At 49.3% G+C, this 71,412-nt stretch overlaps 2 protein-coding genes across 2 annotated transcripts; one reads left to right on the top strand and one right to left on the bottom strand.

The window, feature by feature from the left end:
* Window positions 1–10,371: 10,371 nt before the first annotated feature.
* Window positions 10,372–11,977, bottom strand: LOC118679352 (sodium-coupled neutral amino acid transporter 3-like). The gene has a single exon (XM_036355991.1). It carries the CDS (start codon window positions 11,927–11,929, stop codon window positions 10,430–10,432), a length of 1,500 nt encoding a protein of 499 aa, XP_036211884.1. The 5' UTR covers window positions 11,930–11,977; the 3' UTR covers window positions 10,372–10,429.
* Window positions 11,978–18,886: 6,909 nt separating this feature from the next.
* Window positions 18,887–64,684, top strand: ALOX5 (arachidonate 5-lipoxygenase). The gene is made up of 15 exons (XM_036355968.1): window positions 18,887–19,101; window positions 24,524–24,722; window positions 27,436–27,517; window positions 40,304–40,426; window positions 48,373–48,479; window positions 49,255–49,427; window positions 52,804–52,950; window positions 57,605–57,808; window positions 58,464–58,550; window positions 60,093–60,271; window positions 61,015–61,136; window positions 61,469–61,569; window positions 61,847–62,017; window positions 63,113–63,306; window positions 64,510–64,684. The coding sequence occupies exons 1-14, from the start codon at window positions 18,952–18,954 to the stop codon at window positions 63,290–63,292; spliced, it is 2,025 nt and encodes a 674-aa protein (XP_036211861.1). The 5' UTR covers window positions 18,887–18,951; the 3' UTR covers window positions 63,293–63,306; window positions 64,510–64,684.
* Window positions 64,685–71,412: the final 6,728 nt, after the last annotated feature.

Raw genomic sequence — 71,412 nt, 5'->3', positions numbered from 1 at the left:
ATCTAAAGGAAATGAAATCCGGATCTTAAATAATGCTCATTGCAGCATTATTCACAATAATTAAGTTATGGAAATGACTGAAGTATCTCTCAGTGTATGAGTGGACAAAGAAAATGGACACACACACACACACACACACACTCACACACTGGAATACTATTCTGCCATAAAAAACAAAGTCCTGCCATTTGTGACAATATGAACGAATATGAGAACATTAGAGGCCCGGTACACAAAATTCATGCACTTGGGGGGGGGGGTGGTAGTGGAAGTGGTCCCTCAGCCCAGATTGCAAGAGGGCACAGGCCAGGCCAAGGGACCCCACTTGTGCACAATAGGGGCCGGGGAGGGACACGGGAGGTTGGCCAGCCAGGGAGGGATAGTGGGAGGGCTCCAGGGTGTGTCTGGCCTGTCTCGCTCAGTCCCAATCAGCAAGCTAAACTACCAGTTGGAGTGTCTGCCCCCTGGTGGTCAGTGCACATAATAGCAAGCAGTTTAGCGGCCTTAGCATATCATTAGCATATTACCCTTTGATTGGTTGAGTGGATGACTGGATGACCACACACTTAGTATATTAGGCTTTTATTATATAGGATTATGCTAAATAAGCCAGACACAAAAAGCAAATACTGCATGATCTCTGTTATATTTGGAATATAAGAAAATTGAACTCAGAAACAGAGAGTAGAGTGGTAATTACCAGGGTCTGGGAACAGGAAAAATCAGAGAGATTGGTCAAAGGATACAAAGTTTCAGTTATAAGTTCTTGGAATGTAATATGCAGCATTATGACTACCCTATATGATAAAAGGCTAATATGCAAATAGACCAAACAGTGGACCAACCAAACAACTGAACAACCAGTCACTATAATGTGCACTGACCACAAGGGGGCATGTGCAGAACGTGGTGGGTGTCAGCAGCAGGTGGCAGAGCACAGGACATGCCGAGCATCAGTAGTGGCCGGATGGTGGAGCAGGTGAGCAGGGGCCCCAGTCCAAGGTGGGGTGCCAGTAACTGTCATTGGGCTAGCGCTAGCCTCTGGTGGTTACTGAAAATTTTTTGCTCCTGTGCACCACGGTCCCACCTGGTGCTCCCACCTGCTGCTGGCACCAGGCCCACTTGCACCCGCTGCCAGGACGGGAGCCACCACTTGCACCCACTGCCAGCGCATGGCGCCATCAGCAGTGCGAGTGGCAGTTGCTGGCCCCAATTGCCCCTGAGGGCTTCTCCACCTCCCCCTGCTCCTGAGGGATGATCGGGGCAGCAGCCACTGCTCACACCCACCGACGGCACTGGTCCCACTAGCACCCACTGCTGGTGCTGGTCCCAATCACTCCACACCATCAGTGGGTGAGAGTACGGCCTGCGCCCTCAGCATGTGGGAGCAGCAGCGGGGGGAGCGGAGCTGCCGGCAGACAGGGGACTGGGGGCCTTGGTAGGAGGGGCTGGGCAGGGGCACAGAGGATGGGCTGAGACCCGCCCCTGTGCCCACCGCAGCCTTGTGGCCCACAGTTCCTTTCAAGGTGCACAAATTCATGCACTGGGCCCCTAGTAAGTAATAATACTGTCCTGTATACTTAAAATATGTGAATAGAGTAGAACTTAAATGTTCTCATTATACCAAAATAACAGTAACTGTATGAAGTGATGGATGAGGTAATTGGCTTGATTGTGGTAATCATGCCACAATGTGTCTGTATATCAAAATATCACACTGTTTATCTTAAATATATACAATTTTTATTTGTAAATTCCCCCCCCCCCCTCCCGCCCAGGCAATGATGGGTGTTCAGTAAGACGATGAGAGGATGCCATCTATGTCACAGTTTTGTTTTCCACTTGAGCCCAGTTAGCCACCAGGAATCCTTCTAGGTAAGTATCTTTGTTTTCTTTATTTTAACATTTTTACAACTTCAATGAGATGCCGTGCAATTCACTCATTTCATTTACAACTGAGTTTGGCTAGAGAACTGGAGGAGGAGGCGGTTAGACTAGAGATAGAGAGATTGTTAGGTAGCAGCTGTTGTTAAAATTCATACAGGAGATGCTGAAAGCCTTGACCAGGGCACGGACAGTGAGAAAAAGATAGACATATTTTGGAAACTATCCCATTATGGCAAAGTTTCTATGAAACAAAATTCCATGTTCTGCATGAGAGTAAATGGCATAAATGTCAATTACTACAGTCCTTGGGAAAGTAGATTAATATCATGTAATAAAGGTCTCAAAATGCTGTTACACTTTGAGTAGTTTCTAAATCCCTATCATAAAAAAATAATACTTTAAGCACAAAATAAGTATCATCACATTATTTATGGGTGAAAGCAACCTAAATGTCCAATAATAGTGGATTAATTAAGGAAATGGTGGCATATAATTGAATATATACAGTCTTTAAAGTATTTAAAAAAGTAAAATCCCATAGGAAAATATACTATAATATTAAGGAAAGTGGAAAATGATATGAAATTAAACATACAATGTGTTTTTAAATGCTTTAAAATGTGTAATGTAATTAATTTTTATAATTCCTTTTTCTGCATGTTGTTATGAATTTTGTTTCTGTATCAAACTTTTCTATATTTGTAATATTTTCTACAAGGGTAGTTCATTATGTTTGTCAAAAATATATATAGTATTTTCTTTTTAAAGAAAAAGAGCCATTTTGTTCTTATTTTGAAGGTAATTCAGAGCCATTGTTCGTACCTCCTCTACAGTTTCCTGGAGTCCCACCTTGTGCTATCTTCATCTGCCCCATAACAACTGTGCTCATAGCCTCTCTTGTCCTCTAATTGGGTTCCCAAATAATCCCTTTGGATATTAAAAATGGTGGCAGACTAAGTGGATGCTGCATGGACACACTCCCAGTACCAAACTGGAATTACAACTAAAATACAGAAAAACTTCCTGAATAATCAACAGAAGACTCACTGGAGAGAAACCTGAAAATAGAGACCGCATAGAGATTGGTAGGAGAGATGGAGGCACAAAAGGGCTGGCTGGGCTCCCACAGACAGCAACTGAAGTTCCTAAGAGATATCTCAGCTGTGGGGGGTTGCCACTGAGAACTCTGGGGTCTAATTCTCAAGCTGGGCCCCCCAGCAGAGAGCACCAGAACTGAGAAAGGTACCCATATAACACCTGGCTGTGAAAAACAGCAGGGTTGCTGTCTGACAGGGAGAGATGGCTGGAAATTCAGGCACCATGTTAGAGGGACAATGCTCAAAATTCCCTTGGAACCATTCACCTTCTGCTCTGGCAGGAGGAGGGCAGAGTGGACTGGAGCTGTGTGGGCAGAAGCCAAGATCAAGGGCTCTGGAATTAGAGTTCAGAAGGCAGACATCCCAGTTTCCTGTTCTGAGTCATTCCCTCATGCTGCAGAGGTCATCTTTCTCTTATAGACATTTTCTATACAGGCAGCCTTGCCTGGTGGGAAGACAGTTGACCCACCCTATTGGAAACACTTGCCCTATGGTGTGGAGTTACTGAGGCCCATTAAGAGACTGAGAATAACAATTAGCCTCCAGTCAGAAGAAATTGCCCCACCCTATTGAGAAAAAAACTCTTGCCACACCTATGGACAATTGCTTGAGGGCAATTCAAGACAGAATCCTATCAGTCCGGAGCCAGAGATGGTCTCTGGAGGCTTTGAGTCTTTGCCTGATCAAATTAGTCAGAAACAGTGTTTGACACTGCCCTGCACTAGAGATTGAGAGGCGTAGTAGATCTGCCTAATACATAGTCACAAACCCAAACAGAGAGCCCAAATGAGGACACAAAGAAACAATCCCCAAATGAAAGAACAAGAGAGTTCTCCTGAAGAAGAGCAAAATGAAATGGAGATAAGCAATTTATCTGATATAGAGTTCATAATAATGAAGGTGAAGATGCTCAACAGCATGAGAAAAGATATAGTACCTATGAACACAGAAATAAAGAATGACATAACACAAATAAAGAACACATTGGAAGGAATATAAGCAGATTAGGGGAAGCTGAGGACAGAATCAGTGAATTAAAAGACAGGATTGAAAAAATCACTCAAACGGAGAACCAAAAAGAAAAAAAAAGACAATTAAAAAACAGGAGGACCACTTAAGGGAGCTGTGGGACAATATGAAATGTAAAAATATTCACATAGCAAGTGTGCCAGAAGAGGCAGAAAGGGAGAAAAGAATAAAGAACATGTTTAAATAAATAATGGCAGAAAACGTCTCTAACCTGGTAAAGGAAAAAGCCACACAAGTTCAGGAGGCACAGAGAACCCCAAGCAAGAAGATTCCAAATAGGCTCATGCCCAGACACATCATAATTAAAATGTCAAAAATTAAAGACAAAGAGAGAATCTTAAAGGCACCAAGAGAAAAGCAAACTGTTACCTACAAAGGAGCTCCCATAAGGCTGTCAGCTGATTTCTCATCAGAAATTCTATAAGCCAGAAAAGAATAGCATGAAGTACTCAAGGTAATGGAAATCAAGGATCTGAAACCAAGATTACTATATTCAGCAAGACTATCATTCAAAATAGATGGTGAAATAAAGAGCTTCCTGGAAAAGAAAAAAAAAAGGCTGAAGGAGTACATCACCACCAAGCCAGCATTACAAGAAATGCTAAAGGGACTGCTGTAATAATAATAAGAAATAGACACGTTATATATGGAGAACCAAGATGGCGGCATAGGTTAACGCCGGAGTTTGCTGCCTTGAACAACTACTTCAAAAGTGAAACTAAAAGACGGAAGGGACATCACCCAGAACCACTGGAACGCTGGCTGAGTGGAAGTCCTACAACTAGGAGGAAAGAGAAATGCATATGGACACTCAGAGGAGGCACAGTGCTGAAGTCAAATTCTGAGGTGCGGAGTGCGCGGAGTGGGCCAGCGGTGGAGGGCGCGGTTGGCGTTTTCAATCGGGAGGGAGTCGCAGACTCTGAGCTCCAGATCCAGGCGAGTCTTTAGGGACCCAGACTCAAACGGGAGAAGCGGGACTGTCTGGCTTCGGTCAGAGCGAGTGCAACTTTCTCTCCGAGCTTTGCAGCAGGTGCTGGGACTCAGAGAGGCAGAGCCCCTGGGGACAGGACTGAGAGCCGCCATAACTGCTCTCTCCGGCCCACCCTGTTGATCCTGTGCAACCCGCCCTGCCCAAGCCCTGCACAGAGGCATTTGCCAGATAGCCTCAGGCAAAGGCTAGATTAGCACCTCCCTAGAGGACAGAAGTTCTCTCACTGCAGACACAGCTGATTCTCATAGCCACTTGGCCTGGAGGTCAAACCCTCCCTGGTATTAGCTACAACAATCAAGGTTTAACTATAAGACTGCGCACAAAGACCACTAGGGGGTGCACCAAGGAAGCATAACAAAATGCGGAGACAAAGAAACAGGACAAAATTGTCAATGGAAGATATAGAGTTCAGAACCACACTTTTAAGGTCTCTCAAGAACTGTTTAGAAGCCGCCGATAAACTTAATGAGATCTACAAGAAAACTAATGAGACCCTCGATGTTATATTGGGGAACCAACTAGAAATTAAGCATACACGGACTGAAATAAAGAATATTATACAGACTCCCGACAGCAGACCAGAGGAGCGCAAGAATCAAGTCAATGATTTGAAATGCGAGGAAGCAAAAAACACCCAACCGGAAAAGCAAAATGAAAAAAGAATCCAAAAATGCGAGGATAGCTTCAAGCGTACCAACATCAGAATTATAGGGGTGCCAGAAGAAGAGAGAGAGCAAGATATTGAAAACCTATTGGAAGAAATAATGACAGAAAACTTCCCCCACCTGGTGAAAGAAATGGACTTACAGGTCCAAGAAGCGCGGAGAACCCCAAACAAAAGGAATCCAAAGAGGACCACACCAAGACACATCATAATTAAAATGCCAAGAGCAAAAGATAAAGAGAGAATCTTAAAAACAGCAAGAGAAAGAAACTCAGTTACCTACAAGGGAATACCCATACGACTGTCAGCTGATTTCTCAACAGAAACTTTGCAGGCCAGAAGGGAGTGGCAAGAAATATTCAAAGTGATGAATACCAAGAACCTACAACCAAGATTACTTTATCCAGCAAAGCTATCATTCAGAATTGAAGGTCAGATAAAGAGCTTCACAGATAAGGAAAAGCTAAAGGAGTTCATCGCCACCAAACCAGGATTATATGAAATGTTGAAAGGTATCCTTTAAGAGGAGGAAGAGGAAGAAAAAGGTAAAGATACAAATTATGAACAACAAATATGCATCTATCAACAAGTGAATCTAAGAATCAAGTGAATAAATAATCTGATGAACAGAATGAACTGGTGATTATAATAGAATCAGGGACATAGAAAGGGAATGGACTGACCATTCTTGGGGGGAAAGGGGTGTGGGAGATGCGGGAAGAGGCTGGACAAAAATCGTGCACCTATGGATGAGGACAGTGGGTGGGGAGTGAGGGCGGAGGGTGGGGCGGGAACTGGGAGGAGGGGAGTTATGGGGGGGAAAAAAGAGGAACAAATGTAATAATCTGAACAATAAAGATTTAATTAAAAAAATAAAATAAAATAAATAAAAATAAAAAATAATAAGAAGAAGAAGAAATAGAGAAACCTGGGCATACTGCAATAAAAAAGTACCTATCAATAATAACCCTAAATGTAAATGGATTAAATGCTCCAATCAAAAGACATAGGATAGCTGAATGGATACAAAACCATGACCCAACTATATGCTGTCTACAAGAGACACACCTCAGAACAAAATGCTCACACAGGATGAGAGTAAAGGGGTGGAAAAAATTGTCCATGCAAATGGAAAAGAAAAAAAGGCTGGAGTAGCAATACTCATACCCGACAAAATAGATTTCAAAATGAAGGCCATCACAAGAGACATCAAAAGTCATTACATAATACTAAAGGGATTCATCTAACAAAAGTATATAACCCTGGTAAACATATATGCACCCACTATAGGAGCACCTAAATACATAAAAATAAAATAAAACAAAAAATTCTAGAGGCCTTTAAGGGAGAGACTGACAACAATACAGTCATGGTAGTGGACTTTAACACCCCCACTGACTTCACTGGATAGATCTTCCAGACAAAAACCTAAAAAGGAAACAGTGACTCTAAAGGAAACACTGGATCAGATGGGTTTAATTGACATTTATAAAACATTTCATCCCAAAGCTGCAGAATATACATTCTTTTCGAGTGCACATGGATCATTCACAAGGATAGATAACATGTTAGGACACAAAACAAGTCTCTACAAGTTCAAGAAGATTGAAATCATATCAAGTATCTTCTCAGATCACAGTGGAATGAAATTAGAAATCACCTACAATAAGAAGACTCCAAAACATTCAAACACATGGAGGCTAAATAGAATGCTATTAAACAATGAATGGGTTACCAAGGAGATCAATAAAGAAATAAAAACCTTTCTGGAAATACATGAAAATGAACACACACAACACAAAATCTCTGGGACAGAGCAAAAGCAGTCCTGAGAGGTAAATTTATAGCACTACAGGCCTACCTCAAAACACAAGAAAAATCAACAATAAACCATTTAACTCTACAACCTAAAGAATTAGAAAGAGGAAAACAACAAGAAAAGCCCATCATAAGTAGAAGGACGGAAATAATAAAGATTATAGCTGATAGGAGGAGAAAAAAAAATGGCAGCTGAATAGGCAGATGTGTCCTGAGCCTTATCTTGGAGCAGATAGAAGGAGCACCTAAATCCAATAACATCCACCGGAATTGGTGAAGTAGACACAGCTGGTGAGACAATTCACAGCTGGAAAGGGCAGAGGATGCCTGAAGAATGGTAGGATCAGGGATCTGGGCTGGAGAGAGATGCAAAACCACCAAGCCAAGAGGGTCAAAAGAAAGCTGCATGGCACCAAAACTATGTCCCTTGGGGACAGCGTAACATCAGACTGTGGAAAGGAAGTCCACAGGGCTGCTGGCTGCAGGAGATTCTAGATCTAAGTCCACAGCCATGAGAGGCTGAACCCAGAGGGGCGGCCTGAAGAATTGCCTGAGACATGTGGTGCTGGGGGGTGGGGGAGAAGAAATTAGCAGTCACATGGTTGTTTTGCCTCTATTTGTTCTTTGCTTTTATTCGCCAAACCCAGTTCATAAGACCTTTAAAATACAAACTCACCTGTGGCTGAGGTGCAGGTGGAGGTATGGACTTGTGGAGTCTGGGAGAGGCTGTGGAGGAGAGTGGGTCAGGGAGAGTTGACTAGGAGTCCAGCACTGGGACATTCCTGACCCTCCAGACCTAAGCAGTCAATTTTCTCCTGTAGAGCCAGCCCCTCCCAGCAGCCCCAAGGGAGCTAATACAGCCATGTCCAGACTATACCCTGAGTGGTACAGAGCCCTCAGGGACTGGGTTGAAGAGAGGCTGTTCAGTCCCAGAAAGTGATATAGCATTCTTCCTACCTATAGCCCTGTCAGAGACAGCTGCTTGAGAGATTAAGATTGACAGCAGACAGGCTAAGTGGGCTGATTGGTCCAACCTATTTGCAGTTAAGGCTGTGGAGATAGACACAAACAGAGGATTGTGGATCACTTGGAACTTCAACACAGTGCTGACTACCTAACAGGAAACTGCGAAGTGACAGACAGAACAGAAGAGTGGGATCTTAAACCAGCCCCCATGGGGCATTAAAACTTGGCTGAAACAAATGACACTTCAATTTTTAATTTAATTTAATTTTATCTTTTATTTTTAAAAAATTTCCCTTTATTTTCTTTGTTTTATTATTTTATATTTTTTGTATTATTTTTCTTCATTCTATTTTATTGTTATTTTATTTTATTAATCTTTTCTTTTATTTTTTCTTTTTTTTCTTCTTATCCACTCATTCTCTTTTTACCTACTCTATACTGAACCAAGGTCCTCCCCCTATTCATTCAATTCCTTAACCTTACTATCTGTATATAAGCTCTGCCTCTACAAATTCTGCCTCCACCCCCTATTTTTTTCTGGATATTTGTTGTTTGCAATTTTTTGGCTTATCCGTTTGTTCTGTGGTGTTTTCTGCCCATATACACTTTTTCTTTCTTCCTTTTCTTTTATCTCTTACCTTTTTTAAAATTTTCTTGATATCATTTTTGCTCTCTTTTCTCTCTCCTAATTCTCTTTTCTCTGGGGGTCACTTATATTGGGGTTATCGGTGTTGTGAGTATATTCGCGTTTTATTCCCTTTGTGTCATGTCTTGTCAAGTTGTATTTTGTGCTGTTCGGTCAATGTAGTAGAGTGCAAGCCACCTAACAAGACACCCTGAGAGGAGACTCCATCCAAAAATGGGACAATAACACTCAAGACCCAACTATACTAAGAGAACACAAATATACCCAGTAGGGGGCATCCCTAGATTATCCAGCTCACAAGATCTGAGAGACTGCATCACTGGGTCCCACAAAACATGTACTACATAAGACAAACTCAAAAAAATTGGGTGGCATAGTAGTTTGATCTAATACATTGAAACATTCATAAAGTAATAGCAAAAAATGGGGAGACAAAGTAACAACCCCCCATTCAAAAGGAAGAATCACAGAAAAGGAAATAAATGAAATGGAGGCAAGCAATTTGTCAGAGAAAAAAAAATCAGATCAGTGGTTATAAGGATGCTGAAAAGGATGGAAGACAAATTCAGCAACATGTGTAAGAATCAAGAGGATATGAAGAAGAATCAAGAGGAAATAAAGAATGACATAGCTGCAAATAAAGAACACAATGGAAAGTTTCAACAGTAGACTCTAAGAAGCTGAGGACCACATCAGCGAGTTAGAAGACAAGGTAGGAATATCAAGCATAGCAGCAACTGGAAAGAAAACTTAAAAAGCAGGAGGAGAGCCTAAGGGAGCTTTGGGACAACATGAAACAAAACAACATCCATGTAATAGGGGTACTAGAAGGAGAGGAAGTGGAGCAAGGCATAGAAAACCTGTTTGAAGAAATAATGACAGAAAACTTCCCTGATGTTGGGAAGAAAAAAGCCACATAAGTCCAAGAAGCACACAGAGTCCCAAACAAGGTAAACCCAAAAAGACCGACACCAAGACACATCATAATTAAATTGGCAAACATCAATGACAAAGTAAAAATCTTTTTTTTTTTAGGCGGGAACAGGGTTTGGGGGGATCTGAGGCAACATGAGGGGAGCAGGGGTGCAGCCCCCCATGCCCAGCTCAGGAAGGTGCTGCAGCCCCAGGGCCCAGCAGGGTCGGGCCAAGGGCCTTGGTCCTGGTTCTTTTTAAAAATAAAAGCCTTTCACAGAGAGGACGTGGGGCAGGGCCATATGCTGCCGTAACGTTAGCCACACCTTTATCCTGGCCTGCCTTTCACCAGGTGCGAGCAGGGGCTGAGGAGTCTGGGCAGGGGTGCAGGATGAGTCGGCAGAACAGGACGGGCAGTCCTAGTGGCTTCCTCCACTCCGGCTGGTCCCCGACACCCAGTCAATGATGATGAAACTCAAGCTCATGGTCATCATCAAGAAGCCAAGCACAGCGAAGCAAAGGGCCAGGATCTTGGGGGTGGATTTGGCAGGTTCCCTCTTGGTGGGCACGATGCAGAAGTAGAAGATGGCAGGGAAGATGAAGATGAGGCATGGGGCCGACGTGGCACTGATGATCCCAAAGATGCCCAGGATGTTGGGGGCGAAGATGACCAGCAGGTTGATGCAGGTGAGCAGGCCGACGGCGATGACAACATGCCGCAGCCAGCTGAACTCCCGGTCCAGGAACAGCATCTGCTGGATGGCACAGCGCACCGGGAACAGCACGATGGGCACCGTGAGTGTGACCGCCGTCAGCACGGCCACGTGCACGCATAGGATCAGCACATCGAATGGGTCCCCCTGGCTGTAGGTGTGCAGCAGCTCTGACTCCACGTGGTCATAGAAGGTGAGGTAGCCGAAGAGGGTGGCCAGGAAGTACATGACGTACATGACGGCGATGGACAGGTTGGAGATGTGCTGCATCTTCCTCTTGGAGGGATCCTTGAGCTCCGTGTAGATGGGCAGCACCTCGGGGTGGCAGACAAAGGCGAAGGCCATGATGGGGATGGTGTATGCTGTCTGTATGTTGAGTGTGAAGTAGTTTGGGGTGCAGGAGTCTGAGCTGAAAGTCTCCCCCAGGGGCGGTGTCCCCTCCCCAAGGCTGGAGTTGCTTGTGATGTTGGCAGAGTTGGAGAGCAGTGGGCATGGCACCTGGAACTTTTTGTAGATGACTGCAACTAGGAAGAAAACCATGCAGGTGAGCGAGAAGCCGCTGGAGTAACCCAGGTAGCGGAGCTGCCACATCAGTGCCAGGGGCAGAATGATGGTGACCGAGACCAGGATCACCAGGTAGTTCCCATCCATGTACCAGTCCGAAGTTTTCTCCTCCAGGTTCAGGAAGGTCTGTATGACCAGGGGCAGCTCGGACTTGATGATGTACAGGTAGCTGGACATGGCTCCGATGTTCTGCAGTGTGATGGCCAGGGCGGCCGCCAGCTTGCCGGGGGTCCCAAAGGCATGGTAGCCCAGCTGCTCATAGGCACGGATCCCCACGACCCCCGAGGACTTGAGCAGCAGGTGGATGGAGTAGCTGGAGAGCAGGGCCACGGCCGTCAGCAGGAACAGGAAGAGGATGATGCCCGTGTTGACCATGGCAAAGGCTAGCCCCAGGATGCCGCTGCCCATGATGGCGTTGCTTGGGTTGAACACTGACATCCCGAACGAGGTCTTCCCCTCAAAGTCGGTGAAGTGCGGCTCCTTGCCCGGGCTTTTGTGCACGAAGCCCTTGCCCTCCAGGTGGCTCCGCAGGCTGTGGGCCCTCTCGCTGCCTGCGGTGGGGATGCCCGCGGAGTGCAGCCCCTCTGAGTGCTTGCCATTGGGCACCGGCTCCACCATCTCCGTCTGCAGAGGCGCCTCCATGGCTCAGGGAACAGCCTCGCTCTCACGCCAACACTCAGCAGCCTGGCTTCGCGGTGGGGATGCGCGGTGCTCGGCTCTTGGCCGCTGCCTCTCTGCTCCGCGACAAAGTAAGAATCTTAAAGGCTGCCAGAGAGAGGCAGAAAGTTACCTACAAGGGATCTCCCATTAGACTATCAACTGATTTCTCAACAGAAACACATCAGGCTAGAAGGAAATGGAATGAAATATACAAAGTGATGCAAAGCAAGGGACTGAATTCAAAAATAATATACCCAGCAAGGTGATCATTCAAAATTGAAGGTGAAATCAGGAGCTTCACACACAAAAAAGGGGCTAAAGGAATATAATATTTCCAAACCAGTAATGCAACAAATGCTAAAGGGACTGCTCTAAAAAGAAGAAATAGAAAGGGAAGAAGGGACATAGGCATAAAGAATAAAAATGGTGACAAACAAGTACCTAACAATAATAACCTTAAACATAAATGGATTAAATACTCTAATCAAAAGACATAGGGTAGCTGAATGAATAAGAAAATATGATCCATATATTTTCTGTCTACACAAGACCCACCTCAGAACAAAGGACTCACACAGACTGAGTAAAGGGATGGAAAAATATTTCAGGCAAATGTAAATGAAAAAAAAATCTGGGATAGCAATACTTATATCTGACAAAATAGACCTCAAAGTGAAGGCCATAAGAAGAGAAAGAGAAGGCCTTCATAATACCAAAGGGAGCAATTCAACAAGAGGATATAACTCTGGAAAACATATATGCACCCAATACAGGAGCACCCAAATACATAAAAAGAATTTTGGAAGATATCAAGGAAGAGATAGATAGCAATACATTCATAGTAGAGGACTTTAATGCCCCATTGACACCACTGTATACTAGTAAAACCTCTAAACAAAAAATAAGCAAAGAAACAGCAATCCTAAATGCCTCACTAGATCAGATAGAAGTAATTGACATCTTCAGAATATTTCCCCCCAAAGCTACTTCTCAAGTGCACACAGGACATTTTCAAAGATAGACCACATATCAGGATACAGGCAAAGTCTCTTCAAAATCAAAAAGACCAAAATCATATCAAACATCTTCTCAGATCACAATGGCATAAAATTAGAAATCAACTACAATAAAAACAATGAAAAAAATCAAACACTTGGAGGCTAAATAGCATGCTATTAAACAATGATTTGGGTCACCAAAGAAATCAAAGAATAAATAAAAAGCATCCTGAAAACAAATGACAATGAAAATAACAATCCAAAATCTATGTGACACAGTGAAAGCAGTCCTGAGAGGGAAGTTTGTAGCTCTACGGGCCTACCTCAAAAAAACAAGAAAAAATGATAATAAATTATCTAACCCTACAACTTAAAGAATTAGAATGAGAGCAACAACAACAACAAAAAGCCCAGAGTAAGCAAAAGGAAGGAAATAATAAAGTTCAGAGTGGGAATAAATGACACAGAGACCAAAAAACAATTCAAGCCCTGGCCAGTTTGGCTCAGTGGATAGAGTGTTGGCCTGCGGACTTAAGAGTCCCAGGTTCAATTCTGGTCAAAGGCATGTACCTTGGATGTGGGCACATACCCAGTAGGGAGTGTTCAGGAGGCAGCTGATCGATGTTTCTCTCTCATTGATGTTTCTAACTCTCTATCCCTCTCCCTTACTCTCTGTAGAAAAATCAATAAAATATATTAAAAAAAATTCAAAAGATCAATAAAACCAAGAGCTGGTTCTTTGAAAGGATAAACAAGATTTATGAACCTCTATCCAGCCTCACCAAGAAGCAAAAAGAGAGGACACAAATAAACAAAATAAAAAATGAAAGAGGTGAAGTAATGACTGACTCTACAGACATACAAAGGATTATTTAAAAAAATACTACAAACAAGTCTACTCCAACAAACTGGATGAAATGGACATATTCCTAGAAAAATACAAGCTTCCAAAACTCGATCAGGAAGAATTAAAAAAAAACAAACCTGAATAGTCTGATAACTACTGATGAAACAGTAATAAAAAAACTTCCAGCAAAAAATAGCCCTGGACTGGATGGCTTCACAGGAGTTTTACCAAACATTCAAAGAATAACTAAAACCTATCCTTTTCAGACTATTCCAAAAAATTTAAGAGGAAAGCACACTTCCAAGCTCTTTCTATGATGCCCCCATTACCCTAATCCCAAAACCAGATAAGGACACTACAAAGAAAGAGAATTACAGGCCAGTATCCCTGATGAATATAAACGCCAAAATCCTCAACAAAATTCTAGCAAATTTGATCCAGCATTACATTAGAAAGATCATACACCATGACCAAGTGGGATTTATTCCAGGAATGCAAGGATGGTACAATATTAGCAAATCACTTAACGTGATACATCACATAAACAAATTGAGAGACAAAAAAAATCACATAATCATATCAATTGATGCAGAAAAAGCATTTGACAAAATCCAGTACCCTCTCCTGATAAAAACTCTTAGCAAAGTGGAAACAGAAGAATCATACCGTAACATAATAAAAGCCTTATATGACAATGTCATACTCAATGGGCAAAACTAAAACCATTTCCCCTAAGAACAGGAACAAGACAAGGATGCCCCCTCTCACCACTTCTGTTTGACATAGTACTGGAATTGCTAGCCATCGTAATCACACAAGAAGAAGAGATAAAAGGCATCCAAATTAGAAAAGAAAAAGTAAAACTGTCATCATTCCCAGATGACATAATATTGTACATAGACTCCATCAAAAAACTACTAGACTTAATAAATGAATTCGTCAATGTAGCAGGATACAAAATTAACACCCAGAAATCTATGGCTTTTTTACACACCAATAATGAACTCACAGAAAGAGAAACTAAAAAAACAATCCCATTTACCATTGCAACAAAAATATTAAGATACCTAGGAATAAACTTAACTAAGGAAGTAAAAGACCTGTACTAGGAAAACTACAGGATGTTGAAAAAAGAGATAGAGGAAGACATAAACAACTGGAAGAATATACCATGTTCGTGGATTGGTAGAATCAACATCATTAAAATGTCCATACTACCCAAAACAATCTGTAGATTCAATGAAATCCCCATTAAAATGCCAATGGCATATTTCACAGAACCTAGAACAAACTCTCCAAAACTTCATATAGAATAAAAAAAGATCCCGAATAGCCACAGCAATCCTGAGAAAGAAGAACAAAGTTGGAGGGATCACAATACCAGATATCAAGTTATATGACAAAGCCACTGTTCTCAAAACTGCCTGATACTGGCACAAGAACAGACATATAGACCAATGCAACAGAACAGAGAACCCAGAAATCTACCCAAGCCATTATGCTCAATTAATATTTGACAAAGGAGGCAAGAGTATACAATGGAGTCAAGACAGTCTCTTCAATAAATGGTGTTGGGAAAACTGGACAGATACATGCAAAAAAATGAAATTAGACCACCAAATTACACCATACAAAAGAATAAACTCAAAATGGATAAGGAACTTAAATGCAAGACCGGAAATCATAAAAATCCTAGAAGAATCCATAGGCAGCAAAATAGCAGACATGTGTTGTAGCAATATCTTTACTGATACAGCTCCTAGGGCAATGGAAACTTAGGAGAAAATAAGCAAATGGGACTTCATCAATATAAAAAGCTTCTGCACAGCAAAAGAAACCATCAACAAAACAGCAAGAAAGCCCACTGCATGGGAGAACATATTTACCAATGTTAAGGGTTTAACAGTGGTAAATGTTAACCCGATAAGGGTTTAATCTCCAAAATTTACAGGGAACTCATACAACTTAACAAAAGGAAGATAAACAATCCAATTAGAAATGGACAAAGAACCTAAATAGACACTTTTTGAAAGAGGACATACAGAAGGCCAAGAGACACATGAAAATATGCTCAAAGTCACTAACCATCCAAGAGATGCAAATCAAAAAGACAATAAGGTGCCACCTCACACCTGTCAAAATGGCTATCATCAACAAACAATGAGTGCTAGTGAGGATGTGGAGGAAAGGGAACCCTCTTGCACTGCTGGTGGGAATGCAGACTGGTGCAGCCATTGTGGAAGACAATATGGAGTTTCCTCAAAAAATTAAAAATGGAACTCCCATTTGACCCAGTGATCCCACTTCTAGGAATATATCCCAAGAAACCAGAACACCAATCGGAAAGGATATATGTACCCCTATGTTCATAGCAGCACAAGTTACAATAGCTAAGATTTGGAAACAGCCCTAGTGCCCATCAGCAGATGAGTGGATTAAAAAACAGTGGCACATCTACACAATGGAATACTACGCTACTGTAAAAAAGAAGGATCTCTTACCATTTGTAACTGCATGGATGGATCTGGAGAGTATTATGCTAAGTGAAAAAAGCCAGCTGGAGAAAGATAAATATCACATGATCTCATTCATTTGTTGAATATAATGAACAACATAAAGTGATGAACAAAAATAGAGCCAGTGTCACAGAGCATCTAACAGACTGTCTAACCTAAGAGGAAAGGCAGGGGTGGGGGGCTGTAAGGGATCAACCAAAGGACTTGCATATGAGCATAACCAATGGACACAGACAGTAGGGGGGTGAGGGCATAGTGCTGGGGGGTGGGAGCGGCTGGGGAGAGGTCAATGGGGGGAAAAGGAGACATATGTAATACTTTAAATAAAGAATTTAAATTTTAAAAAATATTAGAGCAGAAATAATAACTGATGACATAGAAGAAGCAATAAAAAAAAATTCCAGCAAACAAAAGCCCGGGTCCAGAATGCTTCACAGGTGCAGCCATTATGGAAAACAGTATGGAGTTTCCTCAAAAAATTAAATATGGAACTGCCATTTGACCCAGTGATCCCACTTCTAGGAAGATATCCTAAGAAGCCTGAAATGCTAATCAGAAAGAATGTATGCACCCCTATGTTCATAGCAGCATAATTTACAATAGCTAAGACTGGAAACAGCCTAAGTGTCCATCAGTAGATGAGTGGATAAAAAAAGCTGTGATGCATTTACACCATGGAATACTATGCAGCTGTAAAAAAGAAGAATCTCTTACCCTTTGAGACAGCATGGAGGGGCCTGGAGAGTATCATGCTGAGTGAAATAAGTCAGGCAGAGAAAGACAAGTATCACATGATCTCACGCATATGTGGCGTCTAAGTAACAAAATGAACTGATGAACGAAGTGGATCCAGAAACATGGAACAGAGTGCAGAATCTTGGAGGGAAGGTGGGGGAGGGTGGGTGGATGGGAAGCAATTAACCAAGGACCTTGTATGCATAAATGCATGGCCCATGGACACAGAGGGTCTGGGGCGGAGGGCAAGGGCAGCTGGAGAGGGATCAATGGGGGGAGAAGGGGAACATATGTAATACTTTCAACAATAAAAAATTATTAAAAAAAAAACTTCGATCAGCATGAACGTGCAACAGGAAAATAAATTACATTCTAGTAATAAAATAAATAAATAAAAATAATCCCTTTGGTGCCTGTCTTTCAATGAGTAAAGCCAGACACACTGAAATCTGACCTCATCCCCCAGGTGTGGAGGTGAGATGGTGCCCTCTTTCTGCCCTGAGTCTTGGTCCTGCCATGGAGGCTGGATTTGCCACCAGGTACAGCCCAGGCTCCCAGAAACGGGGAGCCTGCCTTTGGCCTGCATCTTTGTAGAGCGCCTTACAGCCTCCAACCGAATGAGCGCACAAAGCAGGTGACTTGGCATAGCCTCCATCTCGCATGGTTTTAGCTCGGTTTTAATTTAGTCCAGCTCTTCACTGAATGTGGAGCGCGGTTCTGAAGTTGGAGCGGGGCGAGGGCGGGGGGCGGGGGATGAGGGCGTGTGGGTGAATAGGGAGAACTGTAGAGACCAGGTCTTAGCAGTGGGGAAGCTTCCTTCCAGTGCACGAAGCCTTCCAAGATCACCCTTTCCTGGCTCCCGCCCCTCACTTAGAAAGTCAACAGATTGGGGGGTGGGGAGGGGCACGATGGGTTCCCCCGTACCAGCTCTAACTCTGGGAGCGCCCCGTGGGGTCCACATCCTCTTCCTGGGACCTCCAGCCATGGGTCCACTCCCAGGCGTATCCCAAACAAGCCCGACCCTTCCCCGCAGCGCCCCGCCCGCCCTGGGCCCCGCAGCCCCCTCTCAGAAGCCCCCGACTTCCTGCAGACACCCCTGAGCATCCCGCCTCCCCCTCTCTGGCTGCCCGGCCTCCCACTGTATCCTGCCCACCTCGCGGCCTGGGCATGGCTGGCACCCGTCTCCCAGGGCCCACCCGCCCCCGCCCAGAGTGGCATCAGCGCGGCGCGTGGAAGGAGCCGGTGCTGCAGAGGCTCAGCTAGCTGTCGGGGCTCAGGTGTGGCCCCCCTGACTCCCCAGCGGGCTTCCTCCTCCCCTCTAGACTCGGGAACTCACAGCAGGGGAGCCGGTCCCCCGCCCGCGCACCGGGAACTTGGAGGGAGCAGGTTTTCGGGGTCCCAGAGCCCAGCCCTACCCGTTCCCCGGGGGGAAGCTGAGGCGCCAAGTGAGAGCGCAGAGCGTAGAGGAGATGAGAGACTGGGCGGGTGGGAGGATGGGTGGGTGGGAGGATGGAGGAGGGGTGGATGGAGGAGGGGTGGATGGAGGAGGGGTGGATGGAGGAGGGTGGATGGAGGAGGGGTGGATGGAGGAGGGGTGGATGGAGGAGGGTGGATGGAGGAGGGGTGGATGGAGGAGGGTGGATGGAGGAGGGTGGATGGAGGAGGGATGGCAGCTGAGGTTGCCCCCGGCCCCTCGGTACTAAAACAGAAACCAAGCCACGCAGGGACAACGCAGAAAGGGTGACTCCGCGCGCGCGTCCGGGCGTCCCCTCCAGGTTGGAGCCGCAGGAGGGCGGGGCGGGGGCGGGGCGGGGCCGCCGGGAGGGCGGGGTCCGGGGTCCAGGGGAGCAGCGCTCGGGACCAGCGCTCGGAGGCTCCCAGCGCTCGCTGCGCCCGCCGCCCGCCGCCATGCCCTCCTACACGGTCACCGTGGCCACCGGCAGCCAGTGGTTCGCTGGCACCGACGACTACATCTACCTCAGCCTCGTGGGCTCCGCGGGCTGCAGCGAGAGGCACCTGCTGGACAAGGCTTTCTACAACGACTTCGAGCGCGGCGCGGTGAGGGGGCGGCGGCGGGGGCGTCTTGGGCCGTGGGGAGGGGAGGGGAGGGGGAGGGAGGGGAGGGGAGGGGGCCGGGAGAAGGACCCCGGGGTCCTCGGAGCAGCCTGCGGCTGGACGCTCCAGCCACCCGTCTGGGAGCCTGGGCCCGTGGAAGCGCGTCCGAGCCGACGGGGCGGCGGGGACCATGGTCAGGGTCTGGTCCAGGGCAAGGCTCTGCTCCCCAGGGCGCGGGAGGGTCAAGGTTTGCTCTCCATTCACATCGGAGGCCGAGGCTCTGAGAGGCCCCTTCACTGGGCTCCCTCCAGGGGTGGGGGGAGAGGGGTCTGGTCAGGGACCAGAGGGCACCCGGAGCAGCCGCCAGCTGTGAAAGCGCAGTCGGGGGTCCAGGACCTGAGTTCCATCCGGGCCTGACACTAGCTCACTCTGTCCCCACCTCTGGGCCTCAGTTTCCCCAAATGTACTCGCAGATGTCTCCATGCTGAGCAGCTGCCGTTTCAGGACGGGTCCCAGAGGTATTTAGAAGGAACCCGGGAACCCCGGGAGGAGAAGCCTTGCAAGGCAGCAGGGTGTGCACCAGGGGGCGTCCACCCAGTGTGAGGGCTGGGGGCGGGCGGGGGTGGGGTGGGGGGGAGGACTCCCCTCTCCCCTCCTCGCTGGAGGCACCGGAGCTGGAGGAGTTCAGGAAGCGAAGGGAACTGGTGTCCACTGCACCCCAGTCTGTGGACCAGGCGCTGTGTGACGGGGCAGAGGCGACCTCACTGGGAAGCGGGCTCCTGCGGCTCCGACAGGAGCTCCAGCCAGGAGCGTGCGGCCAGGTCCTCCCGCGGTGCCTTCAGGGGCGCCCAGCCCGGGGGGCCAGCGCATAGGCAGTGTCCCAGGAGGCTGCGAGGCCCACGGAATACTGTTCCCTCCGCCACCCCAGGTCCTGAACGGGCCCAACACATGTAGACTTCACAGAGCGCCTTCTCGCCACCTCGTGCATTATAAGGTCGAACCATATAAAATTGCTCAGAGTCCATTAGGTTTGACAGACAAAACGGCAATTTCATGTGGCTCGGCCAAATACTTGCGGCTACATCGGTGAAGTGTGCTTTAGGTCTGCAGGGCCTGGAGCACGTAGGTAAGAGTCCACCCCTTTCCAGGCCCAAATTCAGAGGAGCCTTAGATCCGAGCTATAGGCTGACCGGGCACTTAGCCAAGTTCAGCATACAGGGGGGGCAAATGTAGGTTTACAGTGTGAGTACACAAAACAGTTTATTCTTGTAATGCTATTTATTCTTGTATTCTTTCCTTTTGTTGTTTATTTTGTTAATCCTCACCCAAGGATATTTTTCCCATCAAGTGGAAGGGAGAGGTAGGGGTGGAGGGTTGGGGGAGGGAGAGAAACATCCATGTGAGAGACACATGGATTGGTTGCCTCTTGAACACACCCCACCTGGGGCCAGGGATCTAACCTGCAACCCAGGTATGTACCTTTGACTGGGAATCAAACCCATGACCCTTCTATGAGCAGGCTGATGCTCTAACCACTGAGCTACCGGCCAGGGCTGTATTATTTCCCATACAAACAGCTGTCAACCTACTTTTGCCCACCCTGGATTGGCAGGGCTTGAGCTCCCTTCACGGAGAGATAGGTGCTGAGTGTAAGGACCACCTCCTGGTGCCGGTTGCCCAGCCAGGGAACTGGCCTGAGAACAGGAAGGCTAACTAGTCATCCATGTGAGACCATGGCACCTCGGTCATTTCTGAAGCACCTTCGTTTACTTGTTATTTATGGGCTCCCCACACCTGGGGGAGGAGAACAGGGTGCGAACTGCTTCCCTTTTATCAGTGGGCCACCGTGGGCCCTGTCCTCCCACACACGGCACACAACGGGGTCCTCACTGTGCAGCACGGGGCACCCCATGTGGCTTCTCCCCAGAAGACAGTGGTGTGACCCAAACAGGCTGTTGGCAAAGGGGCGCAAGCACTGTTCTGTTCCTTACCTCCCTCCCTCTCTTCGATCTTCCTACCCCCAAGAATTCATTTAAATGCCCTTGTGATTCAACACCTCAGCCAGTGTCTCAGAAGCAAATTTCAGGAGCGATTTGCATTCACATTTCCATTGGGGTGAGAGAGGGCAAGCCAGGGTGGCTGCTCCGTGCAGGGGAACCAGCTGGCTCGGAAAGGCTCTCTGATAAAAATCAGCTTTTGAGAAAGTTCCTGTTGATGCAGTTACTCCACACTGTCTTGCACAGCCCTGAGCGACTTCCCCATTCTCCGGCCAGTGTCTCTTTAAGGACAATCTGTCCCTTTGGGGTAAAGGTGAAAGAAAAAATTAGAGGAAATACTTGCTGAGAAGATAAAGGTAACCATTTCACTCGAAAAGTGTTACAATCTTGATGGGTAAGAATAGTGGCAGTAAAGACAATTTCCAGGCAACCGGTCAGTCATTTCTGGGTCATCGTCAGGTCAACACCCCAACCCACCCTTGCACAATTCAGTCAGATAGTGGAGAGGACTGGGGGTGTTTTTCTAGATAAATTGAGTCACAGATCCCTGCTGTTCTCCCCAGCATCCTGCACAGTGGTGGAGGGCAGGGCTGGGAGCTGGAGTCCTTCATAGGTCAGATTCTCCTGGAGACAGTCCCCCTCCATGGGCCCCTCCGTGTCTGCTGGGGACAGCCCACCTGCGGACCTGAGAGCCCAGAGACTAGCCCAAGTCTGGGCCAACCTAACCAATGAGTGTGTTTCTTTCACTCTGTGGACTGAAAGTAATCCAGGTGAAGTGCTGTGACGGTAACAGACAGAACATTTCTGGGAATCTCCCTTCCCCATCTTCATTCCGTGGCAGCACTTTTAGGAAAGCTAAGCGCAATAAGTTAGCCTGGAATATATTCAGGGAGTGTTAGCAATTCTTACAATTATGTATACTTCTTGAATATTTTTAGTGAATATTCTTTTAATATATTCATGAGGAATACATTCTAGAACACCTCATTCTCAGAATATATTAATGAAGAATAAATATTTCCTTTTGATCCTCAATCTGTATCCCCCAGTCTTTCTTCTCTGTCCCCTCTCTTCCCTACATCTGCCTCCTCTTTTGCCTCCCTTTATTCCTCTACTCCCTATTCCCCATCACCCCTCAACCCCGCCCCCCCAATTTCTCTCTTCTCTGCTCCAATTTCTCCTTCCATTCTGGCTCCCATTTTCCTCCTGCTCACCCATTCTCCCCCCTCCAGCCCCCTTTCATCTTCTCTCTACGCAGTCTCTCCCTTGTCCACCCCTTAATCGCCCTCTCTCTCTGCTCTACAGCCTCTTCCTCCCCACTCCCAGCCCCCACCAGCCCCCAAAATTGGGCACCCCAGGCTGGCTGTGCCATGGCCTTCCCCTGTCCTTGCTCCGGCAGAGATCCCTATCGCAGCAACAGCAGGGGTCTGGGCAGAGAAAATGAAACCCTCCTTAAAATGAGGATAGAACTGGCCAGCCGACACTTAGCTGAAATGTTTAAAAGAGAGTTGAGAACCACCAGTGAAATCAGCACAGTGGTCCTTCCACAAACTGCGGCTGGTGAAGGGCATGCCTCCTGGCTCCATGTCTCCCTCCAGCATCTGCTGCAGTTCCTGCCGCCTCTGCTCAGGGAGCTCTATGCTCCAGCCGCCTCCTGCCTGAGGATCTTGCTCTCTCCTTTCCTGTAACAGAAGGGCCCTGCCCATCCCGCTCCTCCCTCTCCCCTCCCCTCTGAAATCTTACTAAGTCCTAAGAGCTGCCTCAAATGCCATCTCGTAGGAAGCTATTCCATGCCCTCCACCCCACCCCATGCTGCCTCTTCACACTGCATCAAGGGGGTGAACCAGGGCTCAGAGCCAGGTCACTGGCTCCCAGTCCGGGGCTTTTCCCACCACGTGGCCACAGGGAACAGTGGAGGACTGGACTGGCCACCACACAGGTGCGGGCTGCAGTCATGGGGCCACAACTACGCCAAGGCTGGCAGCTGCCTGACTTCTGGGAGCCTGTTTCCTTCTGAAAAGTGGGAACCATCCACGCAGTCACGCACACGCTTGGCATTTGTTGAGGGCTGGGTAGGGGCAGCCACTGTTGATAGTGTCCACTGTGCTGAATGGACATGAGAATTCAATGTGTCAGGGCAAACAGACAGCAGAGCAGCCACCAGCGCTGGGCCCGCAGAGGAGGGAGTAATGTGGGGCCTTCCTAAGACTTGCATTTGATGCTTGGGACCCAGCGGTCTCCTGGGAGCCGGTCTCTGTCCTCTGTGACTGTCCAGGAGTGGCTCCCGTGGGCACCACCGCCACAGTAGCCAGACTTCATGCCTAAAAGACTTGCTGAGTGCGGGGCTGAGCGCCTCAGATGCGTGCTCGCTCCTGAGCACTGAGTTGGAAGCCGGGGCCAGCCAGCGAGCAGCCAGACTGGCAGGCGTATTCCTCTAACCCCGCCACGGCCCTGTCCGACGGCAAATGGGCCCCTGCTGTTCGCTCAGTCTGTTTATCCTGGGTGAGACTCCGAAGCCTGCTGCCAGGCCTACAGGGAGCGGGGGAGCCTGGAGGGCCCTTCCTCCTGTGACCCCACCACAGGCTTGTTGAAGGTGGCCCTGCTCTTCCCGCCCCAGGAAAGCTGCCCCTCCTCTCCTTGTCCGTCACCACCCAGCCGGACAGCTGGCCTTGCTTCTGAGAGCCGCCCAGTCCCAGAGGCCATGAGCCCCCACTGTCCTTCGCAGTCCCAGGCGCCGGCTCCTCCCTCCCTGGAGAGTGCCCCCAGGATGATGCTCCTGCACCTGCTCCTTGGGAATGGCTGTCCTCTCCCCTGAGCCCCAGCCTTCCCGCATCAACCCCAGGACACTGCAGCCCCTCCAGCCCCTGGAGCCACAGAAAAGCCACTTCCCCTGGAGCCGCCACCCTGCCCAGACCCAGGCCAAGACCACAAGGAAGTGTCATCTCACACACACACCTGGCGCCTTGCCCTCGGGGCCCAGGCCGAGACCACAGGGCACAGGGAAGAGGCTTCTGCTTTCTAACCACAGCGTCTGGCACCTGCAGCCGCCACAGCTTGCAAGCTGCTCACTGTACCCAAAGCCCAGAGGTCTCTGACGACACCCAACTTCTCGTTTTACTGGCAAAGTCCCTCAGGGTGCTGCTGGCAGGAGAGGAGTAAGGTGCCCTCCACTGGCCTGACTGGCATGCTGAGGGAAAGCTCAGGGTTGGTGGAATCTGGTTTAACAAGTGCCTGAGGAAGGCCTGCGTCCAGGCTTCCCACAGCCGCTGCCTTTGCCCTTCCCTCCCGCTGCCTCCAGCACCGCAGACCCGCAGGTCAGGGCGCAGCCAGAGGGCAGGCACCTGCAGACACCTGGGCACCGCGTGACCACAGGGTGACAGCCAGGCTCCGCGGCCTCAGAGATCTAACCTGCCTTTTCTCCTTCGCAGGTCGATTCTTACGATGTGACAGTGGATGAGGAGCTGGGCGAGATCCAGCTGATCAAAATCGAGAAGCGCAAGTACTGGCTGCACGACGACTGGTACCTGAAGTACGTCACGCTGAAGACACCCTCCGGGGACTACATCGAGTTCCCCTGCTACCGCTGGCTCACCGGGGACGGCGAGGTGGTGCTCAGAGACGGGCGAGGTGAGCAGCGAGGCCGGCGCCCCGAGCTCCCCAGGAGGGGCTTGCAGACCCCTTCCCAGCGAGCTGTGTCCACAGGAGTAATGACCAGCGGCCCCTCGGGGGCTGCTCTGTGCCTCAAAGCACCTGCAGGAGGCGTGAACTTCCTCCCCTACTAACAGACCCGGCTCCGAGCGTGGAGCCCGAGGCCGCAGGCGCAGGCCAGCCATGGGGTCCCTGAGCTATAGTTCTCCAAGGGGTGACTAGGCTCCCCAGTAATAAGTGCCCCTGGGGGTACCCCTAACTGGGCAGCTCTCCAGATGCATCACTTTGCAGATCGCAGACACCCAGGCCCACACTGCCCTGTGTGACGCCACAGCAGGGCCCCGCCCGGAGGCTGTGGGTAGGCTGGGTCTGCAGTCACCAGCTGTTAAAGGTGAAGTCCCACTTTTTATTGAAAGAGAAAAGGACCTAAAATCTGCCCTCTGAAGCCAGCCCTCGCCTGTGCGGGCCCCGCCTGGCGCTGCCACAGCAGGCCATTCTGCACAGGAGGCACGCGGCTGGCCGATGCGCAGGAAGCACCCGCAGAAGCCAGCCCCGCCGCCAGCCCTCTGCACACCAGCCTCTTGGCCTGCGAGAGCGCCATCCCGGCCTCGGCAGGTTCCTCCCTTACTGCAAGCCGTGGCCCTTCGGTTTGCTCACACTGAACCTGGAACAAGAAGTCTTCAGGTGCCACGCATCCCCCAGAACGGGAGGGGCCGCTGCCACTGTCCCTGGCGCCCTTTAGCATTCCTAGTACAATGGCTTCCAATCGCTGGCTCATTTGCTCTTCTTCACGGAAGTCCCGCAGAGTAGATAAAACCCAGTGATTACTGGCCCCTCCTTAGCTAAGAAAACCAAGACGAAGGAGGAAAAGGCCCCTCTACCCAGTGTTCTTAAACGACCAGGCACACCCCGCTGTTTCTGACACTCATTTAACTTACGAAGCCAAACTCCAAGACAATGTCTGAACGGAAGGACTGGAGCTAGAAGGAGTTTTGTCCCCTGACCTCAGGAAGAGATCGCAGCCTTTGCTCTGGGGGTGGCCAGGTGGCAGGAGTGTGGGTAGCACTGTGGGGCCATCGCACGCGGGAACACGGAGACTGGGAGCAGGCCCAGCTTTCAGAGCAGCAGGCCAGGAAAATTCTGTGGCTGCTGCATCTGGTAATAAAATCAGGGCATGCCTTTGGCCTATTTTTTTATCTTCGTTTTTATTAGTTAATTTATATTGTGTTTTACAAAAATATCAGCCTGTGATGGAATGGAAGTTTTGAAAGTCTGGAACCCCTGACACTCAGGAATGCCGTGACTGTGCCCACTGCCGTCACCTGCAATAACAGTAACAGGGCACTCGCCCTCTGGCCTCTGCCCCTCTGTGTCCCCTGCCCCCGCCCTGAGCGCCTGCCACTCCTGAGAGAGAGAGACTTAGCAGCCAGGCTCAGAGGGAGGAAGAGGAGGATCAGGCCCACTGGGAGTATAAGGACGATGGCCATTGTTCCCATTACTTGGGCAGTGCCTGGGTTCCGAGCACTGCGTGGGGGCTTTGCTGCACTCTCTCACGACATCCCACCGTGACCTGAAGTGGGCACTTTATCGCCAGTCCCTGTAAGGAAGCCAAGGCAACTGGCGCAGGTGTGTCCCTTCTAAAGCCCGCACTCTAGGGCAGTGATGGCGAACCTTTTGAGCTCGGCCTGTCAGCATTGGGAAAAACCCTAACTTAACGCTGGTGCCGTGTCACATATAGAAATTTTTTGATATTTGCAACCATAGTAAAACAAAGACTTATATTTTTGATATTTATTTTATATATTTAAATGCCATTTAACAAAGAAAAATCAACCAAGAAAATGAGTTTGCGTGTCACCTGACACGCGTGTCATAGGCTCGCCATCACTGCTCTAGGACGCCACGTACTGCTTCTGAGTTCGGCTCCAGTGTCCGTCCTCTGAGCAGGCAGCACGGGGAATGGACAGTGTCGGCATCTGTATGTTGGCTCTTAAGTCACACGTTTGTCCAGGATGCAGCCAATTGGACTTTGAAACACGAGAGCCAGGGGCAGCTGCTGCTATAGGGCCGCAGGGGGGCCCCAGGCAGCTGTCCTGGCTGCTCTGCACGGGAACTGCAGGGAATGGGAGCGGGCGGTTCTGAGCGGTTTAAAGAAACCCAACAAAGGACACAAAGAGGAGAGGCAGCCAGCTCTGCCCCAGGGCCAGGACTCCTGCAGAGCAATGTCCTGTGGGCGAGTGGAAGGTAGAGCCTCCAGGTGAAAACCCACAGGTGGCCGGACTTAGGCACACACGGTCCCTGAGGAGGGACAGAGAGTCACTGCCTGTCCCCGAAAAGCCCCTTGGGAAGCAAGCCTGGCTCATGCACCGAGGGACCCGCAGGCCCTGGTGCAGGCTGCCGGCTGCTGAGCGAGCAGCAGGAGACGCTGGAGTTGTCTTTTGGAAAAGGAGTGACTAGAAGCGTGGGATTGGAGTCTTGTGTTGCAAACCTACTAATTAGGTATGTGACCTTGAGTAAAGTTCAAGGGCAAAACTCTTCAACCTGCCTGAGTCCCATTTAATAAAACGGGCGTGTTCTGAGGCTTCAGTGAGATGATCCATGTGAAGCAGGGGCAGGGAGTCAGGGAAACCCTGGTGCCGGCCGTAATGTCATTCTTCCTTAGGCTCTTCTCACACGTGTCCTTTCCTCACAGCAAAGCTGTCCCGTGACGACCAAATTCACATTCTCAAGCAGCACAGACGCCAAGAACTGGATACACGGCAGAAACAGTACAGGTGAGTGATGACATCAGGCCGAATGGCACGGGACCCCGGTTTCCTCTGTCTCGGGGCCGTGGTATGAGATGATCCCTGCCCACAGCTTATGGCCCATCACTGCTGGTGAGTGATGACCAAGGCACCAGCTGCCTGTGATCCCCAAGCTCCCCCCAACCACCACTCCTAGCAGAGGTGGTGAAGAGAATTATGGGGAAAAGGAAACATATGTAATACTTTAATCAATAATAATAATAAAAAAGGAGGAATGGGCAGCAACAGCTTGAATTTATCTTGATGTTTTCTCACCTCCAGTTGTAAGGATTACCCCTCACTTTTTATGTCTTCTGATAATAATCTATACTAAAAGGGTAATATGCTAATTAGACTGGGTCAACTGGACATTTTCCCTTCATCCTTCCAGACAAAGCCACAGTGGCGGTGGCCGAGGCAGAGGCAGTTAGAGGTGATCAGGCCAGCAGGGGAGCAGTTAGGAGCCAGCAGTCCCAGATTGCGAGAGAGATGTCCGAGGGGTCCTGGATTGGAGAGGGTGCAGGCCTGGCTGAGGGACCACCCCCCCCCCCCCCCCGCCATGCGTGCATGAATTTCGTGCACCGGGCCTCTAGTTTGATTATAAAAGTGGTACATAATCCAAAACAAAATTGGCAAATCTCTAGCTAAAGATTAAGAAAAAATAGTGGCCACAAATTATTAAAATTAGAAGAGAGGGAGCATCAATACCAACTCATAGAAATTAAAATAACTACAAGGGAATACTATGAACAACTGTATACCTACCCATCAGATAACTGAGATGAAATGGGCAAATTCACAGAAAGACAGAAACTGCCAAACTGACTCAATATGAAATAATCTTAATAGAACAATTATAAGTAAAGAGATTGAAGTATTAAATTTAAAACTTCTCACAAAGAAAAACTCAGGCCCACATGGCTTCACTGGTGAATTCTATCAAGCATATAAAAAATTAGTACCAATCTTACATAAACTCTTACATAAAATAGAAAAGGGAACAAGTCTTAACTCACTGTATGAGACATATATTATATCAAAACCAAAGACATTGCAAAAAAAGAAAACCATATACCAAGATCTCTTATGAATACAAATGCAAAGATTTTCAGGGGGACAGGTGAAGGGTGTCAATGAGGAAAAAAAAGGAAACATCTGTAATACTTTCAACAATAAAGATAAATTTTTTAAAAAAGATTAATGAGTAACAGTGAAAGTCCTAAATTTTGTTAATGAATAAAATGATTCATGTATCAAAAAGAAGATCTAAATAAGGTGAAAGAAATCTCATGCTCATGGATCAGAGGACTTAATATTGTTTAATCGGCAGTACGCCCAAAGTGATATAACACAATCCCTATCACAATCCCAGCTGATTTTTTTGCAGATATTAACAAGCAGATCCTAAAATTCATATTGAAATGCAAGGAACCCAGAATAGTCAAAACAATCTAAAAAAAGAAAACAAAGTTGAAGGACTCATATTTCTCAATATCAAAATTGCTACACTTCTGCTGCAATCAAGGAAGCTGGTCAATGAAATAGAATTGGGAGTTCAGGAACAAACCCTTACATTTATGTCAATTAATTTTCAACAGAGATAGCAAGACAACTCAGTGGAGGAAAAATGTTCTTTTCAATAAATTGAACAAGTGAATAACCACATGTGAAAGAATGAACTTGGACCTGACCTCACACCACATACATAAATTAACTTAAAATGGATCAAATACCTAAATGTAAGAGCTAAAATTATAAAAGTTTGAAGAAAACATGGGTAAACCTTCATGACCTTGGATTTCACAAAGAATTTTCAATTATAGTTGACATTCAATATTATTTTATATTAGTTTCAGGGGTACAGCATAGTGGGTAGACATTTATATAACTTATGAGGTAATCCTCCCAATAAGTCTAGTACCAACCAGGCACCATGCATAGCTATTACAACATTACTGACCATATTCCCTGTGCTGTACTTTACATCCTCGTGACTGTTTTGTACTCACCAATTTGTGGGTACAATCCCTTCCTCTTTTTCACCCAGCCCCCCTACCCCCTCTCATCTAGCAACCATCAATTTGTTCTCTATAGCTATAAGTCTGTTTCTGTTTTACTTGTTTACTTTGTTCTTTAGATTCCACATATTAGTGAAATAATAGGGCATTTTTTTCTCTATGTCTAACTTATTTCACTTAGCACAATATCCTCTAGATCCATACATATTGTTGTAAATGGTAAGATGTCATTTTTTTTTATGGTCAAGTAATATTCCTTGTATATAGGTACCACATCTTCTTTATCCAGTCATCTATTCATAGGCACTTAGGTTGCTTCCATATCTTGGCTATTGTAAATAACACTGCAATGAGCATAGGGGTGCATATATCTTTTCAAATTAGTGTTTTGGATAATTACCCAGCAGTGGAATTCCTGGGAGAATCCTCAAAAAATTAAAAATAGAATTACCATGTGGCAAAGGGGTTTTAGACGTAACAAAAGCATAAGCTAAAAAGAAAAAAGATAAATTGATGTCCTCAAGTTTTAAAACTTTTATGCTTCAAAGGATACCCTCAAGAAAATGAAAAGATAACCCACAGAATGGGATACAGTAACATGTGTTAGCAAGGATGTGGAGAAATAAGAGCCTCATATACTACTGGTGGGGATGTAAAATGGTGCAACTCCACACCTAAGCACATACCCAAGAAAAATGAAAACATACATCCAAAGAAAAACTTGTATATGAATGTTTATAGCAGCATTGTCCACAGTAGCCAAAAGGTGAGTTTAACCCAAATGTTCACTAACTGATGAATATAGGTAGGATATCTATGTAATGGGATATATTTCAGCCATAAAAGGGAATGAATACATTGACCATTCTCCAAAGATAAATGTAAGAGTGGTCAATAAGCACATGGGAGGATGCTCAACACTGTTGGTTGTCAAGGCAGCACCATGAAATACCACTTCACGTGCACTAGGATGGCTAGAACAAAAAAGGCAGATAATGGCAAGTGCTGCCAAGGATGTGGAGAAACTCATACATTGCTGGTAGAATGTAAAATGATGCAGCCACTTTGGAAACTAGTTTGGCAGTCCCCCCAAATCTTAAACAGAGTTACCATATGACCTAGGAATTCTATTCCTAGGTAACTACACAGAGTAATGAAAACTTGTTTCTACACATAAAAGTTGTACAAAGTATTCATAGCAATATATTCATAATTACCCCAAAGTGGAAACAACCTAAATTCCATTAGCTGATGAATGGATAAACAACATGTGGTCCATTCATGCAATGGAATATTATTTAGCATTAAAAAATAATGTATTATCTACTTAAATAAAAACCATGGGTGGTGGTCATCATGACCATCAGAATCTCGACCAAGCGGAAGGGGGTCAGTCCTGCAGGGGTTGTCTTGGCAATGGCTGCACCCTCCTCCAAGCTGTTTCCCGGAGCTGTTTCCGGTGAGGGTGGGGTTTGAGGCAGGAACCCGCCCTCGGAGCGTGGACCCATTGAATCCTGGGTTGCTTTGCCAAGGGCTGCGCCCTCCCCGAGCTGTTTCCCAGAGCTGTTTGGGTGTAACATCAAGCCAGAAGCTCGACCAAGTGGAAGTAAGTCAGTCCTGCAGGGGTTTCTTGGCAACGGCTGCGCCCTCCCTCGAGCTGTTTCCTGGAGCTGTTTCTGGTGAGGGCGGGGTTTGAGGCAGGAACCCACCCTTGGAGCGTGGACCCACTGAATCCTGGGTCATTTTGCCAAGGGCTGTGCCCTCCCCAGCTGTTTCCCACGTGGCCTGAGGGAAGAATCCACCCTCAGAGCACCAGGAGGAAGGGAGAGGAATAGAGAGTTAGAAACATCGATGAGAGAGAAACATTGATCAGCTGCCTCCTGCACACTCCCCACTGGGGATGTGCCCAAAACCAAGGTACATGCTCTTGACCAGAATTGAACCCAGAACCCTTGAGTCCACAGGCTGATGCTCTATCCATTGAGCCAAACCGGTTAGGGCAACTAATTCCCTTTTAAGGTGCACAAATTTTGTGCACCGGGCTACTAGTGGTTATATACTTAACCATGCATGAACCTCAACAACATTCTTCTAAATGAAAAAGTCATTTACAAAAGACCACATATTGCCTGAATCTGCTAATATGAAATGTCCAAATAGCCAAATTTCTGGACACAGATTAATAGATTAGTGATTCCCTAGGGCTGGAAGTTGGAGATGGGGGATGGGGAATGACTGTCAATGGGTACAAGGTTTCTGTTTGAGATGAAAATATTCCAAAATTAGATTCTGGTGATGGATGCGCAACTCTGTAGATATACTAAAAACCTCTTAATTGGATAATTTTAAGGCATGAATTTTATGGTATGTAAATTATTTCCCAATAAATCTGCTTTAAAATTGTAATAATAATACATGCTTTAGAGTGCTCCCATGGAAACTGGTAGTGTGGGCGGTACCCAGCCCCTCCATATGTTTGATGGGTCATTGTGGAGTTTTGAGCAAACAAGGTGTTTATTCCCCAGGCTTCCTCAGTCCACACCTGTTAGTGTCTATATCAAGGCTTTTTTCATTTAGTTTCCTGCTTCAGCCCCTGGAGACTTTTGTGTAAGAGACTCCTCCCAAGAGAGAGTGGGAGGCAGCGTGCTGAGGGTCAGCATGGTTACTGGCTGGAGCGGCCTGGGGGGGTGACGGTTGTTACACTTCCCTGCATGTTCCTCCATTGTTTAGCTTCTCACCAGGAACATGCAGTATTTCAAGAGTTTTTAATTCAGTAAAGCCAAGGAAGGGGAATAACACGGAGGCAGGGAAATAGCTGTATTTCACCCATTTTCACTCTGACCCTTTGGGATTGCACTATGTACATAATCAGCAGCCTCCTTTTTCCTCTTAAAGATATAGCAGGAACCTTTCCCCCACATTTTAAAAACCTTATCACAAACATTATTTTAGGTTTTATATAATACCCCATTGTATGGATGCACCATAATCTACTTAAACACCGGTCTAACTGGGCACTTCGAAAGTTCTGATGTTTTTCTTCTAAACAATGTGAAAATCTTTGTGTGGATCTTTGGTGCATTTTAAGTATTTTCCTCAGGATAGGTGCCCAGAAATGAAGTCACTAAAGCAAGTAGTGTACATTATGAGTATATATGGACAAATTTTTCTTCCAAAATCTTTGACCAGTTTTCACTGACAGAGGACGGGTGTCCAATTTCACCAATTCTGGCCACAGCTGGGCAGACTCTCTTTTTTTAAAAAATATATTTTATTGATTTTTTACAGAGAGGAAGGGAGAGGGATAGAGAGTTAGAAATATCAATGAGGGAGATACATCGATCAACTGCCTCCTGCACACTCCCCACCGGGGTTGTGCCAGCAACCAAGGTACATGCCCTTGACTGGAATCGAACCTGGGACCCTTCAGTCTGCAGTCCGACACTCTATCCACTGAGCCAAACCGGTCAGGGCCTCTCTTTTAACTTTTCTAATTTGTAGAGGTGTCTCTCATCTCTTAGCTCCTGCCCTCCCTGCTCCCAGGGACCCAGCGGTGGTGCTGTCATGTGGTCCAGAAGTCCCCGCTGGTTGCCCAGATCCATAAAAACTTACATTTCCATGAAACATAATTTTAAAAAAAAAATGAGCAATGGGGCCACACATGGATACGTGATGTATACAGAGGGCACGGGCAGGAATGGTGCCAGGCTACTGGGCAGCCATAGAAAGGGAGAGAGAGGAGAAGAAGAAGACATTGGAGTCTACTTCACATCATTCAGAAAACTCAGTTTCGGGTTGAATAGGCTTAAATGTTAAAGGCAAAACTATAACATTTTTAGAGTACAGGAGGTTATTCTTCCTGGCCTCCAGTTAAAAAGATTTTTCAAACAAGGCTCAAAATGCACTAACCGTAAAGGAAAAGATTAATATCATTTAACTTATGGGGAGGAACTTCTGTTCACTGAAAGACATCATGAAAGGTAAGAAGACAATTCACAGAGTGATGGGCAAGAATTATGATTTATAATATACCAATGACCCCTGCAAATCTATAAGAAGAGGGTTGTCAATTCAGTAGAAAAATAGGCCAGCGATTTGAGAACTCACCATACAAAATATGAGGAGCAAATATACAAAAAACAGTGCTCTGCCTCTTTCGAACCAAGGTAATCAAAGATAAGATGGAGATGAAGATCTATTAATTAGATCCCTAGTATCACTACTCCTACTATGACTACCATAACACACACACACACACACCCACACACACACACACACACACACACCCCAGATGGGCAAGACTGAAACTTGACAATACCCGAATGTTAACGAAGTGGTTGGGTGGGAAGACATTGCTACAGGATGGCCACTCATAGGTCCAATTCTCTTCGGAAAAACTGGGTTAAAAAGCAGTTAACCCTTGTCCATTATCACAGCACTTCTCAGGACACTCAATGTCTATGTGAAAAAAAAAAATCCTTTTTGAAAAATAACTTTGCAATATCTAATAAAATTGAAACTACGTTATAATCTATGACCCAGGCATTCTGCTCCTGGATCCAATCCGTATGCCTTTGCTCCTGGGTACATGCACACAGATGTCCACAGCAGCATTACTCATGAGAGCCGGCAAATGGGAGCCCCCCAGTGCCCATCAACAGCAGGACAGAAAAATAGTGATCATTCCACCCTCATGGAACCGCTGCTGCGCAGAGCAGCGTGGGCAGAACTCACAGCTACGGTGTGGAGAGTAAAGAGAAGCCAGACACAGCAAGTCTGGCCAGTCCGAGAGGCCTGCAGGTACACTGCCTAGGGAACCTTGTACAGCAGAGGAACAAAAAGCTTTCCCTGCTTTCCTCCCTTCAACCCCCCTTGGCAAAGCCCCACGGTGAGCGCCCCCCTGCTTTGGCCTGTGGAAGGAAGGAGTCCTAGACTGAGATGACATTAAACAGCTTCCAGAGAATCAGGCTAGTTTGCATCTTGTTAGGCGAATGGGCAGCCAGTCTTATCAGCTCCACACTAATTCAGACTAAGATATTAATGACTTGATACCCTAGTCCAGTGGTTCTCAACCTTCCTAATGCCGCGACCCTTTAATACAGTTCCTCATGTTGTGGTGACCCCTAATTTCATTGTTACAAATTGAACATAATTAAAGCATAGTGATTAATCACAAAAACAACATGTAATTATATATGTGTTTTCCGATGGTCTTAGGCGACCCCTGTGAAAGGGTCATTCAACCCCCAAAGGGGTCGAGACCCACAGGTTGAGAACCGCTGCCCTAGTCTTACAGGCATTTGCTTAACCCAGTATTCTCCAGTGTGCCCTAGAGTGTTGGTCCCACGGTAAAACATATTTGGAAACTGTTTACCACACACACCTCTTGTGGGTTCACAATTGCACAGGCATTGAACATCTGAGAAGTGCTGTGATAATGGACCAGGGTTAATGCTTTTTAATCCAGTTGCTCCCAAGAGAATGGGACCTGTGAGTTACCATCCTGCAGAAGGGGTGCTGTTTGGAGCACCCTTTGGGAATCACCTCTTGGCCAGGGAGCGGTGGCCCACTGGGGTTTTCACAGCAATGGGCTTTGGCAAGCTCTAGGGAGGTGGGTTTTCTGGCGAGATAGTTTGCCTCTTTCATGGATCTAATCCTCATTTTTTCCTTCCTCCTTCCACTAATTTGTCCTTTTCATGCCCTCCCCTCCCCACCTCTGTTTTCGTTCAGGAAACACAGCTTTGCACTGTCTGCACAATCTTGGAGTTCCTCTTTCACATGTTTTAGGCGTCCAGATTAGGGTTTGGAAGTAAAGTAACAACTAGGAAGAGTCTCTACCATGCGAGAAAGCCAGCGAGCCCAGCTGGCCTGCATCGTTCAGCCAGCCAGCAGGGAGATGGAGGAGCCGGACAGGCCATTCCTCACCGCCTGCTCTCTCGCTGTGACTTTACTAGCATGTACCTGGGTGGCACCCACACACTCACAGCAACGTATAGTGTAGGGTTTTAATTGGCACCAGTTAATCTAATCATGCTGTGCCTTACCTTATTTCACTCATCATTCTATGTTTAAGAGCAACCAGTTGACACAGTCAGGCGTCACCCATTATGTAGCTTCTGTATGCCATCCTATGAATACACCGCCATGCTCCCCCATCTCCTGCTGTGGACTTGTGGGCTCTCTTATTTTCTGGCTGTTACAAGCCATGCTTCAGTGAGCTTCCTCATCATCTCCCAGTGCTCTCATGGAAGAGTGACTCCAGGGAGCATTCCTAGAAGTAGACTTGCAGGGTCGTAGGCCACATTTTAAGTTCTCTAGATATTGCCAATTGTTTTCTAAGGGGTTCCTGCCAATTGTCGCCACAGCAGCTGTTTCTGAGGGTCACCATTGCCCTACACCTTGGACACACTTTGCACCTTGAGACATTTTCATTCTTGTCAATCTAATGTGTGAGATATTGTCTCATTGCTTTCTTCCTCCTTAAGTAGCCACATATGTCTGTCCTCATATGAATATATCATAACTTATTCAGCCACTCCCTATGGTTAGGCACCCAGCCTGTTTCCCTGTGTACATTTGCTCTTGTTTTGGTGTCACAAATGGTGCTGCCAGAAGCAGACTTGTGCCAACGTCCGGATTTGCTGGTGTGCCAGGGTTCTTGTTCCAGCATCTACAAGGGTTCAGCAATCTGGAGAAGGTTGTGCGTAGATTAAATAGCAGTCCAGAGACGAAATATAATTTTGAAAGGCATTTGGGCATCAGAGGAGCCTAGTTTAAAGGAAACTAAGATCTCCTTAGTCTCAGGACCCCATGCTTTTAATTAACACAATTTGTCCTGAGGCGAGGCAGAGATATACACTTCAAAGGGTATACACAAGCATTGTCAGAATTAGGGAATTAGCCTACAGCTGTTCAGGTGTTTGGCCAGAAGGAGGCAATAACATGTAGATTAAGATGCCCTGAGCTGTCTGGCAGCCAAGCAATCATCCCTTTTCAGGTTTGGGGAAATGCCCTCAGCCATTCCCAACAGGTGACTACATGTGTGACTCAACCCTATTGAGTCCCCAAGTTCCATCAACCTTTTGATGAAACTCTTGAAATTATGACATGCTGGAATTGGCTTCCGGCACTGGTGCTGTCACTGCCATCATGAGTAGCCAGAATCAGCACTTTCATTTTAACATTTATTTTTATTAAATTCATTGGATGACATTGGTCAGCAGGATCATATAGGTTTCAAGTGTACATGTCTATGATACATGATTGCATGTGTGTCCGCTATCCAAAGCAATTTTCATTTTAATAAATACTGACAGCCCTGGCCAGTGTGGCCCAGTTGGTTGAGTGTCTCCCTTGCAATGAAAGGTGGCACATGCCAGGGTCGTGGACTTGACCCTGGTGAGGGGCCTGCAGGAGGCAGCCTATTGATGTCTCTCTCTCACATCAAAGTTTCTCTCTCTCCCTCTCTCCTCCCTCCCTCCCTCTCCCTCTAAAAATTAATTTTAAAATCTTTTTAAAAAAGAAATACAAAAATCATGTTCCAAAATTGTATAATAATTTTCAGTCCCACCAGTTGTCTATGAAACTATGCTGTTACCCATACTTTTGCCAAAAGTTGGTGACGTTGGTCTTTTACATTTTGACGATCTGCAACTCCCTGAGACCCACTGCTTCCCCTGCAAGGGGAGCTGGGGCTCTCGGCCTCGCCTCCGCTGGGCACTGCCTAGGGAATGGGGCGTGGCTTCCCTCTGGCCTGTGCACAGCGTTATCATTCGTCTTCCATGGCTTTCCTCTCGGGGATTTTATTTCTTTCTTTTCTAAGCTACGCATATTGTTTCTCCTTTATAACTGTTGGGTTTCTTGCCTTGCTTAAGAAGGCCCTCCCACCCCAAAGTTACATACATACTAGATTTTTGTCTATTACTTTTATAATTTTGTTGTTATTTTTTAAACTGTAGGCCTTTATTTCATCTGCCATGTATTTGTACATATGGTGTGAAGTAGGGGCCAAAGGTCTCGGTCTCATTTATTACCTAATAATCCCTCCCTACCGCCCTGGGCCACACCCACGTAGCCAGTTCCTGGGCTCTGCCCCACTTGTAGCCACTGACCTCGTGGCCTATGGAAGTTGTTGAATCTCTCTGTGCCTCAACCCCCACGGTCTGTGAAATGGACGAAATAATAGTCCTGCCTCACAGGGTTTGTGAGAGAATTAAATAGGTTAAACCACGAAAACATATAGAAATGGTATTTGGCGCATAGAAAGCACACAGTAAGTATTAGCTACATCGGTATTATAGTCACATATTTTCTTGGGTCTGCTTCTGGACTTTGTGTGTTACTTTATTTTTTTATGCCACAGCCCAGCATTTTTTATTTTCATATCTTTCTAATATATGTTACTAACTGCTTTGTTATTTCACCATTTTTTAAAAGATTCTCATGATGGGAACTGTTCTGGGTTACACGTAGATTGTCATGTGCTGGCATTTTAGTGACAGTCCATCTGTCCGCCTAGGACCCAGTGTGTCCTTCCACCCGTCGAGATCTCCTGTGATGTCCTTCAACAGAATTTCCAGTTTTCTTCATGCGGTTCTTTCTCCTTTCAAGTTACTTTGTAGCCGGGAAACTATAGCTTGCACAGTTCTGAGTGCGGTGTTTTTCTGTTTGTAAATAAGTATTGCTGCATAAAGATAAATTACTCATTTTTAAATGTTTACCTTGTATTGACACCTTACTAAACTCTTCTATTGGCAGTCATCATTTTAATGAGTCTCTTTAGTTACCTAGTTGTTTGATCATATTACTCAAGTGATGATAATTTTGTCTTTTATTTTCCACTAGAGGCCTGGTGCACAAAATCGTGCACTGGGAGTGCGGTCCCTCAGCCTGGCCTGTGCCCTCTCGCAGTCCGGGAGACCTCAGGGGATGTCTGACTGACACCCATGGGGAGCAGGCCTAAGTCATCAGTCAGACAACTTTAGAGCTGCCACGGAGGTGGGAGAGGCTCCTGCCACTGCCACTGTGCTTGCCAGTCATGAGCCTGGCTTCTGGCTGAGCAGCACTCCCCCTGTGGGAGCACACTGACCACCAGGGGCAGCTCCTGCATTGAGCGTCTGTCCCCTGGTAGTCAGTGCACATCATAGCCACCAGTCATTCCGCCATTCATTCAATTTGCATATTAGCATTTTATTATATAGAATGATTTACACCACTGATACATTGTTCTCATTGTGTGGCTGAAATTCCCCAAAACAAGTAATAGTAGTAATGATGAACATTCTCTCTGGATCTTGATTTTTGATAAAATACCTTTGATATTTTTGTTTATTTATTTGCTTGTTTGTTTAAGATTAGACTTGTTCTTGTTTTCAGATGAATACTCTCACTATATTTAGGAACTTCTTGGTTCATTCTAATTTCATTTTGTCTGGCTGAACTTGTTCGATGAATTTCCTCTGAATGGCTATGTACTTGCCCCACACCCACCTACTCTCCTGCCCTTCTTCCAGAAGCTTGTGAGCTTGTGGGAGCATCTGTCTCTTGTCTCTCTCCCTTCATCCTCCCTCCTCCCTTCTCAACCCCCATCTCTCTCTCTCTCTCTCTCTCTCTCTCTCTCTCTCTCTCTCTCTCTCTCACACACACACACACACACACACACACACACACACACATTCTTTTCTCCAACACTTTGAAAAATAATCAGTATATATCTAGGTAGCCTTTTTCTGCCAGCACTTATTCAGAAAACAGAACATGCTCTGTGACATGTTTGCTCTAAGAGGGACCACAGGTGGGTGTAGGGCAAGCACATGCCCTTTCTGTACCTGTGACTCTGAGAGGCTTCCGGGCCAGCACCACCATGAGAAATAGGAGAGGTTTTTGTGCCGGTGAAAAGGACTCAGAATTTAATAACCAAAATCTCAAGTTTTACTTTCCTCTCATAAGAGAGATGTAAAAGGAAGGAGAATTAGGGATGTGAATCGAAGAGCTGGAATCTCAGGATGTAGATTTGGGCGTTTAAATAACTATAAGATCATGCTCCCTGCCCTGAGGAAACTATAGGGTTTGTTTGTTAGGTTTTGTTTTTCTCTATAAACAAGAAGAAAAGTCAAAGTTCAAAAAAACCACACAAACGTCCAGTGCTGCGGGGTAAGTTTCAAGGGCACCAGGATCTGAGAACGTTGGCTGGGAAGGTGCATGGCCTGTTGTAGGGGACCTGCTTTGATTATAAAATCCCTGCACCTGCTATGGCAGCTCTCTGTGCCCGTGGGGGCAGCAGGCTCACCTAGCCACCCACCGCCGCCGAACCTACCTACCTACCACGCAACCTTCACCACTGTGACCACCGCACGCAGTTCAGGGTGCACTGAGCCGCTGGTGGGACCGTGGACGCCCAGGTCAGGCCTGGCAGGGCAGCCACAGGTGCCCACCAAGGCCGCTCTGTGCCAGGGAGAGCACTGGGAGGCCTCGCTGCCCAGTGCCCCCTCTTCTGATGTTTTCTTTCAACCCCTTTACACAGTGTGCAGGCCTACCATTCGCTGCCCCTGGCTGTAAGCGCAGTCTCAGGTTCAGGGCCTCAGGCCTCCCGGGTGATGCTCAGCACAGTGGCTGCGGGGGACCGGGGGAGGGGTGCAGTGCCTTGCTGGACGCACAGCAGCTGTCATGTGTTGGCCTGGGGTGGGCACGTGCTCAGGCACAGGGGCAGTCTCATGCTGAGGCGCTTACTCTGCGCTCTTCTCCTTTCGCCTGTCAGGTGGATGGAATGGAACCCTGGGTTCCCCTTGAGTATCGACGCCAAGTGCCACAGGGATTTGCCTCGTGACATCCAGTTTGATAGTGAGAAAGGCGTGGACTTCGTTCTGAACTACTCGAAAGCGTAAGTGTGGGCGGGCTCCCGGACATCGGGCAGCTCCTCCGTGGCCAGGGCTGCAGGGGGTTAGGGAGCAGCTCAGCCCGGCATCTCTTCCCAATGCCTTTGCTGGGGTCTTGGTCATAGAGTGGGTTCACGACGCACAGTCACAGGGCACCCTGTATGAAAAGTTACAACCAGAAGACTCCCGACACCAAACAAAGCTGTTTCAGCCCAGAGCGGGTTCTTTGATTGGAATGCCCGGCCCCTCCCATGTCTCATCCTCTCCACAGCCAGCTCCAGGCTCTCCCCTAGGGGGCAGGGCTCTGCCATGAGAGCGGCCACCATGCCCCACTCCCTGGAGTTACTTTTAAATTTTCTGTTTACACTTTATTAAATATTTTATTTTATTGCAGAAAATAATACAGTTTCTGCATTTCTTTTTTTATTTATTTTGTTAATCTTTATTGTTGAAAGTATTACATATGTCCTCTTTTTCCCCCCATTGACCCCTTATAATCCGCCCCTCCTCCCCACCCTTGGCCTTCACCACATTGTTGTGAAGTTATGCATATGTGCAGACCAATTCTTTGGTTGATCTCTTCCCACCCACCCACCCACTCACCCTGCTTTCCCTCTGAGATTCGACACTTTGTTCCATGCTTCTGTGTCTCTGGGTCTATTTTGTTTGTCAGTTTATTCCACATGTGAGTGAGATCATGTGATGCTTGTCTTTCTCTGACGGGCTTATTTCACCTGGCATAATACTCTCCAGGTCCCTCCATGCAGTCTCAAAGGATAAGAGATCCTTCTTTTTTACTGCTGCATAGTATTCCATGGTGTAAATGTACCACAGCTTTTTATCCACTCATCTACTGATGGGCACTTGGGCTGTTTCCAGATCTTAGCTATTGTAAATTGTGCTGCTTAGAGATGCATATGTCCTTTCTGATTGGTGTTTCGGGTTTCTTAGGATATATTCCTAGAAGTGGGGTCACTGGGTCAAATGGCAGTTCCATATTTAATTTCTTGAGGAAATTCCATACTGTTTTCCATAATGGCTCCACCGGTCTGCATTCCCACCAGCAGTGTACTAGGGTTCCCTTTTCTCCACATCCACACCAGCACTTGTCATTGGTTGATTTGTTGATGGCAGCCATTCTGACAGATGTGAGGTGATACCTCATTGTCGTTTTAATTTGCATCTGCCTCATGATCAGTGACTTTGAGCATTTTCTCATATGTCTCTTGGCCACCTGTATGTCCACTTTGGAGAAGTGTCTGTTTGGGTCCTTTGTCCTCACCCTCTCTGGTGTTATCTCACTATGGGGCCCAGGAAGGCTCACAGCAGGGCATCTGGCCTGGCCTTGCTCCTGGCCAAGCAGACAGAGAAGTGGGGCAAGGATGCTGGGGCAGAGAGTACCATATGCAAAGTCCGGGCGTGGCTGGGCTTGCTCACAAAAACAGGTGAGTTGTGAAATTTCTCGATGGCATCGAAGGAGGAGCATTTTACGTGTTTACTCACTGCTCACTGTTTGCGGCCTGAAGCATGATTGCAGGCGGCTAGCAGGCTGATAAGGGAGTGTCCTCTTTAAGGGAAATGGAGAAAGAGAGCTTCCTTCCCAGCAGAACAGGGCAGTGCAGGAAGGTGACTGAGTTTGGGAGCACGGGCCAGCCTTGTGCCAGGATGAGGGTGTTCGGACCCCTACCCACTATGCGTTTCCCATCCGATGAGATTGGATGGGTAGCTCCTTGGAGGGACACCTTCTCCCTCACCCAGACCCCATTCACCTTCCTGGAAAGGCAGGTGAGTGGCTGCTCATGAAATTTTGTGTTGGCCCTTTAAGAGGGTATCTGAATTTCCAGCTATCTCTCTCTAGCAGACAGCAACCCTGCTGCTTTCCTCAGCCAGATGTTATGTGGGCACTGTTCTCAGTTCTGGTGCTCTGGGATGGGGAGCCCAGCTTGGGGTTCCATCCAGGGTTCTTTTGTCCAGACCCCAGCACACGGGTGGGGGGCCCCAAGATCATGTGGTTAAACCCCCTAATGGTCTGATGGGGAAAGGGCACCAAACCCGTGCCTGGCAGCCTACTCTGCCCTGAAGGTTCCTGGTAGAATCCACAGACCCAGGGCCTGCTCTGTGCCCTGAGGCTTATGCCACAGCTGTGTCATTCTGCCCACGGCTAAGCGCAGTCCTGACTATGCAGAATTGGAACTCGTGGCTGAGGTCACCAAAACGGCTTTCCACATTGGGCCTCTGCCTCTGGGCAGCCGGTTTCCACCGCGCTTCTGAGTAACTGCAATGACCCGTTTCCTCCGAGCCACCTGCTCTGCCTGGGTCAAGGCCAGCCTTCCTCAGTAAGCTTTACGCCCTGCCCTGCCCCCTCCCCCGCCCCCTACCCCCAAACAGCAAAACCGAAATGGAAAATGAAGAAGCTGTTAGAAGGGAAGGAGCAGGGGGAGCAGAGGAAATAAGAGCTCCTGCCTGCCCAGGCCCGGCCAGCAGCTCGGTGTAGGTATCCACTTGGCTGTGCATTACCTGGCCATGCTGTGACCTGGCTGTGTGGCCTCGAACAAGCTGGGTGCCCTCTCTTGGCGCAGCTTCCTCTTTTCGCAATAACAGATCTTTAAGTCCGTTGTATCAAGTTGTCTGTAAGTACATAGAAATATTTATCTCCTGAGGCCATGCAAATGTTTTCCTCCTAACTCCCCTTCTTCCTGGATCTGAAGCTTCCGCTGAGCACGGGCACACCCACCCTGGTCCCAGTTCAGAGCCCAGCTGGACAGACTGTGACCACTCCCAGGGGGAGCGGCGGGACTGTGGACTGTGACTCACCCCCGGTTCCCCACAGGGTGCAGTGTCCAGCACCTCTTTCCGGGCACCATCTGTCACTAGGCCAACCTCAGGGCAGTGGGGACTGTAGGGACTTGGACAGGCCTCTCCTTCCCAGAAACATGCCCTTTCCACACTCAGACTGACACTGGATGCCAAGGGAGATTTGTTCCTCTAGCTTCTGTACCCAGAGATTTACTAACAGGGAAGCTAGAAGAAGGTGGTGAGGGGAGCGCTAAGGCCTTCTTGGGCCTCAGCAGCCTGCCTACTGGCGTGGAGGCTGCAACAAGTATGGGTGTCAGACAAGAAAGGGTGTAGGACAAGCATGGGTGTAGGATGAGCATGGGTGTAGGACAGCATGGGTGTAGGACAGCATGGGTGTAGGACAGCATGGGTGTAGGACAGCATGGGTGTAGGACAAGCATGGGTGTAGGACAGCATGGGTGTAGGACAAGCATGGGTGTAGGACAGCCTGGGTGTAGGACAGCATGGGTGTAGGACAGCATGGGTGTAGGATGAGCATGGGTGTAGGACAGCATGGGTGTAGGACAGCATGGGTGTAGGATGAGCGTGGGTGTAGGACAGCATGGGTGTAGGACAAGCATGGGTGTAGGATGAGCGTGGGTGTAGGACAGCATGGGTGTAGGACAGCATGGGTGTAGGATGAGCATGGGTGTAGGACAGCATGGGTGTAGGACAGCATGGGTGTAGGATGAGCGTGGGTGTAGGACAGCATGGGTGTAGGACAGCATGGGTGTAGGACAGCATGGGTGTAGGACAGCATGGGTGTAGGATGAGCATGGGTGTAGGATGAGCATGGGTGTAGGACAGCATGGGTGTAGGATGAGCATGGGTGTAGGACAGCATGGGTGTAGGACAAGCATGGGTGTAGGACAGCATGGGTGTAGGACAAACATGGGTGTAGGACAAGAAAGGGTGTAGGACAAGCATGGGTGTAGGACAAACATGGGTGTAGGACAAGCATGGGTGTAGGACAAGAAAGGGTGTAGGACAGCATGGGTGTAGGATGAGCATGGGTGTAGGATGAGCATGGGTGTAGGACAGCATGGGTGTAGGACAGCATGGGTGTAGGACAGCATGGGTGTAGGACAGCATGGGTGTAGGATGAGCATGGGTGAAGGATGAGCATGGGTGTAGGACAGCATGGGTGTAGGATGAGCATGGGTGTAGGATGAGCATGGGTGTAGGACAGCATGGGTGTAGGATGAGCATGGGTGTAGGACAGCATGGGTGTAGGATGAGCATGGGTGTAGGATGAGCGTGGGTGTAGGACAGCATGGGTGTAGGATGAGCATGGGTGTAGGACAGCATGGGTGTAGGATGAGCGTGGGTGTAGGACAGCATGGGTGTAGGACAGCATGGGTGTAGGATGAGCATGGGTGTAGGACAGCATGGGTGTAGGACAAGCATGGGTGTAGGACAAGCATGGGTGTAGGACAAGCATGGGTGTAGGACAAGCATGGGTGTAGGACAAGCATGGGTGTAGGACAAGCATGGGTGTAGGACAAGCATGGGTGTAGGACAAGCATGGGTGTAGGACAAGCATGGGTGTAGGATGAGCATGGGTGTAGGACAGCATGGGTGTAGGATGAGCATGGGTGTAGGACAGCATGGGTGTAGGATGAGCATGGGTGTAGGACAGCATGGGTGTAGGACAGCATGGGTGTAGGATGAGCATGGGTGTAGGACAGCATGGGTGTAGGACAAGCATGGGTGTAGGACAGCATGGGTGTAGGACAGCATGGGTGTAGGACAGCATGGGTGTAGGACAAGCATGGGTGTAGGACAAGCATGGGTGTAGGATGAGCGTGGGTGTAGGACAGCATGGGTGTAGGACAGCATGGGTGTAGGACAGCATGGGTGTAGGATGAGCATGGGTGTAGGACAGCATGGGTGTAGGACAGCATTGGTGTAGGATGAGCGTGGGTGTAGGACAGCATGGGTGTAGGACAGCATGGGTGTAGGACAGCATGGGTGTAGGATGAGCATGGGTGTAGGATGAGCATGGGTGTAGGACAGCATGGGTGTAGGATGAGCATGGGTGTAGGACAGCATGGGTGTAGGACAGCATGGGTGTAGGACAGCATGGGTGTAGGACAAGCATGGGTGTAGGACAGCATGGGTGTAGGACAAGCATGGGTGTAGGACAGCATGGGTGTAGGACAAACATGGGTGTAGGACAAGAAAGGGTGTAGGACAAGCATGGGTGTAGGACAAACATGGGTGTAGGACAAGCATGGGTGTAGGACAAGAAAGGGTGTAGGACAGCATGGGTGTAGGATGAGCATGGGTGTAGGACAGCATGGGTGTAGGACAGCATGGGTGTAGGACAAGCATGGGTGTAGGACAGCATGGGTGTAGGACAAGCATGGGTGTAGGACAGCATGGGTGTAGGACAAACATGGGTGTAGGACAAGAAAGGGTGTAGGACAAGCATGGGTGTAGGACAAACATGGGTGTAGGACAAGAAAGGGTGTAGGACAAGCATGGGTGTAGGACAAGAAAGGGTGTAGGACAAGCATGGGTGTAGGACAGCATGGGTGTAGGACAGCATGGGTGTAGGACAGCATGGGTGTAGGACAAGCATGGGTGTAGGACAAATGGGTGTAGGACAAATGGGTGTAGGACAAACATGAGTGTAGGACAAATGGGTGTAGGACAAACATGAGTGTAGGACAAATGGGTGTAGGACAAGCATGGGTGTAGGACAAGAAAGGGTGTAGGACAAGCATGGGTGTAGGACAAATGGGTGTAGGACAAACATGGGTGTAGGACAAATGGGTGTAGGACAAACATGAGTGTAGGACAAATGGGTGTAGGACAAGCATGGGTGTAGGACAAGAAAGGGTGTAGGACAAGCATGGGTGTAGGACAGCATGGGTGTAGGACAGCATGGGTGTAGGACGAGCATGGGTGTAGGACAAGCATGGGTGTAGGACAAGCATGGGTGTAGGACAAATGGGTGTAGGACAAACATGAGTGTAGGACAAATGGGTGTAGGACAAACATGAGTGTAGGACAAATGGGTGTAGGACAAGCATGGGTGTAGGACAAGAAAGGGTGTAGGACAAGCATGGGTGTAGGACAAGAAAGGGTGTAGGACAAGCATGGGTGTAGGACAAATGGGTGTAGGACAAACATGAGTGTAGGACAAGCATGGGTATAGGACAAGCATGGGTGTAGGACAAATGGGTGTAGGACAAGAAAGGGTGTAGGACAAACATGAGTGTAGGACAAATGGGTGTAGGACAAATATGAGTGTAGGACAAATGGGTGTAGGACAAGCATGGGTGTAGGACAAATGGGTGTAGGACAAGAAAGGGTGTAGGACAAATGGTTGTAGGACAAGAAAGGGTGTAGGACAAATGGGTGTAGGACAAGAAAGGGTGTAGGACAAACATGGGTTCAGAGCTCTTCCTGCCCTATGAGGGGCTGGGATAAACGTGATGATTCCGGCCATGGACTGAAGGATGCTGCCAGCCTTATTCCCTAGCTTTGAGATGCTAAGCCTACTGTGTGTGGCCGCCACTGCCCTGCTGTGCCCCAGCACCTCTGGGCATCACAGCATCACAATAACCCGCAGGCAGCTTGAGGAGGATGGAGGCTCACAGAGGTCACCAGCCTTGTGGCCCCAGGCCTCTCTTCCAGGACAGTCCATCCAGAGAAAGGCATTTGCTAAACCGGAGTCTGCAAGCCAGATTCACTCTGAGCCAACACGCAAACTTCAGTCCTTTCCTTCCGCTGGCCAGGGAGAGCCCGAGGAGGCCTCGGGACTCTCACACCTTCCCCTGATGATGCTCAGACAAAGACAGCCCGCCGCCCTGGGAGACAGTCCTGGGGGGTGCTGGGCCCTCGCCAGGCTGCTTCCGTGGGGAGGTTGCTGGCTCTGCTTGGCTCTGCTGGGTTGGAGTGGGAAGGGGATCCCACTGGAGGAGCACCTCTGGCATGGTCCCATGGCCCCAGCCTCTGCCACCCCCTCCGACCATGCTCAATGCTGCCTGGGCCTCTCTGGTGCCAGGGCCCGGGCTCGGTGCTGAGCAATGCAGACCCGCCTTGTAGCTAAGGCAGCAGGTGCGTGTGCATGTAAACTCCTTCAGTGCTGCCCAGAGCATCACAGGGCCAACCTGGTTTGCAGAAGGGGCAGCTTCCGTGAAATTGAAGGAGGAGTGGGGGCACGCTGAGGGAGCCTTCAGGGTATACTCACCCCATACGCTCAGGAGCGGAAAGAGGCACGCAGGGTGTTGCAGGGCAAGCCCCACGTGCAAAGGCCCTTGCTTGTGTCAGGACGCACAAAAGACCGAGCTCGTGAGGAGGCTGAACACTGGAGGAACAGGCAGCAAGCACTGCCAGAGGGAGGACCGGGTACCAGCTTGTTACTCTCAGCCATGCGTGTGTCAGAGAGAGAAACTGAGGCATAGTGTGTCACCGTGAGCACCGGGCAGATCCCCCACACCTGTGCCTTGCTTGGCTTCTGCGGGGAAGCCTGGGAAACCCTGCCCTGCCTCTCCACCTTTCCCAGGCCCATCCCAAACCTGCCTCTTCCAGGAGCCCTAGGATGGCTCAGAGCTCCCTCCGTATTGCCCACAGCCTGCACTTGTAACTCATCAAGCGCCCGTCCCGGGTTATTTTCTATCCTGTGTAATGAGCACTGCGAGACTGTCCTCCTTAGCACCAGGCACAGAGCCAGGGTTCAGTAGAAAGTAAACAAGGGTTAAACTCAACTGAACCGCTAACCCCCCCAAAATCCAGGAGACTCGGTAGAGCAGCTGCATAGGCAATTTGGCCTCTGTCCCTGGAAGCTTGCACTGAGCATGAATGAAGGCATGAGCGCAGACGGAGGCATGCATGCGTGGACAGAAGCATGCACGCACAGGATTGGAGGCACCGCACGCTGTCCTCCATGGCAGGCAGCCAAGTTCTCACCCGGGAGGTGCAGGGGGGAGAGCATGGGGGACACGGGCGCCAGCTTCAGTCCTGCTTCTGCAAGGAGCTCTCCGCAGGAGCTGCCCTGGGCGCGAGTCCCCGCTGCGCAGGCGGGATCTAGAGGCTCCGTCGGCCGGAGGTGAGGGCTGTGCGGGGAGGCCGCAGCCCCCACGGTGACGCTGTGCCCTGCGTGCAGGATGGAGAACCTCTTCATCAACCGCTTCATGCACATGTTCCAGTCGTCCTGGAGTGACTTCGCCGACTTCGAAAAAATCTTCGTCAAGATCAGCAACACTATTTCTGGTGAGTGTGCCTGTGGGGCTCTGGTGGTGCTGGGGAGGCTGCCTGGCAACGGGAAGGGCCTCCCGTCCTGCTCCAGCAAGGCTGGCCTGCCAGGCCCGGCTGCCCAGGCCTGCCCTCGCCCAGGCCGCCACCTGCACTGGGCTATGTTCCCTGGCGCTGCACCTTCCGTATTCCCACCAACAGTGCGCGAGCTTCCAGTTTCCACATTCTCACTGTTGTCTTTCGTTTAGCTTCGTTTTGTGTAAGACATCTGACAGGTGTGAGGTGGTTTTGATTCCCTGATGGGCCCAGTCACTGAGCATTTCTTCATACACCTGCTAGCCATTTGTATATCTTCTTTGGAGAAATGTCTGTTCAAGTCCTTTGCCCATTTTTTAATTGAGCTATTCGTTTTCTTTTGTTGAGTTGTAGGAATCCCTTATGTATCTTGTATGTTAACCCCTCATCAGATATATATATGCTTTGCAAACACTTCCTCCCATTCTGTAGCCTGCCTTACACACTGCTGTTTCCCTGCTGTGCAGTTTTCAGGTTACTGCAATCCCATTATCCTATTTTTATTTTTGTACTTGAGAAAAGGGTGCCCAGGAAACTTCTAAGGGCCAGCTCAGGGAGGGCAGGAGGTGTCACGGCCTGACCCAGTGATGGGCAGGGGGTGGGGAGGCGGAGCCCGGGGTCAGCCAGCTCTCTAGTGCCTGGGAGAGGGGACCCGGCAGAGCCCAGCTGCCCCCCTGAGATCTCAGGCGGTGCCACGATTCGCTTCTCTCCTCCGCAGAGCGGGTCATGAATCACTGGCAGGAAGACCTCATGTTCGGCTACCAGTTCCTGAACGGCTGCAACCCCGTGTTGATCCAGCGCTGCACCGAGTTGCCCGAGAAGCTCCCGGTGACCACGGAGATGGTGGAGTGCAGCCTGGAGCGGCAGCTCACCTTGGAGCAGGAGGTCGAGGTAGGACCTAGTTGGCTGCAGACAGTGTCCAGGCCGGAGGCCCAGCTTAGATGGCCCGGTCACACTGCCCCAACAGAACCCACTTCCTGTTGGCCAGCCCTGATGGCCTGAGGCTTTCACCTTGAGGCCCCTCTGCTGGGCCAAGGGTGAGAGCTGCCCCGGCAGCTGCTTCCTCCCCCTGGGCATCCATGGGTCTGCCTTGTCCAACGCAGGACGAGGAACTGACCGGGAGGTGGCTCCGTGATGCTTGGGTCTAGGAACATAATGTCAATATTTTCAATGTCGATATCAACAATTCAGAGCTCCCTCTGACCTGGGCCCGTAATGGGCCAGGCATCACACTGTTACCCACCTTGCAAAGGTGAGAAACCTGGTAAAGGAGCAACCCTGCGGTAGAACAAAACAAAGAAGAAAACATGGACTTTTTGACTTTCTAATTGGAACTGTTGGTGTCATCTGCTTCTGCCCCTTGGCCCACCCCTCCCGCCCTCCCCTCGCCCCTGCACTCCCCGCTCCGCCCCCACCAGCCTTGTTCCAGCCTTTACCTGAGGGTCCACCCTCTTCATTCCAAGACAGACATAGTCTCGGCCTCCATGGTGGGTCTGGTGCGACTCGGCTTCAACACCTTCCTTGCTGGGGACTGAGCCCCAGGAATGGCCCTTGGTCCCCAGGTGGCTCGTGGTCTGCTGTGTCCAGTCACCCATCTTGCTTGCTTAGCTCGCTTTGGGGCCCCAGGCAAAGAGGGATGGTTAGCGCCACCTGTGGACAGATCTGCCAGCCCCACCCTACCCACCTGCCTCTGGAGGGCTGCCTTCCCAGATGCACCCCAGGAAAGGCCCCCGCCCAGGGCAGGCAGTCCCCGCCACCCCACTTCCTGAGCCTGCCCGGACCCCGGACCCCACCTGGTCACATGGGCGGCTGACAACAACCCACTCCCCATGCAGGCAGCACATAGCAGCTCCCCCTGTAGATCAATTGCTGGGCGTGTTAACTTGAGTCAGTGCTGTAGGTTTCAAACTTCACATCAGAGCATCTCAGGACCTCGAAAGGCAGAGAATCCTAGAACTGGGAGGCACTGAGCAGCCTTCTGCGCACCTGGCACCCCCCAGGGTACAGCCTCTGCTCCGGGCCCCTGCCATCTCCGGGGCAGGTGGGTGGTACCCATCTTTGTCACATGGTCATCTTTCCTGTGAGCGACGGTCTGGACACTCGGCTGTGGTTTGGTCCTGAGCAGTCGTCTCACAGCCACCACTGACTGGAGCCATCCACACAAGCCACCCCGTCGCCCACAGCGCGACTCTCAATCCCCTGAAGCCATCACCAAGGCCCTGACAAGGATGCCGACCAAACGGAGAGGACGGGGCATGGGACAGGCAAGAGCACCCATGTCCACAGCGGGATCCTAGAATGTAGAACGGGGAGACAGGGCTGGCTCCCTCGCCTTCCAGGATTCCACCGAAGCCCAGAGAGGAGGTGGCTCAGGAAAACAGAGAAATGCCCCATCGCAGGCCCAAGCCCCAGGCCTCCTGGCTCCCAGGCCTCCTGGCTCCCATCACATTAACTAACCTGGGTCCTCTCATGATTTGATTGGCAGCCGTGCCCTATGTAGTACTCACTGATGGTCACATCTGCTCTCAAAGACCTTGTCCAGCCCATCACAGGGACCCAGACAGCCCTGTGACCCACCAGCCCCCCTGTCTCCACCGTCTTCTCCAGGGGTCCCTGCCACACACGCTCCTGGAACACCCCTCTGCCCTGGTTGGCCAAGGGTATGACCCCCAACCCTGTCCCACTCCTGCCCCGCATGCCTCACAGCAGATGCTCAGAGCTCATTGCTGGTGCCACGCGGCAGGGGGCCCGTCGTGTTCACAGAGGAGGAGGATGGTAGCCGGGCTCTGAGCTCTCGGGTCCTGGGCGCCCCTCAGCCAGGGTTCGTGAAGGCCTGTGCAGTGGCCACTGCGACCTCTGCAGGCAGAGTCGTGCACACCCACTTCCCTAAGCTCCTGTTGACCCGACCCCTTCCCCTGCCGCCCACTCCATCACTCATTGGAAACTAGGAAGGCCCTTACAGGACAGTCCTGGGATGTGAGGTGCCGCACAGGGAATGCCGTCAATGCTATTGTAATAACTGTGGTGTCAGGCGGTTCTAGACTTATCCCAGGATCACTTCGTAAGTTATACCAATGTCTAACCACTATGCTGTACACCTGAAACACGCACACACACATGCACACACACACATGCACACACACACATGAACACACGCACATGCACACACACACACATGGAAGGCTTAAGAAGAGCTGCTTGCCCTCTACCCAAACTCCAAGTTCTGGCCTGACTGGCCCCGCCCATGCAATGGAAGCTGGGACACTGGGGGTGAGGGGGTGTCTCTTAGAGGACGGGAGAGTAGTCTGGGAAGGGCAGTTTTCTGCCTCCCAAGCCCCAGGCACATTTGTTCTGCAGTGAAGCAGAGTAACTACAGAGAAGGGTGCCCATTAGGAGTAGCCAGTCAGTGATCTCACGCCACGTGGCCCTTCCCACCGCGCCACCAGCTCCGACAGGTCACTGAGCCCACCACTCCTGCAGACCCCCGCCCTGCAGCTCCTCCGGGCCCCGGGAGAGCATCCCCAGCCAAAGGCCCTGTCTGGACCCTGCAGATGCCTGCCTGCCTCTGTAGACCCCACCCCTGCAGAGCCTCCCGCCCCCAAAGGGCCTCCCAGGCAGCACCTCACTCTGTTTTGACCCCACGCACACCTCCTGCTCTCCCCGAGGGTGACCCTGAGTGGAGTTTGCCTGGTTGTGAACTTTATGTGTCTGCACGGACACTCTGCTATTGGACTCACCGATTTCATCTAAACCAGTGGTTCTCAACCTTCTGGCCCTTTAATACAGTTCCTCATGTTGTGACCCAACCATAAAATTATTTTTGTTGCTACTTCATAACTGTAATGTTGCTACAGTTATGAATCGTAATGTAAGTATCTGATATGCAGGATGGTCTTGGGCGACCCCTGTGAAAGGGTCGTTCGACCGCCAAAGGGGTCGCGACCCACAGGTTGAGAACCACTGATCTAAACGCTGTCTGCTTTCTTCTCATTAAACTGTCCCCCTGGGCGGCCTTTCCGCGTCTTCCTTAAGGAGCAGGAGACTTCAGTACAGCAACTGCAGCCGGGCCCTGCCACGCCCTCACCTTGTGAGGAAGCCTCTGCAGCCTGAAGCTCCTGGCGCGAGGCAGCCCCTGAGCTGGGGCACGAGGAACCACAAACCCCTCCGCTGAGCGAGGGCCCCGGAGCAGCCGTCCCGCCCTCCGGCCTCACTCCAGGGCAGTCTCTGGCCAACCCTGATGTGGACACATTTCCTCTCGCTCCTGCAGCAAGGGAACATCTTCATCGTGGACTTTGAGCTGCTGGACGGCATCGATGCCAACAAAACAGACCCCTGCACGCTGCAGTTCCTGGCCGCCCCCATCTGCTTGCTGTACAAGAACCTGGTCAACAAGATGGTCCCCATCGCCATCCAGGTAGGCCCCCGCCCCTCCTTGCTGGGCTTCCCCCTCAGCAGACAGGGCTCGGGGAGGCAGCTTGGGTGGCTCACTCGAGCCTCCAGAGGCAGGGGCAGCTCTGCCGGCGTCTCCTAAGGAGGCAGAAAGCTCTGCCAGGCAGGCGGCAAACAAGCACCAGGGCTTCCTGCCAGGCGTGGGGAGCGCTGTCCCCTGGGCAGGGAGGGCTCCACTCCCCAAGACCCACTTGAGGAATTCCTGGCAGGGTGAGCTGTCTGCAGAGACCTGCCCTGGGATAACACACTTCACCCCAACCTGGGCAGGGCCCCAAATCACAGTGTCAACAGGGGCCAGGCAGGGAAAGCTGCGACGTGAGCCGCACACTGAGCCCCGGGAGGCAGCATGGAGCCTGGGCCAGGAGCCATGAGCGCCTGGGGGCCGTCTGGGGGAGGCGGGTGGGGTAGAGTTTCATCCCTCCCCTTCCTGGCTGCCCTCTGCCTCCTCACAGCACCAGCATCTGTGACACTGGGAGCTGGTGTCCAGCCAGCAGGAAACAACAGCAGGTGGGACCTGGCAGAGGTCCTGGGGGTGGGCTGCCCAGGGGCCCATGGTGGACAGGCCGACAAGCATTCAGCAAACAGCACTTTGAGCCGACCCGAGCCTGACATTGGGGCTAGAGACGTCATAGCCACTGATTTTGCCAGGTGCTAACCACATGCCAGGACTGCCCCTAAGGGTTAACCCATGTGGTCCGCAATCCCTTATCCTCAGTCCTGAAATCTAAAAAGTTCTAACACTGCTAGGCTTTTCAAAAATTGGCAGCAAATTCGTTGGTAGCAAAACTTGCTCTGAACCAATAGGAGAGGCTATTAAAGGCTTTGTCCCTTTCATTGTGAAATTCATATGCCACGGCAGGAACATAATATATTTGATTGTAAAACATACGTTGCCCAGACCTGGGTGGGAGAAAGAGGCGTCACACGATGAAGTATGTGCACCGCTAAAGTCTTAACAATCCTGCGTGCTGAAACATGTAGCCACCAGGGGTTCCAGGAAGGACCTGCCTCTAGTCATGTAATCATCGCTATACCCCTGCAAGGTAGGCGGACACTATTGCTAGGGACCGTTTACCTCAGAGAGGGAAACTGAGGCACAGATTCACACAGTCAGAAGCAAAGCTGGGACTCACGCCAGGCCTTCTGGCTCCAAGTCAGTGCTCCCCTGACCCCCAGTCCCAGGGCACGTTTCCTGCGGGAGCGTTCCAGCCGTCACAGAGAGAAGTGCTGTGCACCCGGTAAGGGACCGGTGATGTAAGAGGAATCAGCAGCCAGGAGAGCAAGGCGTGGCCACTCCCAGTGGTGCGCCCCAACACAGTCGGTGCCCCAGGGCCCTCGGGGTGGCCTGGGTTGGGGCCTGGCTTGAGGCCCAGCTCTGCCACTTGCGTACAGGCCATGGGCCTTGGGCAAGTCACGGGATGTCCGTGAATCTCTTCCTGCTCCTGACAATGGAGACTTTGCAAACTATAAAGAACCACGCAAATGAAGGCCAGAGAGTAATACATTCAAAATCTGGTGCTGAAAAAGCCCCTCTGAGGCTAATGAAAGAATAAGAAGAGCAAAAATATACAAGATTGGACAGAAGAGAAAGGCGATCACAGATTTTTAAAAAGAGTAATGATGTGGCAAGAAACTTGAAAACCTGGGGGAAATGGGTAAAAACCAAGCAAAACACAAATTACTAGAAGTTGTAGAAAATAGGCCAATTTCCAGCTAAGCATCTAGAAAGCTGGTTCAGTGCCTGGACGGGTGAGAGGCCGTGTGATGAGCGCTGAGTTGCAGGCGCCGTTAGACAGACGTTGCCAGAGCCCCCGGGCACATGGCCCCCGGCCTTGCTGAGCGACTGGCAAGACCTGCTGCAGCGGGCAGGCTCCAGAAGAGCCGAGGGCATCAAGTGACAGATGCAGGATTGAGAGACTCTGACAACGGTGTTCATGCCAACGATGAAGAGCGAACGCAGCAGTGTCAGACGTGACCCATTGTCACAACCACCCAAATGTATCCCAGATGCCTCTGTATCGGCCTAATTCACACGCCTACACGGAAAACATTCTGGTTGTACCAACTGAAACCGAAAGGAAATGGAATAACACAACTAAAATTAAAATAATGAAAGAAATTACCTCCATGTGATGAAGTCAGGAAATATTCATTAAAATCAGAAACAAGAATGCTTAATGAACAAAGCAGCTAAACTAACGGAAACAGATACAGAGGACAGACTGCCGGCTGCCAGAGGGGAGGGGGCTGAGTGAGAAAGTGAAGGGATTAAGCAAAAACCAACAGCTCATAGACACACAGCAGACGGTGATTGCCAGGGGGAAGGGGGGGGAAGGAAGGCAGGAGAGGGTAAAGGGGATAAGGGTGACGGAAGGAGACGTGGCTTGGGTGGTGGACACACATTGCAGTATGCAGATGATGCCTGCAGAATTATACACCTGACACCTATACAATTTCATTAACCACGGCCACCCCAATGAATTCCATAAAAATGAAAAAAACAAAAACACAAGAACATCATGTCATATCACCATTGTTATTGAACATTGTCCTGGATGTGATAAACAAGAAAATAAAATAATAAACATGTAAAAAAAAAAAACCCAGAGAAGACTAACTAATTTTGGTGGACTTAGAAAGCCTAAGAGACTCTAATTTTTTAAAGAGCTACTAGAATTAGTAAGTTAATTTAGCAAGGTGTCAATAAATGTACTCCTCAAAACACCATTAGCTTTACTGCATGCTAACAATAATAAAATATATTACCCATATAAAGAATGTAAATATCTCATTAGTAATTTTGTATTATTTTTATGTTGAATGATAATATTTTAGATATATTAGGTAAAGTAAATGTTATTATTAACATAAACTTCACCTGTTTCTTCTTACTTTTATGACTGTGGACGCCTGAAAATGTAAAATTCTATCTGTGGCTTGCATTATTTTTCTATTGGACACTGCTGCTTTTGAGAGGGAAGCCGGGACATTGCCTTCCAAAACCTTTAGTATGACCTTGAGGCGCCCACTCGGTGCTGCCCCCGCATGGCAAGCAGCTGGGTCACTCAGCTATAGCCAGACTGAGCTGGGAGGGCCGCCCGCCCAGTGAGCCAAGCTCCACTCAGCCCAACCCTCGCCTGCTCCGGCAGCTGGACTGCCGCTCCCCAGTCTTCGGTGTCGTGGTAAATGTCCCCCCCAAGCCTGTCCTCTCTGGAAGAGGACCCACATGACACCTGCCGAGGGGTCCTGAAGCTGAGCAGCGTGATGATGCCGTGACGACTGACATGGCGCAGCTCAGCGCCCGTGGCCTGGCGAAGGGGGGGATGCAGGGAGGGGTCCCATGTCAGCGGCCAGGCCAGCGAGTGAGGGGCTTTCTTTTCAGGCGTTAGGAGGTGACTGCGTGTTTTTAAAAAATGGGCGTAACATTTCCTTTTTAGAAAAAATATCACCTTGGCCCAGTGTGGGGTAGCAACTGGAGAGGGAAGACAGCAGAGGGAGACCACTCTGCTAGGGAGGCCCTGGCCAGAGGTCTGGGCTAAAGGGACAGCGGCCCGGGCCACTGCATCGTGAGGGACAAGAGTCCTGGGAACCAGAGGCGGCCGGGCGAGCAGGGAGCCAGGAGCAGGCCCTGAGGCAGAGCCTGGGGACAGAGCATTTAAGGGGAGAGCAGAGGAAGGGACTGCAGGAGACCAAGGGCAGCGGGAACCAGGAAGGAGTGAGCGGTGGGAAAGGCAAGAGGGGTGTGGGGGCCGGGGGAAGACCCAGCATGTGCCCTGAGCACTGAAGGCTGGTGCCTTCACGCCCTTATTCACGGCCCCCGATAGCCCTGTGAGCTGAGCAGATACTGTCCCCTTATTCCAGGTGGTGGCACCGGGGCTCTCGGAGGCTCAGGAAGTTGCCCCGGGTGCCACAGGTAGTAAGCGATGTAGCTGGGACGGGAACAAAGCCTCCTGAGCCACCTGCTCTCCCCCAAGATCCTCCCAGGATTCAGAAGTCCCTGCTTAAGAAATCCAATCAGAAAGAATGTATGCAGCCCTATGCTCAGAGCAGCACAATTGACAATAGCTGAGACCTGGACACAGCCCAAGGGCCCATCAGTAGATGAGTGGTACATTTACACAGTGGAATACGATGCAGCGGTAAAAAAGAAGGACCTCTTACCCTTTGAGAAGCATGGAGGGACTGGAGAGTGTTATGCTAAGGGAAATAAGCCAGTCAGAGAAAGACGAGTATCACATGATCTCACCCATATGTGGAATCTAATGAACAAAATAAACTGATGAACAAAAAGACCCAGAGACATGGAAGCATGGAACAGACTGTGGAATCTCAGAGGGAAGGCGGGGGAGGGTGGGTGGGAAGAGATTAACCAAAGAACTTGTCTGCATATATGCACAGCCCATGGACACAGACAATAGGGTGGTGAAGACCTGGGGAGGGGGGAGCGAGCTAGAAGGGGTCAATGGGGAATAAAAGGGAATATGGAATATTTTCAACAATAAAGATTTAATTTAAAAAAGGAATCCAGAATCCTCTGGAACTTCCTGAGCAGCCGGGCTTTCCGGGAGCTATGGTTTGGGATGAAAGATTAAGCATATTTTCTCTCTTCTATGTCCCAGCTCAACCAAGTCCCAGGAGACGAAAACCCCATTTTTCTTCCTTCGGATGCAAAATATGACTGGCTTCTGGCCAAAATCTGGGTGCGCTCCTGTGACTTCCACATTCACCAGACCATCACCCACCTCCTGCGCACACACCTGGTGTCCGAGGTGTTTGGCATCGCCATGTACCGCCAGCTGCCCGCCGTGCACCCCATTTTTAAGGTACAGCAAGCGACTGCCTCAAGGGGGTGGGGGAGAGGGTTTCTGGCTGTGGAGGGGCAGGAGGGAGGGAGGGGCCTGGCTTGGAGGCCAGCAGACAAGGGTCCTGGAGAAGTGTTCTGGGGGCGGCAATGCGTGCTGAGCGCCTGCTGGTCCCTGAGGAGACGGGCCTGGGCCTGACATCCGGGTGGCCCAGGCGGTGAGACCCCTGAAGAGGCAAATGAGATCCGCATGACCCTAGTCTGAGCCCAGGTGGCAGCCCCGCCACTGCCCCTCTGTCCCTGTCAGCGCTGACTGTTAGGGTGGCTGCAGGCTAAGGATATTCCCACCTGCCTCAGTTTCCCCATCTGTATAATGAAGATCAAGTAATGCACCCGCCTCACAGGGTCACTGTCCGCATTTAGAGCTTAGAACTGCCTGACGCGGAGAGGAGCTCCACACGCGTCGGCCATTTCCACCTTTGTCACTGTCTCCATCGCTGAGCATCTCTGCTGCATCAGGTGGCCGCGGCCCACCTGCACTTCCTCTCCCCCAGCCCTCGTGCCACCCTCCACAGCGGACTGGACGGGGGTGCCGAGGGTCCCTGGGGCTCCAGAGGGGGTCAGGCCTGCCCAGGGGCCCCGCCGGGCCTCCTCTGAGGCTTCCTCTGCTCCCCCAGCTCCTGGTGGCGCACGTGCGGTTCACCATCGCCATCAACACCAAGGCCCGGGAGCAGCTCATCTGCCAGTACGGCCTCTTTGACAAGGTGGGCGCTTCCCTCCCGCCCCACGCAAGGCGGCCCCCAGGCTGGCGGGCAGCCACTTCCCCAAACCCGCACAGGTTTCCTCTAGGAGGCCAGGCCTCTAGGCCCCGCCGGGGTGGAGGTTGGAGGCTGGAGGCGGGCAGAGAGGGCTCCCAGGCTCTGTGCCAGTCTCAGCTCCTTCTAGCTGGCCTGGGCGAGCTCTCCCTTTCTGAGTGCATCACTGCACCACCCGGTCTTCCTCCCACGTGTCTCCCTGTCCCTCCCCACCCTTCCCTCCCCACGTCGGGCAAGTGGGTGCAGACCCTGCCTCCCCGCACCCACTCCTCTCCTCTTAGGCACTAGGGACCTGCCGCCCCCTCCCACCCTCTGCCCTTCCCGGCCATCAGCGCTCCCAGCCCATTTTCCTCCCCAGTGGCATGTTGGTCCCTATGGGTCCCTTACATTCTCCCAGGCAGCACCTCACTCTGTTTTGACCCCACGCACACCTCCCATGGCCTTACCAAGCGCAGATTCTCTCCTCCCTCTGCTCCCCCTTGGCCTCCCTCCTTCCCACCTCCCATTAGTGAGCCGCCAGATGGTCCCTAAGGTTGAGCCATTGTTTAGGTTGCAAAAGACAAAACCCAAGTCAAACCAGCGGAAGCTGGAAAGGAGAGGTACTGCCTCATATCCCTGGACATGTAGGGTTGCAGGAGCTTCCGACTGAAATGGACAGGGGCTCAGAGTTCCCAGGGCCAAGCACACTGGCTCCAGTCCCCCCCTCTTCCAGCTGTGTTGGCCTCACTCTCCCACAGGCTGCCCGTGGCAGGGCCGTGGCCGTGGCTGTGAGCTCCAGGCTCAGGCTTCCACACTGTGACCACATGGCACGGGGGCAACTCTGAGCAGCCCCACTTGGGTCAGCCACCCCCGGGGACCCATGTCTGGCGCCCAGCACCCGAGCCCTCCTTGGGAGATTCTGTGGCCCTCTGCCCAGCCGTGTGTGTGTGCGTGTGTGTGTGTGTGTGTGTGTGTGTGTGTATACACGTGTGCATGCCTGAGAACACGTGTGTCTCTATCTTAGCTGTTGGGAGGAGGGCGCTCCCTCCCAGAAGGTCTCTCTCTCCCTCCCTCCCCTGAGCACAGCACAGCCCTCCACAGCTTGTGCAGGGCCTGGGGGCTGGTTTCTGCCCCTTTTTCTCAGCCACAGATTGGTTACCGAGAGCATTCCTTGGACTCTGGGCAGCCTGTGTCCCCATCTGCCAGCTGTCCCTGCTGCCCTCCTCATTGTGGGAGCCGGCCCCTCCCTCTGCAGCTGCCCCCAGGCTCCCCACACACCGGTCCATCAACCCCTTTCACAGAGGCTCCTCCCCGTAGCCTCTTCACTGACTGCCCTGGCTTCTGGGAGTTAAACATCTCTCCCACCCAACCTCGCAGGACGAGGCTTTGGCCCTCTGCAGGCCTGGCCACTGCCCAGCTGAGCACAGTTAGTTACTCCTGGTGCTCCGGGCCGGAAGCTGAAGAGGGGGCTCTGGCCTCGGCTCACAGCACTCTCTCTTCCTCCCGCTCAAGGCCAATGCCACAGGGGGCGGCGGGCACGTGCAGATGGTGCAGAAGGCCATGCAGAATCTGACCTACACCTCCCTGTGCTTTCCCGAGGCCATCAAGGCCCGGGGCATGGACAGCACGGAGGACATTCCCTACTACTTCTACCGGGATGACGGGCTCCTGGTGTGGGAAGCCATCAGGGCGTGAGTGCATGATGGGCTGTGGGCCACTCGGTGTGGCTGGAGGCGGTCCTGGAGGAGGAGGGGGCCATGAAGGAGGAGGGGGTCCTAGAGGAGGAGGGGGCCTGGAGGAGGAGGGGACCTGGAGGAGGAGGGGACCTGGAGGAGGAGGGGACCTGGAGGAGGAGGGGACCTGGAGGAGGAGGGGGCCTGGAGGAGGAGGGGACATGGAGGAGGAGGGTGCCTGGAGGAGGAGAGGGTCCTGGAGGAGGAGGGGGCCTGGAGGAGAAGGGGGTCCTGGAGGAGGAGGGGGCCTGGAGGAGGAGGGGGCCTGGAGGAGGAAGGGTCCTGGAGGAGAAGGGGGTCCTGGAGGAGGAGGGGGCCTGGAGGAGGAGGGGGCCTGGAGGAGGAAGGGTCCTGGAGGAGGAGGGGGCCTGGAGGAGGAGGGTTCCTGGAGGAGGAGGGGGCCTGGAGGAGGAGAGGGTCCTGGAGGAGGGGGGGGCCTGGAGGAGGAGGGGGCCTGGAGGAGGAGGGGGCCTGGAGGAGGAGTGTGCATGGGAGGATGGACCTAGCCAGGGCCGCACGCTGACTCAGGGACCAGGGACTGGCTTTGCTGTCAGGGCACTGAGGGGGAAGGGGGGCAGGTGGGGGTTCGGTGACCCTAAAGTCCTGGACTGTGAGGGGTAAGTGTCAGGGTCACTGCTGGGGTCCTGCCACGGTCCGGGCCGGCTCTGCAGACTCCTAGCTGGGCCCCTCTCCTGAGCCAGGTTCGCGGCCGACGTGGTGGGCATCTACTACGAGAGCGACCAGGTGGTGGAGGAGGACCAGGAGCTGCAGGACTTCGTGAAGGACGTGTATGTGTACGGCATGCGGGGCAGGAAGGCCTCAGGTAGGGACTCGCCCAGCTCTCCCCAGTCCTCTTCCCTCTCCTCTCTGCACCTCCGAGTGTCCGTGGGCCGCACTGGCCTGTCATTCACCTGAGCATCTGGTGCTGAGGCCATAGTCCCCGAGACCCCAGAATGCCTCATCGGGACATTTGGGGGCTTTCTGTGACCCTGATAGCACAGGTCAGAAACATCGGGACACTAGGCCAAGCCGGTCCCCCCAGTCCTGGTGTGGGGGACCCTAGGGAAGGCTGGGGGGTGGGCGGGGAAAGGGCTCTGTTGGCTGGGTGTCCCTCCTGGGAGGCGGGGCCTTAGTGGGCCCGTGGCTCTGCCTCAGGTTTCCCCAAGTCCATCAAGACCAGGGAGAAGCTGTCGGAGTACCTGACGGTGGTGATCTTCACGGCCTCAGCCCAGCACGCAGCAGTGAACTTCGGCCAGGTGGGCAAGGGCAGGGCCAGCCCTCTGGGAGGGAAATTGCCAAGGTCACCTTGACCTTGCCTGCTACTGACCTGCAGTCTCCCAGCCAGCCAGCCCGTCAGCTAGAGGAAGCCAGGTGGACCTCAGGTGGCCTCAGGGCCGAATCGGTTGTTCCCACAGCCACACGAGGGGGCTGCAGCCTGGCTGCTGGGCCCTGGGGGAGTGGGTGGGTGCCCAGGTGGGAGGCGGGAAACATGGTGGCAGCACCTGCATTGCCTGTCTGTGGCTCTCCCTGCAGTATGACTGGTGCTCCTGGATCCCCAACGCCCCCCCAACCATGCGGGCCCCGCCGCCCACAGCGAAGGGGGTGGTCACCATTGAGCAGATTGTGGACGCACTGCCAGACCGAGGCCGCTCCTGCTGGCACCTGGGTGCCGTGTGGGCGCTGAGCCAGTTCCAGGAAAATGAGGTGAGGCCGTGGGCCCTCCTGGTGGGCAGGTTGCCCCAGGTGCAACCCACTCCTCAACTGCGGGGCTTTGTGATTCAGCCTCAGGGTGGCCCTTGCCCTCCTGGGTCCTCATCTTCCAGGAAGTGGCCCCTGAGGTCCTCAGGCCTGAGGCATGAGGGAGCTGGGCGGCTGGGCAGACAGCGCGGAGGACTCTGTGCCACTGGTGACCTTCCCCACAAAGCCACCCCCACCACCCCAGCTGCAGACAAAGTTCTCTTGTGTGGGTTTCTCCTGCCCAGAGGCAACAACTAAGTTTCCTGGGTCTCCCAGACATGCCCGTGCACATGCACCTCGCTTAGCCTAGACCCAGAGCTGGGTACTCAGCAGACACAGCCCCGGGCAGTAGCTGGGCGCTGCACAGGAGACTGCCAGGCCCAGACCCGTGGGCGGTTACTTCAGGGCATTTGCTATGCTTTGGTCCCTTGCTAATGTCTGTGGATACGTGTCTTTGCACGTGTTCAATGGAATCAGAGGAGACACGCCTAGCAGGGGAACTTCTTGGTCAAAGAATGTTGAGACCGAGCTGCCCTCCACAGACTAAATCCGAAATCCCATCAACCGCCTGAGATGCTTCTCGCACCCTTTCCAGCCCTGAATATGACACTTTCTAGCTTTAACAGTCCAATCGTGTTTTTTAAATATGTTCAGTTCTCATCTGTGTGAGTGTGTGGATGAGCACAACATTGGCAGGGGAGGGGCCAGTGCTGGCTCCTCTGCTCCTGCCACCTGGAGCCTAGACGGAGGTACGGTGCTGGGCAGCACAGGCAGGTGGGTCTCCACGGCCTCGCTGGGACCAACAGCCTCCACACCCACCTGCACCGTCGCACGTCCTTATAGCCACCCGGAGCAGGGCAGTGATGTCTGCCTTCTGTCTGTCTGTAACCCCACCCCCTCCCCGGAGGCCTCCTCAGGGAAAGCAGGAGGGAGGTGGCATTCACCGTCTCAGCATTCCCAGCAGCGGGCAGAGGGTGACTCCCAGGGGATGCTGCCCATGCGTGGGACAAGGTCTGTCAATTAGCATCGCAGCATAACCTGTCTGTCTGTCCCGGCTCGCAGCTGTTCCTGGGCATGTACCCGGAGGAGCATTTCACTGAGAAACCCGTGAAGGAGGCCATGGCCCGATTCCGCAAGAACCTCGACGCCATCGTCACCGTGATCGCTGAGCGCAACAAGAACAAGAAGCTGCCCTATTACTACTTGTCTCCAGACCGGATTCCCAACAGCGTTGCCATCTGAGCGTCTCACTCCAGGTGGCCGCCCGTTCCCGGTGTTGTTCGGCGCCCAGACTCCAGCCTGTTTGGCCGGGGAGGCCCCTGAGGCGGCCAAGGGGCAGGCCTCCTGGCATCTCTCCCAAGCCCACCAGGATTCCTGGGGATTTTGCCCTCGGGCCCCAGGCTCACTGGCTTCACACCAAAGGCTGCCCAGGGTGGGCCACAGGGCAGCTAAGCTTCGGTGCACATTCCTTTTTTATTCTTCAGTCTTGAGTGAAGCCCATAGTCTGATCAAAGAGGCAACACTGCAGGGACCCCTCCTACACAGAGTGAGATGGTGTGGCCTCTGCCCTACACCTCGCTCAGCGCTTCTACACCAGCCAGTCAGGATGACTGATAGGTGCTTCCTGTTGGAGACATGGAATGACTAGTTTCTGTTCTATTTATGCTTAGTTCCATTTCTTGCGTGTAATACATGCCCAAGTAAAGAACTGGTTGTCACAAAAACAAAATGCATTTAAAACAGGTTTGCTTCCACATGCTACATTCCAATCAGCTCAGACATCTTACCCCCCCCCCCCCCCCACACACACACACAAAAGTTATAATCACTGTGATTCCATCTAGGCCAGGAGTGGGGAACTTTTTTTTTTTTAATTCAGAGATGAAACTTTTTAAAAATATATATTTTATTGATTTTTTTACAGAGAGGGAGAGGGAGAGGGATAGAGAGTTAGAAACATCGATGAGATAGAAACATTGATCAGCTGCCTCCTGCACACCTCCTACTGGGGATGTGCCCGCAACCAAGGTACATGCTCTTCACTGGAATCGAACCTGGAACCTTTCAGTCTGTAGGCTGATGCTCTATCCATTGTGCCAAACTGGTTAGGGCTGGGGAACCTTTTTTCTGCTAAGGGCCATTTGGATATTTATAACATCATTTGAAGGCCATACAAAGTTACCAACTTAAAAATGAGCCTGCTGTATTAGGTCAAACATTTAATTAACTCACCCCAATGCCTTGGCAAGACCAGACCAAATGATCTTGCTGGCCGTACATGGCCCATGGGCCGGATGTTCCCCACCCCCGATTGAGGCAAAAGCCTCCCAACCAAACCCAAGCAGAATAAATACAAAGTAAGCCACACTTCAGAGTCAAACTCCTCAAAACCAGAGTTAAAGAGAAATTCTTGAAAGCAGTGACACAGACAACATGCAATGGAGTAATTTTAATTACAGGTGGACTTTTCATCAGAAGATAATGGAACATTGGGCCAGAAGACAATGGAACAGCTTTCTTTTTAAAGCATTAAAAGAAAACAATCACCCACACAGAATTCTGTACCCAGCAAAAATATCCTTCAAATATGGAAATAAAATAAAGTTTCAGGTAAATAAAACTAAGAGAACCTGTGGCCAGCAGATCTCGATTACAAGAAATGGTAAAGGGAATTCTACAGGCTGAAGGGAAATGACATTTGATGGAAACTCAGATCCTTAGGAAGGAAGGGAGAGGATCAGAAATGGTAAATATTTATTAAATTAAAAGACTTTCCTACTCTTAATTCCTTTAAAATATATATGACATTTTAAAGCAAATACATAGATTTACATCATACATATAAAGATAGCATAAAATACAATGGGTATTAAATGGACTTTTTCATTGACATGGTTTCTACATTTTATATCAACTGGCCCAATATTCTAAGTAATTGGCAAAATTTTAAGTGGGTATATTATAATCACTAAAAATAATATATAGCTAAAAACCAATAGGTGGTATTCTAAACTATGTAAATAAATGAAAAAAAAAACATGAAAAGGGGAATAAAGAAATAAAAACAGAGGGGACAAACAGAAATCAAATTATAAAATTATAAACACAGAATTAACCATATCAATAATGACATCCAATGTTAATGGACTAAAAACTCCTACAAAAAGGCAGAGATTACTGGAATAGATTTTAAAAAATCAGTACCCCACTGCAGTACCAGCTTTCTCTACATTAACCTTGATGCCCATGAACAGGCTGGCTCACATTTAAGAGCATTTTCGGGACAGGAAGTGGGGACGGTACACCTGAGCAGCAGCTTCCCCGACGGAAAATGCCATCTCCAAAGTAACCACTGAGCCAGTGATGGGCTTCCTTAGCCCAACTCTGAGAACCCCCTTCTCCCCTTGCCCCCCTGAAGGGCATCACATCTGGCTTCACAGGGTAACAACCAAGCTGCACTCGCTGCAGAGTCCCTGTATGACAGAGACCGGGTCCTGTGTTCACTTAGGTCAGCACGTGCTTTCCACTGCGGATGCAAGAGGGACCCAGAGGGGCCACCCAAGGGGTTCCTTGCCATCAGCGAAGAGATGGTTTGTGTTTTCGCCACTCAGTGAACAGAGAAGTTCAGTCAAGCCATGGACTTCCAGGCTTGTTGTCCAGGGCAGATGTGTTGACCCATATATTTTCTAGGTCCCAAGTTACACTGAAAATATTGAGGAAACACCAGAAGGTTCAAAGCCCAGTTTGTGTTATGTTCACCCTGACAAAGCTCAGCTGTAGGTAACACCAGGGCTGTAGTGATGCCTCACCCATTTCAAGTTAAATCAGCTCCACATATTTGATTGAAACCAATGATACTAGTGCCTTTGTCCAGAATCCTAGACACAGATTTTCCCCACATTTACATAAATTGTTTACCCTGCCAGCTGAATAAATAACATTAAAAGCAATACCCAGCAATATGCTATATATGAGAGACCCACTTTCAATATATAGCAGGGTCAGCAAAATTTCTTCTATACATATTTTAGGTTTGGCAGGCTACCTACAATTTGTTGCATTTTTTAAAGCAACCCTTTAGAAATGTGAAACACATTGCTGGCTCAAGGGCCTTACCAAATCAGGCCGAGGCTGGATGTGGCCAGTGGCTGCAGTGTGACAGCCCCTTGGAAAAAGAGCCTGGCAGTGTTTGTGAGTGGCAAGTAAGCACATGACGGGATGCACATACAGATGATCAACACAGTCGTTAGGAAACGACACATTAAAAGCACAATGCAACATGACACATCTGCAGGAAGGGTTGAAGTCCTTGTGTGTCGTGTTGGTGACTGACAACCCAAATGTTGGCAAGCATATGGATTAACCTTCAGATATTGTTGGTGAGGATATAATGGTCCACCTGTTTTGGAAAACACGTGTTTGGTTTCTTATAAAACTAAACATATCCCTTCCCTTTCTGAACCAGCATTCCTAGGTATTTACCCAAGAGAAATGAAGACACTTATTCACAAAAATATTCTTAGCAGTTCTACTCATAGTAGCCCAAAACTGTTAACTCTAGTATCCAGCAATAAGAAAATGGATGAAGTGATTGGTTTATATACACAATGGCCTATCAATCTATAATAATAAAAGTGTAATATGCTAATTAGACTGGACATCCTTCCAGATGAAGCTACGAGGGAAGCCCAGGTCCCAGGTGCCAGAGGGAAGCCAGTGCCGGTAGCCAGGGGAAGGGAGGCCTACTCTTGCATGAATTTTGTGCATCGGGCCTCTAATCAACAATAAAAAGGAATGAGATAACATACAATAGCATGGATGAAACTCAAAAGCAATGCACTAGCAGAAAGAACTCTTATATGAAAGTGTATGTACTGTATGACTCCATTAAAATTAAGCTCTAGGGTAAGCTAAAACCAAGAAATCAGAGCCTTGTTTGCTTGGGAGCAATGGGATGGGGTGGACTGAAAAGGCCATCAGAATTCCAGGACTGAGGTAATGTTCTGTACGTTGATAGCAGTTTGGATTACATAGGTACATACATTTGTCAAAACTCATCCAATGCTGTCTGGAGATCTGTGCCTTTTCCTCTGTAAATCTAGCTAAGAACAAAAAGAACCATAAACCAGCATGGAACTCTAGGTAACAATATGCAGACTGCAGTGGTTGCAGTGAAGTGTACTTACAGCTGCAATCTACTCTGAAATGCAAGAAAAAAAATAAGTTGATGGGTGGGTAAAGTGGTGCACAGACCATTATATATGGTCAAGCATATATAACGTTAACTGCAGAACCTAGAGCATGTGCATGCTCACTGTACAATTATTTAAACTTTTATATTTCAAACTAGAGGCCTGACGCATGAAATTTGTGCACAAGTAGGATCCCTAGGCCTGGCCAGAGATCAGGGCCAATTGGGGCCTTCTGACTGCCACCTGGGGCCTTCCTTTGTTCTGGGCCGCCCCCTGGTGGTCAGTGCATGTCATAGTGAGTGATCAAATTCCCAGTCAAATTCCCAAGGGGACACTTTGCATATTAGTCTTTTATTTTATTTATTTTATTTTTTTTATTATTAGTTAAGGTATTACAAATGTGTCCTCATCGCCCCCATTAACCCCCAACCTCTCCCCCCCCCCCCCCCCCCGCCGCCCCGCACACTCATGCTCCCATCCCCCTGTTGTCCATGTCCATTGGTTTGGCTTATATACATGTATACAAGTCCTTCGGTTGATCTCTTCCCCTTACCCCCGCCCTCCCCTACTTTCCTTCTGGGGATTGATAGCCTGCTCGCTGTTTCTCAGTCTTTGGATCTGTTTCTTTTCATCAGTCTATGCTGTTCTCTATAATCCATAAATGAGTGAGATCATGTGGTATTTATCTTTCTCTGACTGGCTTATTTCACTTAGCATAATGCTCTCCAGTTCCATCCATGCTGTTGCAAAAGGCAAGAGTTCCTTTTTTTTTTTTTTTTTTTTTACCACAGCATAGTATTCCATCATGTAGATGTACCACAGTTTTCTAATCCACTCATCTGCTGATGGGCACTTAGGCTGTTTCCAAATCTTAGCTATGGTGAATTGTGCTGTTATGAACATAGGGATGCATAGATCCTTTCTGATTGGCATTTCTGGTTTCTTGGGATATATTCCTAGTAGTGGGATCACTGGGTCAAATGGGAGTTCCATTTTTAGTTTTTTGAGGTAGCTCCATACTGTCTTCCATAGTGGCTGCACCAGTCTGCATTCCCACCAGCAGTGAAGAAGGGTTCCTTTTTCTCCACATCCTCTCCAACACTTGTTGTTTGTTGATTTGTTGATGATAGCCATTCTGACAGGTGTGAGATGATAACGCATTGTCGTTTTGATTTGCATCTCTCGTATAATTAGTGACTTTGAGCATGTTTTCATATGTCTTTCGGCCTTCTGTATGCCCTCTTTCGAAAAGTGTCTATCTAGGTCCATTGCCCATTTTTTGATTAGATTGTTTATCTTCCTTTCGTTAAGTTTCATGAGATCCCTGTAAATGTTGGAAATTAAACCCTTATCGGTGGTATCATTGTCAAATATGTTCTCCCATGTAGTGGGTCTTCTTGTTGTTTTGTTGATGGTTTCCTTTGCTGTGCAAAAGCTTTTTATTTTGATGTAGTCACATTTGTTTATTTTCTCTTTAGTTTCCATTGCCCTAGGAGCATTATCAGAGAAGAAATTCCTTCGGCATATGTTTGCAATTTCGCTGCCTGTGGATTCCTCTAGTATTTTTATGGTTTCCCGTCTTACGTTTAAGTCTTTTATCCATTTTGAGTTTATTTTTGTGTATGGTGTGAGTTGGTGGTCTAGTTTCATCTTTTTGCATGTATCTGTCCAATTTTCCCAACACCATTTATTGAAGAGACTGTGTTGACTTCATTGTATGCTCTTGCCTCCTTTGTCGAATATTAATTGGGCATAGTGCTTTGGGTCGATTTCTGGGGTCTCTATTCTATTCCATTGATCTATATGTCTGTTCTTGTGCCAGTACCAAGCTGTTTTAAGAACAGTGGCTTTGTAATACAGTTTGATATCTGGTATTGAGATCCCACCTACGTTGTTCTTTCTCAGGATTGCTGCAGCTATTCGGGGTCTTTTTTTATTCCAGATGAATTTTTGGAACGTTCGTTCTAGATCTGTGAAATATGCTGTTGGTAATTTAATGGGGATTGCATTGAATCTATAAATTGCTTTGGGTAGTATGGACATTTTGATGATGTTGATTCTACCAATCCATGAACACAGTATATTCTTCCATCTGTTTATGTCTTCCTCTATCTCTTTTTTCAGTGTCCTGTAGTTTTCAGCATATAAGTCTTTTACCTCCTTAGTTAAGTTTATTCCTAGGTATTTTAATTTTTTTGGTGCGATGGTAAATGGGATTGCTTCTGTAGTTTCACTTTCTGTAAATTCACTATTGGTGTAAAGAAATGCCATGGATTTCTTAGCATTAATTTTGTATCCTGCTACATGGCCGAATTCATTTATTAAGTCTAATAATTTTTTGATGGAGTCTTTAGGGTTCTCTATGTACAGTATAATGTCATCTGCAAATAAGGACAGTTTTACTTCTTCTTTCCCAATCTGGATGCCTTTTATTTCTTCTTCTTGTCTGATCGCAACAGCTAGTACTTCCAGTACTATGTTGAACAGGAGTGGTGAGAGGGGGCATCCCTGTCTTGTTCCTGTTTTTAGGGGGAATGGTTTTAGTTTTTGCCCATTGATTATGATGTTGGCTGTGGGTTTGTCATATATGGCTTTTATTATGTTGAGGTATGATCCCTCAATTCCTATCTTGCTGAGAATTTTTATCAAGAAAGGGTGTTGGATTTTGTCAAATGCTTTTTCCGCATCAGTTGATATGACTATGTGGTTTTTTTCTCTCAATTTGTTTATGTGATGTATCACGTTTATTGATTTGCGGATATTGTACCATCCTTGCATCCCTGGGATAAATCCTACTTGGTCATGGTGTATTATCTTTTTGATGTACTGCTGGATCCGATTTGCTAGGATTTTGTTGAGGATTTTGGCATCTATGTTCATGAGGGATATTGGCTTATAATTCTCTTTCATTGTATTGTCTTTATCTGGTTTTGGGATTAGGGTAATGTTGGCTTCATAGAATGAGCTGGGAAGTGTTCCTTCCTCTTGGATCTTTTGACATAGTCTGAGGAGGATAGGTTTTAGGTCTTCCTTGAATGTTTGGTAAAACTCCCCTGTGAAGCCATCTGGCCCCGGGCTTTTGTTTGCTGGAAGCTTTTTGATTACTGCTTCGATTTCCTCCATAGTTATTGGCCTATTGAGATTTTTAGATTCTTCCTGATTAAGTTTTGGAAGGTTGTATTTTTCTAGGACTATGTCCATTTCCTCCAGGTTGTCTAGTGTGTTGGAGTAGAGTTGTTCATAGTATTTTCTAACAATCCTTTGTATTTCTATAGGGTCTGTTGTTATTTCTCCTCTTTCATTTCTGATTTTGTTTATTTGGGTCCTCTCTCTTTGTTTCTTGGTGAGCCTGGCTAGAGGTGTATCAATCTTGTTTATCCTTTCAAAGAACCAGCTCTTGGTTTTGTTGATCTTTTGTATTGTTTTTTGGTCTCTATGTCATTTATCTCCACTCTGATCTTTGTTATTTCCTTCCTTCTGCTTACAGCTGGCTTTTTTTGTTGCTCTCTTTCCAACTCTTCGAGTTGTAGAGTTAGGTCATTTATTCTCATTGTTTCTTGTTTCTTGCAGTAGGCTTGTAGAGCTATGAACTTCCCTCTCAAGACTGCTTTTGCTGTGTCCCATAGGTTTTGGATTGCTGTGTTTTCATTGTCGTTTGTTGCCATGATGTTTTTTATTTCTTCTTTGATCTCACTGGTAACCCAGTCATTGTTTAATAGCATGCTATTTAGTCTCCATGTGTTTGATTTTTCTGGATTGTTTTTGTTGTAGTTGATTTCCAGTTTTATGCCTTTGTGGTCTGAGAAGATGCTTGATATGATTTCAGTTTTCTTGAATTTGAAGAGACTTTGTCTGTGACCCAATATATGGTCTATCTTTGAAGATGACAAATGTGCACTTGAGGAGAATGTATATTCTGTGGCTTTGGGGTGAAATGTTCTGAAGATGTCAATTAATTCCATCTGATCTAGTGAGTCATTTAGGATTGATGTTTCTTTGCTGAGTTTCTGTTTAGAGGATTTGTCCAGTGGAGATAATGGGGTGTTAAGGTCCCCTACTATGATTGTATTGCTGTCAATCTCTCCCTTGATATCCTCCAGAAGATTTCTTACAAATTTGGGTGCATATATATTTACCAGAGTTATTTCTTCTTGTTGGACTGCTCCCTTT

Source organism: Myotis myotis, unplaced genomic scaffold (assembly GCF_014108235.1).
Source record: "Myotis myotis isolate mMyoMyo1 unplaced genomic scaffold, mMyoMyo1.p scaffold_m19_p_24, whole genome shotgun sequence".
Lineage (NCBI taxonomy): Eukaryota > Metazoa > Chordata > Mammalia > Chiroptera > Vespertilionidae > Myotis > Myotis myotis.
The sequence above is the reverse complement of the archived record's forward strand: the minus strand, read 5'-3'. Positions and strand labels throughout refer to the sequence as shown.

Bases quoted from the DNA above. Each gene is read 5' to 3' on its own strand.
- ALOX5 (XM_036355968.1), top strand. From the start codon at position 18,952: ATGCCCTCCTACACGGTCACCGTGGCCACCGGCAGCCAGTGGTTCGCT. The intron at 60,272-61,014 runs GTGAGTGCATGA...CTCCTGAGCCAG, and splicing joins GTGTGGGAAGCCATCAGGGC to GTTCGCGGCCGACGTGGTGG. The intron at 61,137-61,468 runs GTAGGGACTCGC...GCTCTGCCTCAG, and splicing joins GCGGGGCAGGAAGGCCTCAG to GTTTCCCCAAGTCCATCAAG.
- LOC118679352 (XM_036355991.1), bottom strand. From the start codon at position 11,929: ATGGAGGCGCCTCTGCAGACGGAGATGGTGGAGCCGGTGCCCAATGGC.